The following is a 63,979-nucleotide window of genomic DNA, read 5'->3' as shown; positions in this document are numbered from 1 at the left end:
TACAGGAGGGTCATCAATTAATTCATTCTGGTTTTGTATAAGATCAGCAATCAGTTTCTTTTCTGTAGTATTCCAACTCCATTGCTCATTCTCCATGAAGTGCACATCCTTGCTTATGAGAATTTTCCTTGTGTGAGGTTGGAAAACTCTATAAGCCTTAGATATTGAGCTATATCCCACAAAGATGCCAGGCTCAGCTTTCTTATCAAGCTTATCTATTTTAATCTGTGGCACATGAGTAAAACACAAGCATCCAAACACTTTAAAATTTTGCAAAGAGGGCTTATAACCATACCAGGCCTCAAAAGAAGTCTTCCCATTCACTGCTTTTGTGGGAAGTCTGTTTAATAGAAACACTGTAGTGTTTGCAGCCTCTGCCCAATACTCTTTAGGCAATCCTTTTTCATAGAGCATGCACCGGACCATTTCCATAATTGTTCTGTTCTTCCTTTCACTTACTCCATTTTGTTGTGGAGTGTATGGAGCAATGAGTTGATGCTCAATGCCTGCTTCATCACAGAACAAGTTAAAATGTTCAGAAGCATATTCTTTGCCATTGTCAGACCTTAGAACTTGAATCTTGTAGCCACTTGGGTTCTCAATCCACTGCTTGAATTTCAAAAAAACTCCTGCAACTTCTGACTTAAACCTGAGAAAATAAATCCAACACATTCTGGTGAAGTCATCAATGAAAACTATGTAATATTTACTCCTATGAGTGAAGGAGTTCTTTGAGGTCCAGCAGATCAGTGTGGATGAGTTGCAGCTTCTCAGTTGCTCTCCAAGTTGACTGTGAGAAGGGTAATCTTGCTTGCTTGCCAAATTGACAAGCCTTGCAATTTGGCACATCAGCTTCCAAGTGTGGCAATCCCTGAACCAGCTGATTCCTTTGCATAGACAAGACTGCTGCATGATGAAAATGACCTAGTCTTTTGTGCCAGGTCTCTGTGTTGCTCATTGCAATAGGATAAGCTGCTTGCTCCTCCTTCATTGGATCTAGTGAGAAGCTTTTGCCTCTCATTTTGATTCTGAAGACTTCCTTATCATTGGCATCCTTGATTAGACATTGCTTATCTTCAAAGATGACTTTAAATCCCTTCTCAAGTAACTGTCCCACACTTAGCAAGTTTTGGTCAATATCAGGTACAAACAAAACATCAGTAATTAATTTTGTACCTATGTAACTTTCAATGGCTACAGTTCCCTTTCCTTTGACAGTAATGTGCTCACCATTGCCAATTCTGACTTTTGATACCTCTGATCTGTCTAGCTCTTTGAAAAGCTCTTGATCATAGGTCATGTGATTGGTACAACCACTATCCACTAGCCAACATTCACATGAGCTATTGCTTGCAAAACAAGTTGCTACAAACAACTGCTCTTCCTCCTCCCGCTGGTCTACAACTTGAGCCTCATTCCTCTGCTGAAAATTGCTTTTGTAGATTCTCTCATGATGCCCCAACTTGTTGCACTTATCACACTTAACATCAGGTCTTCTCCAACACTTAAAAGGTGGATGACCCTTTTTGCCACAGTGTCTGCAAGGAGGAAATTCTTTGTTTTTTCCTCCACTACTATTCTTTGGTGTTAGCAAATACAGTGTGCTAGAATTCTTCTTTTTGTTTTTCTTGATTTGCAATTTAGCTTGCAATGCACCCTCCACAGAACCTTCAGCCCTCATTATTCTTCTTTGTTCTTGGGCCTGCAAAGCATTTAGAAGTTCTTCCAAGCTGATTCTTGACAGATCTTTAGCATTCTCCAAGGAAGAAATGGTAGCTTCAAATCGTTCAGGGATAGTTACTAGTATTTTCTGAACTATTCTTGAATCAGAAAATTCAGAACCAAGTAATCTTACCTTGTTGACAATGCTAAGAAGCTTATCAGCATATTCTTTAATTGTCTCTGACTCTTTCATTTTCTGCATCTCAAATTCTCTGACTAGGTTCAGCACTTGCATTCCCTTAATCCTCTCATCTCCTTCATATTAATTTTTGAGGAAATTCCAGATTTCAAATGCTGATTTCATTGTCATAATTCAAGTGAAAATTGTTGATGAGACAGCAGCAAACAAAGAAGCTCTTGCCTTTGACTTTCTTGCTTTCCTTTTCTTATGATTTCTGAGCTGTGCTAATGTTGGATTGTCTGGTAATGGAAGAACTTCGTAGTCTTCCTCAACAACTTCCCAAAGATCATTTGCCTCTAGGTATGCCTCCATTTTGACTGCCCAGACATGATAATTATCACCATTAAACACTGGTGGTGCCACCAGGACTAATGATTCTAAAGCTGTTGTAGGTTTTATCAAGTCAAACATTTTTAGCAAGTTTGGAATTCCTAGAGCTTTGATCAGTGACTGGGGCACACATTTTTATAATAGAACTGTTGAGGAGATATGGTGTTTTTCATAGAGTATTTACTCTAAGTAAATAGGGATAAAATCCTATGTTCATTTAATTATTCTTGATGTTTCAAGTTCCTGGCTAGGACAGATAGATTTAATCAGAAAAGAGTTTCTGATGAGAAAATCTTTTTAATCAAGAAATGGAATTAAAAGAGAACATAATATTCACAGCAAATGGGATTTGACATAAATCATGACTCCAGCTCGAATTGAGATTTCTAACAGAGAGATTCTAGTGCATGGTAACAAATGATTATAAGTTCATTTAAGGTAAATCTTATTACTGATTGGGTAGCCATGGCATGCTATGCTAGGTGTTAACCATGGTCTATGAGGTGCATAAAATGATTTAGAGAAATCATTTATGGTAAGAAAGAGTTCTGATGATATTAAGAGTTGATATCATATCTCATTGCCAATTAGTGATGAGCCTAGTGAGTCACACACATACACAAGTAATCACCAAGTTAAATGTGATTTAATTAATTAATTAAAAAGTTTAATTGATTAATTAAATAGGTTTAGTTTGCAATTAGATTGCAAAGTCCCTAGCATGACTTGAAACCAAATCTAAGTTATTGGATGTATATTATAAGTTAAATTTATATTTAAAGTGTTTAAATATGAATTTAATTATGAGAAATTGATTAGTAGAGATTAATTAATTAATTTATATTTGATATAAATTGATTAGAAGAAGAGAAATAATTATTTTGGATTGAGAACTCAAAATTAAGACACAAGGGTATTTTGGTCATTTCACAGGGTGACATGTGGCACCATGAGATGTTGACACATGGCACTACACATAAACTTGCCATTTGTCTTTTAATCATATAAGATGATCAAAGTCAAGATTAAATCTAAGTTTGACACTTGGCACAATGTGATTGGGTCAATTAAACCTAGAGCCAATCAGAAGGTGACATGCGGCAAGGGTTTTAAGTAGTGACCTAGCTGCATAAGGGAAAGGATGAAAAAAAAAAATAACAATCTGCTATTTCTTCCAAAGGTGCAGCCACCCTTGCCTTGTTCTTTCTCTCTTCTTTTCATTTCTCATCAATTCAAAGAGAATTGTCAACATTCTCTTGAATTAAAAATACTAGAAATCATTTATAGTGTCCTGTATGCATCTATAACATCTCTAAAGGCAAAACCTGATTTTCTAATTAATTGTAAAGGCTTGAGAAGCTGTTCAAGGAGCTGCCATTGGTGATCTTAGTGTGGAAAAGCTAGAGGGACAACATCTGGTGTCCTAGGCACATCCCAAAGGTGCCAAACACAACTACAGTATATCAAAAGGTTAGTGCACTTGTTCTTGATTTAATCTAGGGTTCTAATGAATTAATTTGTTAATTCTAAAATCTTAAATGACAAATGTAGATCCAAAAATATATTACAATTATTTTAATATGCTGTTTATCATTGAAATCAAATAGATAAATAATGAATCTTGCATGATGCATGAGACCCTAGAAGAAAAATTTTGAATTCAATGATCTAAACTTATGTTTTTCATGCTTCCGCTCCTTCAATTGGTATCAGAACCACTATATTTGCCATTTAGATTGTTTAATATTTGGTGTGATTTGATCAAAAGTTAGTTGATTCATTGCTGGTTGCAAAGAATAGGTGGCGGCATGCTTGGTTGAGCACCACCATGGTGCGTATGGTATTGGTCTTCAATTGTGCAATTGTTGTATGCTTGATGTCCATAATTATGCCTATGTCTAATTAAATTGTTTAATTAGAATTATAATCACACAATTAAATTTGTTTGAATGTGATTCAAATCTGAATTTTTAAATTTGTTTGAATGTGATTCAAATATGAATTTTTAAATTTGTTTGAATGTGATTCAAATATGAATTTTTAAATTTATTTGAATGTGATTCAAATCTGGATTTTTAAGTTGAATATGAGATATTCAATTTAATTTTAGTGTATATGTTTTATTTAATTGTTAAATGGTGATATGCATGATGGATGATCTTGGACAATAAAAGATCAATGTGATTGGATTTATTTCTTTTATGTTTCTTTGGGTTGTAAATTAATTAATTTATTTTAATTTATTTTGGTGGCATGTATTATAAAGGTTGTAATATTTTTGGGTTGTAATTTTATTTATTTGGTTTTTGTAAATTCGCCTTGGTATGCCAATGATTACTATGTAATTGGATTGCAAGAAGATCAAGGAGGTCAAGAGCATTGGTGGGATCAGTGGGAGGAATTCAAGATCAAGTGTTGATTATATACTCCTTCAGCAACTCTTGTAATATGAATGAATGAAATGCACCTAGGAATGCCCTGATTCAATTCTTGGTGGCTCATAATTGAATCCCTTAGAAAGTCTATGATCATACCATATTTATTATTATCCATGAATGCATAAGATGTATGTGAATGTATGCAAATATATGATATATGCATGCTAATTGGATAGTGTGCAAAGTGAGACCATAATAGTAATTAGGACGACCACAAAATCTTCCAAACAAATGATTAAGTTGGAAATGGTATAATTAAAGTAATTATAACATGGGCCCTCCATTGAGGCAATTATTTAAGAAATTTTAAATACTTGCATGTGATGCAATTAATTTAAGAGATTTTCTTAAGAATAATTGTTAAGCATGAGATGTTGTAAATATGTAAATGGTTTGGTGGCCAATATTGGTTGTACCTGAAGACATTAAAATTATTTGCATGTTTACTGGCTCAATGGGATCAACTTAACTAATGCAAGATAAGTCAATAATAGATGTACCTGAGATTTTGAGCATTAGGGGCTAGGTAAAGGATTGAACCTCACATGAGATGTGATGGGCAATGAGTTGCTCACTTATAGTTTATTGTAATTCCAATAATGGATGTACCTGAAGATGATCAATAAGACTATAAGAATTCAATTACCCACTAGAAATTCATCCAACTAGGATTTCCGTTTCCTACTATGAAAGTGTAGAATTCGCTAAGTTAGTGGGATGACCAATTTGATTAAAAGACCATAATCTTTTTGGTAATTACATGATACATTTACTAATTAATCTGGTTATTTTCTACAGTTAATTTTCTGATAATAATGAGCACACCACAACCACCACCATCCAATATCCTTGCAAGCATACTTGATCGCAATAGGTTGACAGGACCTAATCTCTCTGATTGGCTAAGAAATTTAAAGCTTGTCCTGAACCTTGAACATATAGGATATGTTCTAGACTCAAATGTTTCGGGTCCCTTACCTCCAGAGGCCACTCAAGAGGAACATGAAACTTTGGACAAGTGGAAGGAGCATGATATGAGAGCCAAGTGTTACATGCTTGCTTCTATGAGTAATGAGTTACAGAAGCAGCACGAGAACATGCAGAGTGCGAGTGAGATCCTTCTTCACCTACAAGAGTTGTATGGTGAGCACAGCAGGAATGCTAGGTATGAGATATCTAGACAGCTATTCTGCATGAGGATGTCTGAGGGACAGAATGTTGGAGATCATGTCCACAAGATGATTCGGTTGATTGAGTAGCTGGAACATCTAGACTTTAACTTAGATTTCTAACTGCAGATGGATTTGATCCTTCAGTCCCTTCCTGAGTCATTTGGGAATTTTGTGATAAATTTCCATATGATTAAATAGGAATGCACCTAGGCTGGTTTACTCAACATGCTGGTTATTGCCCAAAAGAATATGCCGGGCAATAAAGGAAAAGAGGTAGCTTTGATTACATCTTCTTTTGCTGGAAAGTCCAACAAGAAGAAGAGCAATAAGAAAAAGAAACCTCAAATTCCTGGTCCTTCCAAGAAAATAGCTAAACAGAAAGAGAAGACTAAAGCTGATGGAGGCAAAGGAAAGTGTTTCCACTACCAGTAGGATGGGCACTGGAAAAGGAACTGCCTAGAGTATCTTGCTTCTTTGAAGAATAAGAAGGATGCACCTTCGAAAGGTATGTCCATATCTTGTTATTTAGATTCTGATGATACTCATAGTTCATCTATAGCTTGGGTTTTAGATACTAGTGCCAGTTCTCATATTTCTTATGATATGCAGGAACTTGCAAAAAGTAGCAGCTTGCGTTCTCGAGATGTTAAACTTCGGATTGGCGATGGCTCAACTATTGAAGCTTTAGCCATATGATCTAAATCTTTTTATATGTCTGGACATGTTTTGTGTTTGGATAATATTTTATATGTACCTGATGCTTTTAAGAACATTATTTCTATATCTGGTTTGACTAGAAATGGCTATGAATTTCAGTTTACAGATGATGTTTGCAATATTTATTTTGGAAATAAATATGTTGGCTCAGGTTATATGTATGATGGTCTTTATTATTTGGATAATAATGACAAACACAAATTGAATGCAAGTGATCTAAATGAATGCAATGCCATGGTGAAAATCAACTCAATTACAAAATATATTTGACACTTAAGATTAGGTCATGTTGCAGAAGATAGGATTACAAAACTGGAGAAAATGGGGATTTTATCCTCATTGAGTTCTGAGCCTACTCCAACTTGTGAATCCTACCTTCAGGGCAAAATGACTAGATCACCCTTTGTTGGACAAGGGCTAAGAGCTGAAAATATTTTGGAGCTAATATATAGTGATGTATGTGGTCCATTTAAAGAAATGGCTAGAGGCGGTTTTCATTATTTTATTACCTTTATTGATGATAAATCAAGGTTTGGGTATTTGTATTTGATGAAATAGTATTTGATGAAATACAAACATGAATCCTTTGAAAAGTTCAAAGAATTTAAATCTGAAGTAGAAAATCAAACAAGAAAAATCATTAAAGCTCTTTGATCAGATCGTGGAGGTGAATACTTGAGTACTGAATTTGATAAATACTTGAAAGAGCATGACATTGTTTCCCAACTGACTCCTCCAGGAACATCACAGTTGAATGGTGTATCTGAAAGGAGAAATCGTACCCTATTAGATATGGTACGTAGTATGATGAGCTATACTGATATGCCAATCTCCTTTTGGGGATTTGCATTAGAATAAACTTTGCATATTCTGAATAGGATTCCATCAAAATCAGTATCTTCCACACCTTATGAGATATGGCATGGAAGAAAACCAAGTCTTAAGCATGTTAAGATTTGGGGTTGTCCAGCTTATATCAAAAAGCTGAACACTGATAAATTGAAAACCAGATCAGAAAACAGTCAATTTGTTAGATATCCAAAAGAGAGTTTTGGATATTATTTTTATTTGCCTACATAACAAAAGATTATGGTAAGTAGAGATGCCACATTTCTTGAATAACAGTTTGTTCAAGAAGGAGGCAAAGGAAGGCAAATAGAGTTAGAATTGGAGAATTCTGACTAACCAACAGATCATATGAATATAGATCCACCTAATCAACCTACACTTGTTGATGAAATATCTACTGTAATTCCTCGCAGATCAACCAGGATATCTCACCCACCAGTGAGATATGGTTTTTTTCATGAAGAATAATAAGAGTTATCTACTCATGAAGAAGTAGATCATGGAGATGATCCACTTACCTATGAAGAAGCTATATCAGATATAGACTCTTCAAAATGGATTAATGCTATGAAATTCTAGATTGATTCCATGTATAAAAATCAAGTTTGGGATCTTGTTGACGCACCTGAAGGTATTGTACCTATAGGGAACAAATGGGTTTTCAAGAAGAAAATTAGTTCTGATGGAAAGGTAGAGACCTATAAAGCAAGGCTAGTAGCGAAAGGGTTTTATCAAAGGCAAAGAATCGACTATGAGGAGACTTTCTCGCCTGTTGTCATGCTTAAATCAATGAGGATTCTATTAGCAATAGCTGCATACTATGATTATGAGATTTGGCAGATGGATGTCAAAACAGCTTTTCTCAATGGATACATTGAATAAAACATTTTCATGGAACAACCTAGGGGTTTTGAATCCCAAGATGGTTCCAAGGTATGCAAGCTAAAGCGATTCATTTATGGGTTAAAACAAGCTTCGAGGAGTTGGAACATCCATTTTGATGAAGCCATTAAGTCATTTGGTTTTATCAAAAATGAGGATGAGCTATGTGTATATAAGAAGGTTAGTGATAGGGCTGTCACTTTCCTTGTCTTATATATGGATGACATTTTATTGATGGGTAATGACATAGGTATGTTGACAACTGTAAAGGTATAATTGTCAAATACATTCTCCATGAAAGACTTAGGGGAGGCAACCTATATTCTTGGGATTCGCATCTATAGAGATAGAGTGAAAAGAATAATTGGTTTATCCCAAAGTCTATACTTGGAAAAGGTGTTAAAGAGGTTTAACATGTTTGATTCCAAGAGAGAATTATTACTAGTGAGACATGGTATCCACCTTTCTAAAGAGATGTCTCCAAAGACACCTGAAGAAAGAGATAAGATGGCCAAGATTCCATATGCTTCGGCTATTGGAAGTTTGATGTATGCAATGTTATGTACTAGGCCGGATATCGCATATGCTGTTAGTTTGACTAGCAGGTATCAATCCATTCTAGGTTTGGAACACTAGATAGCTGTTAAGAATATCCTTAAGTACTTGAGAAAAACTAAGGATTTATTCTTGATATATGGAGGTGGTGACTTGCAATTGGATGGTTATACTGATTCTGATTTCCAATCAGACATCGATGATAGAAAGTCTACCTCTGGGTATGTGTTCATTTGTAATGGAGGTGCAGTCAGTTGGAAGAGTTTCAAACAGAGTACGACTGCTGATTCCACTACCGAGGATGACTATATTGCTGCATCAGATGCTGCAAAGGAAGCTGTTTGGATAAAGAAGTTCGTGACAGAACTTACAGTAGTTCCTTCCATTGAGTCAGCAGTTCTACTCTACTGTGACAACAATGGAGTAGTCATACAGGTTAAGTAACCCCGGTCTCACCAGAAGTCCAAATACATAGAAAGGTGCTATCACATTATCAGAGAAATAGTTGGACGAGGTGATGTAGCCATATAGAAAATAGCATTAGTTGAAAATCTAGCTAATCCATTCACTAAGCCTATGTCAGAAACTCAGCTAGACCAATATCTTGAGAAAATGGGTCTAAGATATTGTAATGAATGGCTCTAGTGCTAGTGAGAGATTATTAATAGTATGCCCTAGACTATATCATTTAGTATGTATCTTGTACATTTTTTATTAATAAAAGGCATTTTCATTTTTCCGTTTACATAATATATTTATGTGTAATAGAAAAGGTCTATTGATATTTTATTAGAAATTCTATTATTAAGTTGTTAAGAATATGAGTGACAGTATTTTTAGCACAAAGTATCATAAATTGGTTCACAATCGAGGATACTTAACACAGGACATGACTTTTCCAGAAAGATTGTATTCATGTTTATTCCCAACGTATTTATATGAGATATAAATAAGATGGAATGGTGAGTCACATGCCATATAACAAACATGATAGGCACTTATGCATGATAAGTAGGCCGAACTAGTGACATTTATGACAAGCACATGGAGTTTACTCTTATCAATGCATTGTCATAAATCATATAAGTGCATATAATCTTTAGACCTGAGATAGCACAATTATCTTGTATATAGGTAGTTTGAGTTTGATACTGCTTTCATACTTGTACTGTGTATAGGTATATGGGCATGTGTTAGCTTCTACTAGTTATATATGGAGATAGGTGTTAATCAAGATGGAATCTGTTACCCTAAGTAAATAGGGATAAAATTCTATGTTCATTTAATTATTCTTGATGTTTCAAGTTTCTGGCTAGGACAGATAGATTTAATAAAAAAAGGGTTTCTAATGAGAAAATCTTTTTAATCAAGAACTGGAATTAAAAGAAAACATAATATTCATAGCAAATGGGGTTTAACATAAACCATAACTCCAGTTCGAATTGAGATTTTGTAACAGAGAGATTCTAGTGCATGGTAACATATGATTATAGGTTCATTTAAGGTAAACTTTATTACTGATTGGGTAGCCATGGCATGCTATGCTAGGTGTTAACCATGGTCTATGAGGTGCATAAAATGATTTAGAGAAATCATTTATGGTAAGAAAGAGTTCTGATGATATTAAGAGTTGATATCATATCTCATTGCCAATTAGTGATGAGTCGAGTGAGTCACACACATACACAAGTAATCACCAAGTTAAATGTAATTAATTAATTAATTAAAAAGTTTAATTGATTAATTAAATAGGTTTAATTTGCAATTAGATTGCAAAGTCTCTAGCATGGCTTGAAACTAAATCTAGGTTATTGGATGTTTAGTATAAGTTAAATTTATATTTAAAGTGTTTAAATATGAATTTAATTATGAAAAATTAATTAATAGAGATTAATTAATTAATTTATATTTGATAAAAATTGATTAGAAGAAAAGAAATAATTAATTTGAGTTGAGAACTTAAAATTAAGACATAAGGGTATTTTGGTTATTTCACAGGGTGACACGTGGCACCATGAGATGGTGACACGTGGCACTACACATAAGCTTGCCATTTGTCTTTTAATCATGTAAGATGATCAAAGTCAAGATTAAATTTAAGTTTCACACTTGGCACAATGTGATTGGGTCAATTAAACTAAGAGCCAATCAGAAGGTGACATGTGGCAAGGGTTTTAAGTGGTGACCTAGCTATATAAGAGAAAGGATGAAATAGAAAAATAACAATCTGCTATTTCTTCCAAAGGTGCTGCCACCCTTGCCTTGTTCTTCCTCTTTTCTTTTCATCTCTCATCAATTTAAAAAGAATTGTCAACATTCTCTTGAATTAAAAATACTAGAAACCGTTTTTAGTGTCCTGTATGCATCTATAACATCTCTAAAGGCAAAACCTGATTTTCTAATTAATTGGAAAGGCTTGAGAAGCTGTTCAAGGGGCTGCCATTGGTGATCTTGGTGTGGACAAGCTAGAGGAACAACATCTGGTGTCCTAGGCGCATCCCAAAGGTGCCAAACACAGCTATAGTGCATCAAAAGATTAGTATACTTGTTCTTGATTTAATTTAGGGTTCTAATGAATTAATTTGTTAATTCTAAAATCTTAAATGGCAAATATCGATCCAAAAATATATTAAAATTGTTTTAATATGCTGTTTATCATTGAAATCAAATAGATAAATAATGAATCTTGCATGATGCATGAGACCCTAGAAGAAAAATTTTGAATTCAATAATCTAAACTTATGTTCTTCATGCTTTCGCTCCTTCAGAGCATTCAGTGGAGAAGCTCAAATTGAGTAACCCAATTTATGTGGATTAAGGAGCTTTACCATGTCGAGGTAACGACGATAAAAAAAAGTGCTTCTTGGGAGGCAACCCATGGGTGGCTTGTTAGCCACAATCAGATTTGTTTTTTTTCCCTTATCTTATTTTATTTTATTTTCTAGCATTTTTTTTCTCTTTTCTTTTGCATTTGGGCTTTACATTAGGGACAATGTAAGTTTTAAGCGTGGAGGAGGAGAAATTTGTTGCTGTAATTTTTTTTAATAAAAAAAAATTGTTCTCATAAGCTTGATTCATGATTCTATATTAATTCTCGGAGAGAAGTGCATTGTCCTTGAAATGATTTTTCTATTTTAGGTTAAATTTTTGAGATTTTAGGCAAGGTAATAGTAACTTTAATAATGGATTTTTCCTCTTCTCCATACCATAGAGTAATTTTTTTTCCTGTATAAATCATTTAGGCTTGATTTAATAGTAAAATGATTAGTTATGTGTGTTTTAAACTAATGTCATGCATATTTTAAAACTTTGTTTAATCTATCAGGGCACTTTATAATATATTAATGCATAAATTAGGGGAAATAAAGGCTGAACTTGAAAATTGCTACGCTATTTAGTTAAGTAAAGTAACCAGGGGTCTTCATAAACCCCATGTCGATTCTCAGGCCAAAAGCTAGCTAGGATATAAGTAAAGTACTTTTCTGAAGGTGACGGTTAAAAAAAAAAAGTAACTGTAATGAGAGAGAAGTATCAATTTCAAATTAAAAAAAAAAGCCCATTTCTATCTCCCCTAAGATTTGTAAAGAGCTATAATTATTGTGCCTTAATAAATTAGCCTTGTGTTTTGGTATGTATTGATTTAAAATTTTATGAAACTTTAATTGTGTGAGCTTAATTGATTTCAAGCCTTTTATTTTGTGTTGAAGAATTGTTGATATATTGGTATGGTGTTGATGGAATTTGTTGTGATGGTTATTACCTTACTTGCCTCTTCTTTCAAACCTTTAATCTTTTGTTAGAGAATGTTGTGATAGAATGGAGTTAAGTGAACTTCTAAGTGGAGTTGATTGAGAGTTTAAGTCATGCTTGAGAACAAGCATAGAATAAGTGTGGGGGAATTTGATAAGTGCATAATTTATTAATTTTACTCCAATCACATTTAGTGTTTCTAGGGTATCTTTATGCCTAATTCAGTTGATTAAAGTATAATTATCTATTAGGCATATGTTTAGAGAGTTGTTGGAATAATTGTGTTAAATGGAGAAATTTTTAGCATTGGCATTAATTTGACTATTGTTGCATTTTTTAGGGTTTTGGTAAGTTCCAAAGCATAGAAGTGTGGAAGGAAGCTTGGAAAGGTCAAAGGATTGAGAAGTGTTGCTGATACAAAGTACACGGGTCGTGTAAGCACAACTATGGACCCGTGTAACATTCTGCTAGAAAATTTCCAAAGAGCTGAGGAAGAAACAAAGTACACGAGCCGTGTAACTTGACCCATGTAAATCCTGGAGACTCGTGTAACCTTCTATGCCAATGCAAGACATACCCATTTAGCTCTAGTAAGTTACACGGCCCTGGGTCGTGTAGTGACACACGGGCCGTGTATCCGTCGATAATCATTTTCTTGATTTTGCTCCAGTTGCAGTTTTTGACAGAGAGAAAGACTTTTAACACCTCAGGGACTCTAAAAACCTAACACTAGGCCATTTATTATAAATAGAAGAGGCAGCAGCCAACACAGGGGGGGTCAGATCTTCGTTCTCCATTCACATTCTAGATTTCTTCAATTTTCTTCTTTAATTTTCTATAAGCCATGAACATGAGTGGCTAAGTTCTTAATTCAGTTTAAGGGATTCAAGTTCTTTTGCGTGATTTGTGAGACCAGGTTCTTAATTTAATTTATGTCTTTTGAATATCTATTGTTTTCTAATTTTATTGTCTTTGATCTACTGAATGATTTGCTAAAAAGGTTATTAGTTAATTGTTTGATGTGATAAATTGCTAGTTTATCTTCATAATCCGTAATTGTTGTGTAAGATTGAACATGAGTAGCAATTAGGTTTTATTGATTATAATTCCAATTTTCGATAATAACCTAAGAAAACAATAGGGTGAATTAAATTATTTATGCTTCATAAATTGTTGTTCAGCTTAACTACTTCCTATTCTTAAAGTAGTTATTAATTTGATGAGGATTGCTTAATACAAATTCAGTTAATAATTAGAGTCAACAAGAGTGCTGGGCTCGAATTGATGAATATAAGGAAGTTAGGGATTTTGTCTCGCTGTTTGGTAAATCTACGTTAAGTATTCAATAAGTGATAATTGTATTTCTTTTGTCTATGATCGAATCAATGCATTGGAATGCGAATTACCTTGGACTGAAGTTTGTTTAATTTGAGAGTTTCATATTTAATTTTAGTTTTTAATTTCTGATTTCTGATTTCTTCATTGGACTACGAATTACCCCCCCCCCAATCTTTATTTCTTTTTCCATTACACAAGTGCACGAAATTTAATAATTTAGTCTCTAAGGTTCGACCTGAATTTACCACTTACTACAGAAAATATTTTATAATTGGTAATTTCAGTTAATTTAATTTCTGGTGGATTCGACAGCCATCAGTATTTTGAGCAGAGAATCCAAATGTTAAAAATAAAAGAGCATCCAAATCAATTTTGATTCAAATTAAAACATTAAGAAAATTAATTTTTAATCTATAATTTTAATTTGATTTTTAGTTTAAATTCAATTTAAATTTAAATATTAACTTTACGTGCAAGTTCAATTTATTTTTTTAATTTAATTTTAATTAAAATTTAGCTTAATTTTAATTTTAATTTTTATTTGCAAATTTGAAGTTTATATTCTTATACTTTTCGAAAAATAAATTTCCATAAATTTGAGTATTTTAATTTAATTTATTTAGGTCTAAATTAATTATACATTTCAAACGGTGAAAAACAATTTCATTATAAACAAAAATATTGGCATAAAGAAAAAGAACAAGGACAAATTTTGGATTTTTTCAATCAAAGCCATTGACTTTAGGTCTAAAATTCATACCATTGGATTGAGGCCATTTAAAAAGTAAAACGGGCAACAAAGTTGGCACAATATTTTAGGTCCAAAATTTAGATCATTGGCTTGAGAGCTATTAAAATTAAGAAAGGACAAATTTGTCATGGCACAATCTAAACTATAAATTTTAGTTGTTCATTTTAGACCATTAGATTTTGAATTTTAAAGGCTATTAATATGCCTTAGAAGCCCTTGGTAAAAGGGAGGGGACCCCTTAATTTTTTTTTTCTTTCATAATGCATCTAACTTCTCTCTTATGCCCTTCTATTCTCACGGAGTTGAGATATAAGATATACCTAGAACTAGTATGTAAGTGTTTGTCGAGACAAATTCACTAAATTAACTCGCATGAAGATGCCATACTCAAATTTACTTTTATCTATAGAAAAGTTCAATATATTCTTTCTCTTATGAAAAGAAGCAACTATTCTTATAAAGTTGAGATATAAACTATACTTAGAACTAACATGTTAGTGCTTATCCTGATAAGTTCACTAAACTAACTCTTACGAGAATTCCATGCACAAAATTAATTTTGTCTATGGAAAAGTTCATGTGTCACTCTTTTATATTGGAACTACTATATTTTGATACTACTTACACATTGTTCAATTTAGAGATGATAAATGGAGTAGATGTTGGATACGGTATGAACTACATGGAGCTATTTAGTTCTCAAGAAATGATTCATCGCCCCAAGTAATTAGGGATAATGATCCATTTCTTCTTCCTCTTCTTCTTGTAATTTGAACCCAGTTGAGCCCGTTGTTCGGACAGCATAATGTAGCAAATGACCGGGAGAATTAAGTTCTTTTCCCGTTTCAGTTGCTTCAGGCTTTCCTATTACCATTGCCCTGCTTTGTCAATTTAGTCTCTCTTCAATCTTATTTGTCAAGAATTTTATATTGCTCATAGATTAATTTGTGATTTTAACAACTATTTGATTGCTGAGTAGTTCTATGAGCTGAATCTTAATGTGTATGCATTCTTATATTAACAATAATGTTTTAAAACTTTGAAGAACTTGTTACTGAAAATGAAAGTAGTGAACTGCATCCTGGAAACCTGAAACCTGCCCTGTCAGGAGCATACTGCAAGTGAAATTATTCATTCTACAACACATTTTGGTGTGCTTGCTTAAAACTTCTGGAATTTAGTCAGTGGGATTTTAAGAAAAATACATATCTAAAAAACATTCTAAATACTTAAACACAGATAAGAAAGTAGATACTTGATAACCAATGAGACATACATATATAGAACAAACGAAAGATTACAAATTCAATACATACAATCGAATTAATTATGATTTCTTTGGTTTGTCAAAGATTGAACGTTTGTGTGTGTTCTTCACCATCTGAATCAGGAGAGGAAATTGGTAGAATACAAAGAAAACAATAGGGATTATGGAAAGAATAGTGACGGGAATAGCGATCCAAGAAAGTCTTTTCTCCAGAATAATAAAAAGGGTGGAACCAAAGGCTATCATCATGGTTACCACAGAGAAGAAAAGAGTGAAAAGGCCCAGAATCAATTTCTTAGGCAAGGACTCGAGGAAATCTATTTCTGCAAAACGTGCTGTGAGAATTCCTAGGAATATTAGTACAGAAGTACTAGAAGAGAAGAGTGATAATGCATTTGAAACTATAAATACCAAGAATGCATCATAGCCTAAGAAAATAGGAAACCCTGTTTTATCGTTCCCTCCTGGAACTGTAAATGCTGTTGTGAACATGACAGTGGCAATGAGAGCAGCGACAACCATACATGATGCTGTGTTGTTCTTCATCCATCTCTCACCTTCTTTTACCAATTCTCTGTGTTCCTTAGTGAATAAAGCAACGGGTGTGAGGCCATTTTCATTGAGTCTTTCTCCAAATTTTGGTGGTACCATGCTCTCTATTTCCTGAAATAATCAAGTATAGTTTTCTCTCATCCAAAGTTCAAGCATTTTTTTTTCATAGGAACTGCTAGCATCAATTATACATAGACCTATTCACAGGCTCAGAGACCTTTTCAAGCCAAGCCTAACTTGTTCCAGTCCAGCCATTGAAAATGTCTATTTGTAAATTGTTACCATTGACACATCTAGATGCTATTGATTGATGTGGACTCCACCACTAAAACTAAGTACAACCCACGTCAATCATTAGCATAAATGAGCATCACTCTCAACCGATATTAGCATTTTTCTTCTTTTTTTATTCTAAATATAAAAATATTTACCTTATACCATTGTAGCTCCCTTTGCATTTGCAGAGCTGCTCCAGGGACTCGATCAAGTTGAAAGGAAGGAGATAACTTGGCAGCCAAATGTAAATAATTGTTTCTAAACACATCACTCTGAATCACAAATGTACGTCTCTTTGCACCCAATCCATAGATTAGGTTGAAGATTTTTTCTTGACGAAGTGTGACTGCATGTGCAAATAGTGTTCTTCCTCTTTTATCAGCTCTCCATATAATTACTGGATTGCATGTGATCAACTCGTTGATAAACTCAAATGAACCACACTTGATTGCATCATAGATCACTTGATCCAAGCCAATATTCTTGAGTTGTTCATTGCTTAATGTTGGGATCTCCTTGACAATGACTTTGAGGAGTTGCAAGGCTTTAGCGTGTTTGAGCTTTAAATCTTTGATGCTTTTAGGGACTAAAATGATTGAATACTATAAATCAATACAACGTAAGCTTTTTTTGATAAGCTTAAAATTTTATTAAAATAGAACTATAGCTAGAAAACTAGCTCTAGAAACCATCTACAAAAGCCATGATCAACGCAACAACTAATCCTAGTAACATGCAGCACAAAATGAGTAGAGAGATCAATACAATAAGTTGAGAAATAAAATGCTACTTTTACCTGCTCTCAGTTTATAGTATACATATAATTTAAAACAGACACACTATTTAAAATTAAAATCACAATGTGGGTTCTATTCAAAAATATAATAAGGCCTGCCTATAAATATGATATGTTGATTACTGAGTGATTGAGTATATACACTTTGATGTAGATAGGAATTTCCAGAAAAAAGTTGTATACAGTGTTGCTTACCAAGAAATTGCAAGAATCTCCAAACAACACGATGTAATAAATTGACCACTGTAGCAATTAAAAGATTGGATTTGCAAAGTTAATTACTGCTACAACAAATCAACAATATCACCACATTAAAATGATTTGAGTATTTAGCACAATATACCTTGTTTTGTTTTGATTTTCCCATAATTTGAGCCTGGACTATTAGACCTTTGGCCATTCTCCTCATCATTAGGCTCCCGAGAGGACATTTCACCAAGACAAGCATTCGGCACACCTTATAATTAATTAAATATATAAATTTCAAGTTAAAATATATAGTTTATATTTCCTCATTATTTCATCAAATTTCTTATCCCAAACATATATATTCTAACACAGTCTTGGAAATATACTTGACCTACGTCCTAACTCTTCAATACCCTACCCCTAAGACACAATTTGAATAGATTTAATTTTGGCTAAGTAATAATTATTGCATGACAACGTGGTTCATTATAGAATAAGATGCAGATATATGAAAAGATTCATCTATTTTGCATAAAGGTCTCACATATTTATATTGTTTCATTTATAATAGACTAGTTTCTTTAAAAAAATCTGGGAGATACATATACTTACATGAGTAGATCCATTGCTTCCAAAATTCAAGCTTACTTCCACTTAAAAATGCCGAAGGTTCATTGGCTAACAATTTGATAGCATAGTTGTTATGAAAATCTTGGGTGTAACCAAGTTGTGGATACTTTTTAAGCAGATCCAATGCTTCATCTATAATTATAATAAAAAAAAAATAAGAATTGAATTGATGAAATAAAAAATAAATTTTTAGAATATATATATATACACGATGAAAAATTTAAATAAATTTTAAATGTTAAGCTTGATCAAAATTGAACTGAATTGAAATTAGAACAAAATTCATAATTGAAATTTATTCTATAGTCTTATCACAATTCACCTAAACTTTGAATATCAGACCAGTGACCATGTCTACATGTTAGTGTGTACACATACCGTACATCTCATTTGTTATAAGGCAATTAAGTTGTGTGGCGCCATTCTTGTCATTAGTTCGAGGTTGAAGAAAATGGATGGGAGTATGCTCAGAAAGATAGCGTATCATTTCCTGTTGACCATATAAAGAAGCTGTGACAAGTGGAATTTGGCCATTGTAATCATTTTTTATGGTAACCAAATCTTGATTCTTTTTCAGCATGACCTTAGCCATATCTATCATTCCATTCAGGGCAGCAAGAGCAAAGGCTGTGTTACCAAAGTTGGTTTTCATTTCCAAATTTTCTTTTGACATAAACTTCACCAGTTCTTCTACAATCTTTTCTCTTTCAGCCAAAACAGCTACATGCAGTGCTGTTTGTCCAATCACTGTTATCTTAGCTCTCAAATCATTGGGATTCCTCTTCAGCAATCCCATCACAGTGTTCAAGTCACCTTGTTCCACTGCCATGTGCAGGCTGCTGTACTCAAGGATGCTTGATGTTGCTGCATCAATTAATATTTAAACATGCAAAAGAGAAATAATTATCACCAAATATATTACATATTAATTCAACCTTAAAAGAAAAAAAAAAGAAAAATTTAAACTAATTATTCTTTTTCTGTTTAAAATTAAGTAAAAGAGTGAAAAAGTCTAAAATTTGGATCTCTTCATTCATTAATTATGTGATTTATCATCTATAGAAGATTTTTTTTTTTTAAAAAGCGATACCTTCTATCATATGATCTATCGGTTATTATTCATTCATAAACTTCATTATATATGTAAAAAAAAATAGAGAAAAGAAAAATGAACCGAACAATGATTAACGGCCATAGCAAAAAGCCAATAGCTGAAAATAAGCTTGCCTACCGTCTAGTTCAAACTTGGAACTGAATTGATCTAATCCAAAACCAAAATTAGATCAAAACTGGCATGAATAAAAGTGGCCTTGAATTGGACTATAACTGTCTAGTCCAATTTCAGGTCAGAATCATATTCTCTTTGAAAAAATGAAAAAAGAAAATTATTATTAGATTTATCAATATCAAATAGGATCAAATTGAAAATAGAAATTTTTTGTTGTTCAATTTATATATATTTTATGTGCGCATAAAATTACCTTCCTCCTTATAACTGGTTACTTCTGATTGCATGTCAGCCAAGTTGTCCCACATACATTTAGCAGAGTCAATATTGGGGAACCTCCTCATCAAATATGAAATGGTATCTTCCTCACAAGAAATTTGAATGGCATGCAAAGCCAAAGCATTCTTCTTCATCCAATCCTTGTAGTTGCGATCTATTTCTTCGGGCTTAGGTTCATCTCCAGAGACTACTCCCCATAAGCCTTGCCCAATAAGGTAGTTTTTCAAGCACTCCTTCCAGGTTTCTAAATTGTCTTCTGTTCTTTTCTCATTGACGATATCATCACCTCCACTTGTTTTGGTAATCGCCATGCCTACCTTGACATTAAAACAAGAGGTTACATAAAATAAGAATTGAAACAATAATAAAGAAAATTTACCCTTAACTAAAAATGCACTCAATAGCATACCAAATTAATTTGGAGCTCACTTGGAGTTGTTAATTGCCTTTTGGATATTATGCGCTAACCATGCATTGAGCACAATTAGTTCATTATTATATACATATTTAGTTCTAATTAACAATCCATTGATACTTTTCCCCCACAAGCAATGAAAGCATTTTTCTTTTCATACGAATTGTGAAGAATTTGTTAAGGAAAATTTTACAATTTGGTCCTTGAATTTTGCCCTATATTGCACTTTACTCCTTAGATTTTGGAAAATTAGTTATTTAGTTTTTAAATTTCACACTAAGTTATATTTTAGTCCCTAAATTTTGAAAAATGAATTATTTAGCTCCTTTAATTTTAATATATAGAATAATTTAGTTCTTGTAATTTTAATATTTATAATAATTTCATCCATTGATAAAATGACTAATTATCCTATATATTAAAATTACAGGGACTAAATAATCTATTTTTCAAAATTCAAAGATTAAAGTGTAATATAGTATAAAATTGATAGACTAAATAATTAATTTTTTAAAATCAAGGGACTAAAGTATAATATAAAATAAAATTCAGGGACCAAATTTCAAATTTCCAAATTATTAAATCCACTTTTACTTTTTCATAATTCTTTCTATGTTTTGTTACTTAAACTAATAGGTTCTTTTCTTCATAATCATTCAATCATCTTTTAATTAGGTATCTAATGCATTATGTGTCCGAGATAAGTATTATTCCCCCCTTTTTCTTTACTATTTTGAGAAGTTATGCAATGGCTAAAAGTAAAGGATCATCCAAATTAATTTTGATCCAAATTAATTAAAACATCAGGAAAATGAATTTTAATCTTTAATTTTTATTTTAATTCTAACTTTAATTTTAATTTTAATTTTACTATTTCATCCCTTCAAAATTATCATGATTTTGAGGTGTGGTCTATTTCCATCATTGATCTTAGGTGCGTATCCATTTCTATTTAACAAAAAAAAATCATCACTCCATTGTCACAGTCTTGATTATACCAACTTTCCAATCCATCTGCTCACTTTCTCCCTTGAATGCTATATTCTTCGTCTCCCTCCATTCCCCACCCTCACTTAAGCCCTTTCATCGACGCCACACAAAGCCGCCATTTCCCTTCACCGTCGACCAGAATCGCCCAAGACCAGCACCTCCACAGTACCTACCTACTCACCCATTTCCTCAAGCTCGTCCCCGAGATCATACTCACCTATCCAAACCCACCTAAACAAACCTAGCTCTCGACGCTCACAGACAGCACCCTAACCTCCAAATGAACACTCCAACGTCGCCTATATTTGTCACATAAGCACATCACTCACCGAGCCCAACTCCATTTCAATGAAGGTAAACTAATTGTTTTTTTTTTTCTATTTAAAATTAAATACAGATAATGAAAAAGTCTGGACTTCGAGTCTTTTATATTTGTTAATTATGAGAAAGAGAGTTATTAAAAATAAGTAAAAAATATTTACCTTCTATTCTATAATTCATGAGTTATTATTTGTCTCTATCATAAAAAAAAAATGGAGAAAAGGAAAATTAACTGAACAATAATTAATAACAGTCAAATATTAGTGATTAACGGTCAGTAATTGTTTTGCTTATGGCTGAAGACAAGCTTGCCTACGGTCTAGTTTAGGCTTAGGAACCGAACTGATCTAATCCAAATCCAAAATTAGGTTGAAACTGGCATGAATGAAGCAGCCTTGAATTAGATAAAACCGACTAGTTTGATTCAGACCAAAATCATATTCTCTTTAGGAAAAGAAAACCAAAAATAAAAATAATAATCCATCTTCTTACAAGTTAATTCAACGCTTTGAATTTTAACAGAAGCGATCAAAATTTTAAAATGTCAAAAAATTTTATCTAAAATTAAAATTGAATTTGGAGAAGTGTGCCATATCTCATGTGACATTCTGGCTGACATTTTTTTACTCTCATCTATAAACGCAATATATATATATATTCAAAATGATTGGATAATATTATTTTCATAAAAAAAATATTAATAATTTAAATAATTACCCTTTTTTGGAAATCTAAAGAAATGAATATGAAAGTAATAAATAGCTGGTTTAGTTAAAAATGAGGTGATAATATTAGTTCAAAAAAATTATATAAATATTTATTATATTTTACAAAGAAAAAGGGTAAAATTAGAAAAAAAAAATAGTTAATTCTCTTTGGTATTATAAATGTGACAGATAATTTTGAACAAAATAAAAAAAAAAATTATGGCTATCATTTGTGAACCAAAGAGTATCATAAATAAGTAAGTCTCACTTGACATATAGATAATAATAATAATAATAATAAAAGGTAACCCTAGTTAACTATAGTTAACTATATAACTAAAGAGTAATAACGTAAATTGAGAAAGTTAAACACTAACTTTAAGACAAACCAAACAAATTAACTAAAACATATTCTGAAACATCTCCCATATCTAAAGGATTGCAACAAAATTTAACTAGAAATAAGGTAAATATTTAATAAAAAACAATGATTTCCAAAACTCTAGTGTTTTCAAAAGGATTAAAATGTGTACACAAAGAGGGAAAAGAAGTAACAGAGAAAAGACGCACTTATATGTTCGAAAATGAGTTTACCAATTCTAATATCACAGCAGCAGTAAGAATTCAAATTGTCCAGGCATAATAAAAATTCAAAAACAAGGCAAAACATCTCCAAATAAGATTTGGCACATTCCCAAATGGTTCAGCAGTGGAAAGGACTTCAGCATTAGCAGAAGGTGCAGAAGCTAAAGCCTAGGCTTGATGTGCATAATCTCCTCGCCAACTGGTTCTCTGGAATGTCTCCTCTTCTATAGTGAAATGCCTTAGTCCTAGTTTAATTTAAGGATTGCAAATGAGAGTAAGCAATACAATTTTTTAAATTAACAACAATTAATTATTTTTTAATTTTAGTTTAGCTGTTGATTGTGGATAGTATGCTTATGTTGCTCAAGAGTCCCACAAGATAATATTAAAATAATCCACCTAATATGCTAGGTTAGCTTTTCCAAGATTTAATTCAAAAATTAGATAAAATTTTTGTTATTTTAAAATTTTAATTGATTCTCTCAAGATTTAAAATATTTAATTAAATTACGAAAACACAAAAAAGATTTGATTTTTTTAGGTCAGTAGGCCTGTATGCATGTGTGCGCGTTCGTGCACACACATAAAATTACCTTCTTCCTTATAACTGGTTACTTTCGATTGCAATTTCAGCCAATTTTTCCCGCACAAATTTAGGAGAGGCAACATTAGGCAACCTCTTTTTGAAATGGTATCTTCCTCATAAGAAATTTGAATGGCATGCAAAGCCAAAGCATTCTTCTATTTGTTCTGGTTTAGGTTCATCGCCAGAGACTACTCCCCGTAAGCCTCGCCCTATTAGGTAGTTTTTCAAGCACTCTTTTCAGCTATCAAAATTCTTTTATTCTTTTCCCATTGACGATACCATCAGCTGCACTCTTATTGGCAATTGCCATGCCTACCTTGACATTAAAACTAGAGGTTACATATAGTAACATTTGAAACAATAATAAAGAAAGCATTTAAAGAAAATCTACCCAAGAATCAAATCTCAAATTAAAAATCCACTCAATAGCATACCCAATTTGGAGCTCGCTTGGAGATAAGGTTTCAAGTGCTAAACAGCTAAATGCCTTTGGATATAATGCATTAACCACTAAGCACTATTGGTTCATTTATATATACATATTTAGTTCCATTGATACCTTTCTCCATAAGTAATTAAAACAATTTTCTTTTCGTAACTGTCCATTTTATTACTTTTTTAAAGGTTATTTAAAGTAATAGGTTATTTTCTTCATCATTCATTCATCTTGTAATTAAATGTCTAATCCAAGATAAGTATTTTTGTTTCCCTTTACTCTTTAGTATTTTAAGCTGAGGATCCAGAGGTTAAAAAGTAAAAGAGGATCCAAATTAAAACATTAAAAAATTAATTTGAAGCCCAAAACACTTAAAAAACAAAAAGGAAAACTGAAAATAAAATTTTCTTTTATTGCAGGCACTGTTCATGCGGGTCCCCACCTCACCTTCAGCACATGGGTCATGGTCACAAACCATGGATCAGTTGGCTGAAGGTTGCATCATGGATCTAGGGTGTTGGTGACTTCACAGGAAGCCGCTACAAGCTAAGAGGGTTGCTGGCATTGGGCGAATTGAAGCCCGTAGCTTTGAACCTCAAAAACTTTGATTTTTTTTTCTCTCTCTCAATCGTCGTCTGAAATGGAGGCTAATGGGAGGGGTTATCGGCCGCTGGAGAAAATGAGGAAGTGCTGCATTTCATAACCTACCAGTGGGAGCCATCATCGTTATATAAAATGCCTAAACTATAGAGCTGTAGTTCTTGAATTTGAACCCCAGTTGAGCCTATTGTCTAGGGCAGAATAATGTAGAAAATGACCTGGAAGTTCTTTTCCTGTTTCAGTTGCTTCAGGTTTTCCTATTATCATTGCCCTGCTTTGTCAAGTTAGTCTTTCTTCAATCCTATACAACCATTTGATTGTTGTGTAGTTCTATGAACTTTGTCTTAATGTTTATACATTCTTATACTAAATATGAAGTTTTAAAACTTTGAAGAATTTGCTACTGAAAATTAAAGTAGTGAACTGCATCCTGGAAACCTGAAACCTGCTCTATCAGGATCTTACTGCAAGTGAACTTATTCATTCTACAGCACATTTTGGTCTTCTTGTTTAAAAAGTTGTAGAATTTAATATATGGGATTTTGAGAAAAATACATATCTAAAAGACATTATAAAAACTTAAGACATAGATAAGAAAGTAGACACTTGATAACCGATGAGACATACATATATAGAACAATCTAAAGAGTGGAAATCCAATACATACAATCAAATTAATTATGTTTTTTTTGGCTTGTCAAAGAAGGAAAGTTTGTGTGTGTTAATGACCATCCGAATCAGAAGAGGAAATTGGTAGAATACAAAGAAAAAAATAGGGATTATGGAAAGAACAGTGACAGGAATAGCAATCCAAGAAAGTCTTTTCTGCAGGAGAATAAAAATGGTGGAACCAAAGGCTATCATCATGGTTACCACAGAGAAGAAAAGAGTGAACAGACCAAGAATCAATTTCTTTGGCAAGGACTTGAGGAAATCTTTTTCTGCAAAACGAGCAGTGAGAATTCCAAGGAATATTAGCACAGAAGTACTGGAAGAGAAGAGTGATAATGCATTTGAAACGATAAATACCAAGAATGCATCATAGCCTAAGAAATTAGGAAACCCTGTTTGGTCATTGCCTCCTGGAACTGTAAATGCTGTTGTGAACATGACAGTGGCAATAAGAGCAGCCACAACCATACAAGATGCTGTGTTGTTCTTCATCCATCTCTCACCTTCTTTTACCAATTCTTTGTGTTCCTTGCTGAATAAAGCATCGGGTGTTAGGCCATTTTCATCGAGTCTTTCTCCATATTTTGGTGGTACCATGCTCTCTATTTTCTAAAATAATTAAGTAAAGTTTAGTTTTCTATCATTCCAAAGTTTCGATTTTTTTTTCCCTTAAGAACTGCTAGCATCAATCGGAGATAGAACTGTTCACAGGCTCATACAACCACCTTTTCAGGCCAAGCCTAACTTGGGTCCAATAAAGCCATTGAACAAGTCTGTTTGTGAAAGCTACGACTGATACATCTAGATGCTATTGATTGATGTGGAGTCCACCATTTAAAATCAAGTAGAGCCCATATCAATCAATGGCGCAAGTGCATCTCTAGCAACTGATACCAGCATTTTTCTTCGTTTTTGTTCTGAGTACAAAAATGATTACCTTAAACCATTGTAGTTCCCATTGCATTTGCAGAGCTGCACCTGGGACTCGATCAAGTTGAAAGGAAGGAGACAACTTTGCAGCCAAATGTAAATAATTGTTTTTAAACACATCGAGCATAATCAAAATACGTCTCCTTGAACCAAATCTATAGATTAGGTTGAAGATTTTTTCTTGACGAAGTGTGATTGCATGTGCAAATAGTGTTCTTCCCTTTTTATCAACTCTCCATATAATTACTGCATTGCATGTCAGTAACTCTTCAATAAACTCAAATGAACCACACTTGATTGCATCATAGATTACTTGATCCAACCCAATATTCCTGAGTTGTTCCTCACTTAATGTTGGAATCTCCTTGAGAATGAATTTCAGGAGTTGCAAGGCTTTAGCATGTCTCATCTTTAAATCTTTGATGCTTTTAGGGACTGAAATAAATCAATACAATAAAAGCTGAGAAATTTTTGTGTTTTTGATGAACTATAAGTTAAGAGTTTGAAACATAAATCCTTAACTATACCGAATGTATTCATCAATCCAAACTAAAATTGACACAATATTTAAAATCATTATGAATCCTATCTAAAAATATAATAATGCCTGCTTACAAACATAGTGTGTTGATTTCTTATTGATTGGGTGTATACACCCTGGGGTTAATACGAATTTTTCAAAAAGAAGTATATATGTATATATATAAAGTGATGTTGCTTACCAAGAAATTGCAAGAATCTCCCAACAAGACAATGTAATAAATTGACAACTGTAACCATTAAAAGATTGGATTTGTTCACTTCATTAACCAAATCAACAAAACAAGAAAAAAAAAAAGAGATTTGAGTATTTAGCATAATATACCTTTATTTCTTTTGATTTTCCCATGATTTGATTCTGAATTATACGACCTTTGACAATTCTCCTCATCATTAGGCTCTTGAGAAGACATTTCACCAGGATGAACATTGGGCACACCTGGTAATCAATTAAATATATTGAAATTAAAATAGTTTAGATTTCCTCATTATTTCATCAAGTTTCTTTCACAAACATATGCATTTCTAATAGCTAAACTTAAAGACACAGTCTTGGAAATATACTTGACCTAACTCGTCAAAACCCTATCCCTAAGAAACATTTTGAATAGATTTAATTTTGGCCAAGTAATAATTATTGCATGGCAGCACATCAATTATAGACGCATATATGACGAGACACATTAGCACATGCATGTACTTACATGAATAGAGCCATTGCTTCCAAAATCCAAGCTTACTTCCACTTAAAAATGCTGAAGGTTCATTAGCCAACAATTTGATAGCATAGTTCTGATGAATATCCTCAGCGTAACCAAGTTGCGGATACTTTTTGAGTAGATCCAATGCTTTATCTATAGTAATAATTAAACAACAAAAAGTTGAATTGATAAAATAGAAAATAACTTTTTAAAAATTATATATATATATACACACACACTAGGCCACAGACTTGTTCCAATTTGAATCAGTTTGAAACCATTGGTTCAAGGTGTACTAAAAAGATGAACTTGAACCGACTATTAAACCCTCTAAGGTTTCAGTTCTGGTTCAAATCCAATCGTTGAAATTACTTTTCAGAATTTTTTTAACCTTTCAAATGTAAAACAAAAAAAAAATTGGCTTTCCTCAAAATTGAACGGAACAGTTTCAATTCAAATTTGGTTCAATTCATTCATGATTTGTGTCAAATACGAGTGTGACTGATTTCGGTTTAGTTTAAACCGGTCCAAATCCGATTTGAACAGGCTGATGGCTAGGTCTTTATATATGTCTGTATACATACCGTACATATCATTAGTGCTTAGAAAATTAAGGTGTGTGGCGCCGTTCTTGTCATTGGTTCGAGGTCCAAGAAAATCGATGGGAGTTTGCTGAGAAAGATAGTTTATCATTTCTTGATGACCATATAAAGAAGCCATAACAAGTGGAATTTGGCCATTGTTATCATTTTTTATGGTAACCAAATCCTCATTCTTTTGCAGCATGACCTTTGCAATATCTACCAATCCATTCAACGGAGCAAGAGAAAAGGCTGTGTTGCCGAAATTGGTTTTGATTTCCAAATCTTCTTTTCACACCAACTTCACGAGTTCTTCCACAATCTTTTGATTTCCACCCAAAACAGCTAGATGAAGTGCAGTTTGTCCAATTACTGTTATCTTTGCACTCACATCATTGGGATTTCTTTTCAGCAACCCTTTCACAGTGTTCAAGTCACCTTTTTCAACTGCCATGCACAGGCTGCTGTGCTGGAGGATGCTTGATGTTGCTGCAACAATTAATATTTTTTAGACAAAGATATCCAATTATTTGATGATGTGGGGATAGAGATAAATATCACTGTACATATTAATTCATCCTTAAAAAAAAAGGAAAATGCTAATCAAAGATAAACTAATTGATTTTTTTTTCTATTTAAATGAAGTCGGGGTGGAAAAATTTTGAATTTAAGTTTCTTTGGTCTCTCTATTTATTAAATGTGAGATTTATCAGATTTATAAAAAGAGTTGTTAAAAAAAATAAACTACCTTCCATTATAAAACTCCATTTAATAAAAAGAAAAAAATATAGAGAAAAAGAAAGTGAGCAAGATAATAATAATAATGCTCAATAATTGAAAGCCAAAAGCTGATAGCTAAAAATAAGTTTGGCCACGGTCTATCTGGACTGTTCTAATTAAGAATCAAAATCAAATAGAAACTAGCATGAATGAAATCGTCCTTAAATCAGATTAGAACCATTTGGTCTGATTTCAAGTCAAAGTCAAATTTTCTTTTATAAAAAAAGAAAAATTAGAAACAGAATTAATCTTTAGATTTTATTAAAATCAGACCCAATTGAAAATCAAATGTAAACCAGAGAGATCAAATGGTTCAATCCTGATCCCATTGAATCAGTGAATTAAAATTGACCCAGACTGAACTGGCAGCCAGGATTTCATATATATATATATACACACACACAGAGACACATAAAATTACCATCTTCGGAACTGTTTACTCTCAGGTCCATTTCAGCCAAGTGTTCCCACACCAATTTGGCAGAGTCAACTTTGGTGGGGAACTTATTTATCAAATTAGAAATGGTATCTTCCTCACAAGAAATTTGAATGGCATGTAAAGCCAAAGCATTCTTCTTCATCCAATCCTTGTAGTTATTGCGATCTATTTCTTCTGGTTTAGGTTCATCTTCACATACTACTCCCCATAAACCTTTCCCTATTAGGTAGTTTTTCAAGCACTCCTTCCAGCTATCAAAGTTAGCTTCTGTTCTTCTCTCATTGACTATGCCATCAGCTGCACTTGTATTGGTAATTGCCATGCCTACCTTGAAATTAAAACAAGAGGTTGAACAAAGTTACATAAAATAAGATTTTAATCAATATAACTGATAATAGAATTAAAAATCTCTAATAAATTTAGAATTATCAAAACTTGTGCTTTACTCAAACTGTAAAATATATTTCAGTTTACATAGAAAAAGATTTGAATAATAATAAATAATATATTTGAAGAAAATATACTAAGAATAAAATCTAAAACTAAAAATGCACATAGCGTACCAATTTAGAAGCTAACTCGGAGTTGTTAAGCTTAGGGGTGTGCAAACGGTCGGTTCGGTTCCGAACCGAACCGAACCGATAAAACCGAAAATTAAAAATAAAAAATTTTAAAAATTGAATCGAACCGATTGATAAGAGAAAATCGAATCGAATCGAACCGATAAATATCGGTTCGGTTCGGTTTTAAACCGATCAAACAGAAATTTATAAAATTTCATATTTTTAACATTAAATCTAAATAATAAAAACATAAAAACAAAAAAATTAGAAATCAAAACTAAAAAATCTTAAGGTTCGGTTCGATTTTCTTTGATTTCAGTTCTGTTCGATTCGGTTCGATTCAATTTGATTCGATTTTTTTGATTTCCTATATATATTAATAATTTTGGTTCGGTTCTGTTTTTTTTTTATTTTTTATGAAAATAATCGAACAGAACCGATTAACCGAAATTATCAAAATTATAAACCGAACTGAACCGATTAAATTTTAAAATCGAAACGATTGAACCGAATTAATCGGTTCGGTTCGGTTTTTCGGTTTAAACCGAAAACTGCTCTCCCCTAGTTAAGCTTGGGGTGGTAAACAGTTAATTGCCTTTGGATATTATGCACTAACCACTATGCACAATTAGTTCATTTATATTTAGTTCAAATTAACAATATAAATGAATAGGATTGCGAAGAATTTATCGGTTCTTCGCCTATGTTTTTTCAATTTATTCTTTCTATATTTCATCACTTTTTTAAAGGTTATTTAAAGTAATAGGTTCCTTGGTCTTTGGAGTAGCCGGTTGGCCAAGTCTTTGTCGGAGGTGTTCTTGCTGAATTTTTCTAATTTTCTCGTCAAATTATCGTGCTTATTAAAAAAACGTATGTCCTCCACTCCCTTGCTCCATCACCATCTACATAACTATTCCTTGGAACAAACTGCAACATATTCAGTCTTTTCTAAGTAAATGTTAAGAGCTATCGATTATGAATCACAAAATATTATTTTTTTATTAATTAAAAAATTCTAATAAATATCAAATTAGAGAGGGAAAATATATATTTTTTTAATTTGATAAATATGACGTCACTATAAATAATTTAAAAATTAGCTATTGAAAATCACAAGTGATATTACTCCCTAAAAATATATATATAAACATATATGCACTTGACTCAGTAATTTAGATTTTCAGATAACCCATAAGCCTAATTATATCTAATGGTTTAGCCATGTTTAGTCAGTTCAATCATTGTAATACTTATTTAATAAAAAAAAGAATATTAATTAAAAATAAGCAATATTAGTAGGATTGCCAAATATAACAATGCTTATAATTATACATTATAAATAAAAATATAATCTTATAATTATATTAGCTAATAATATTCGTATAATTATATATTTGACTTATAATAATTAACCATTGTCTATATTCTATATAAAGAGATCAAATCATTTATGGAGGTATATTCTTTTTTCCTAATCAATCAAATACAATGTTCTCTCATACTAGCTCTATGTGATGCTTCTCACCCGTCTGCTATATAGCCGAGCAAGAAGTGCCACATTCGGTGCTGGAGCACCCTATCTTGTCATGTCTATTGTAAATTTTAATGTCATTTAAATCAGGTAATTTATGTATAGATTTTTTTTTATATTTTATTTTTGTGAAGACCAGGACAGATCCTTCTCTGTTTTATTAGCATCTGGCGAGTTCCACTATTACCTCTTAACATATTCATAGTCATCTCACATATTTTCATATCATATTCTCTTTTATCATATCATTCACAACTATTTATGAGATCTCAAAATGAAGTATCATCTATTGCATTCATATAGAAATTCATAGATAATAAATTACAAGTTTTAATTTCAATCTCAAAGTTTAATTATAAGTCCAAAATGAAATACATCATGACTAGACATAATGAATTAAAATACTAGTCTATACAGGGGCCCTACCAAAATACAAAAGACTGGTGAGGTGACTCTGGACAGTGGCAGATATGGTCGAAACTCTGTCCGAACACTACTGTGGCGACTGCTGCTATGATGGCTACTGATCTCCAGTACCTACGCGATGGAAAACCAACGTGCTAAGCATAACGCTTAGTGGTGCATAATTTATAATAACAATAATTTAATAATTGAAATAATAATTACAATTCGTAATTTCTGGGTCTTTTACATTTTTTTTATTACACTTTGGAAACAATTAACATTATCGGGATCTTTTATGATTACTTATTGTATTTTAAGTCTCAATTAATTTTTATCAGTGCCCAAGAAACCTATAATAAATTATAAAAGCTGGATGCACGGGTGTATACTGGTTAGACAGCCATATGTCTATCCAGTATACGTCTATCAGGCACGAGGCCAACTGTCGGGCACGAGACCCGCTGTCAGGCTTGTAAAGCCTGAAATAAAGTAGGCACAATGGCTAGTAAGTAGGCATATAGCCTATAGAACAATCATACCAGACATATATGTCAGTTCATGATTTTCTCGGTAGGCAGTATTGCTATCTGTAGTCCCTAATTGGTATACCAATTTATCCAAACTAAATAAATAAGTCTAGGTATACTATGGGCAATTAAATATTTTTTTATTATTTTAGCACTATTCACTGTTACTATTTTCTGGTACTGTTCATTGGTACCATTAATTTCATATTAATAGGACATTAGTCCCAATTTACATATTCATATTATTTTTAATAGTTAATTATCCTCATGAGTATTTTAATTATCATATATAATATTTTTTCCCATGAACCTTTCTTTAGATTCATTTTGATGTGTTATTTTTATCTAGGAATTTGACTAGGTTAGGATGTCTATTTGGTCACACTTCCTTCATAACAAATGCTCCTCTATGTTTAAACTTGAATTTCTGTTTTTGAATCACTGAATTTGGGGTTATAGAACTCAAGTTATGGTCAAAATAGCATAATTGGTCCCTTTGTCTCTAAGCTGTCCAGAATTTACAATTTCTGGTCAATAAAATTTGACCAGTCATTTGATCATTTTATGGTCATTTTTAAACTTAGGTTCCTCCACAAGATATGTTCCTCTATGTCTTAGGGACTCCCAGGTACAATTTCATAATTTTTCAAGCTTGGTATAGTGAGTTATAGTCAATGTATTAACCTGGACTCTTAGTCCTATAAGGGCAATAACCAACTTCAGGGCAGTATGTTTGACCCTCTTTTTAGGGTCTTTACACTTAGAATTTGGCAAAGGTGTCTAAATCAATGTTGTAGCCCTAAGTATCATGTTTCCAGATCATATTGGCACATCTAAAATGGAATTTCTTAGTGGGAGTTATATCCAAATGAACACATGGGTATCAAATGGCATTCTGAGTTCAACTTAACATTTTCCAGATTTCAATTCCTAACTTTGGCTAATATTTTCCCTAGGATGCAATAGTTTCTAGAGCTTGGTCAAAACATAAAAATTGTTGTGCTATGTCTTATAAAACTTTTAGCACTAGTTTCACTCCATTTGCAGCTTTGGAGACCAAGTTATAATATTTTTTCCAAAACTGGTCAAGCATACCAAAGGAACAGTATTTTGGACAATTTCTGGGTTGGCAGTTTTAGTGACTCAATTTGTACTAACAATTTGATTTGGTTAAAAGCAAAACTGGGTCAAGTGGTCTTTATATTGGCACATCTAATATCATGTTTCCAGATCATATTGGCACATCTAAAATGGAATTTCTTAGTGGGAGTTATATCCAAATGAACACACGGGTATCAAATGGCATTCTGAGTTCAACTTAACATTTTCCAGATTTCAATTCCTAACTTTGGCTAATATTTTCCCTAGGATGCAATAGTTTCTAGAGCTTGGTCAAAACATAAAAATTGTTGTGCTATGTCTTATAAAACTTTTGGCACTAGTTTCACTCCATTTGCAGCTTTGGAGACCAACTTATAATATTTTTTCCAAAACTGGTCAAGCATACCAAAGGAACAATATTTTGGACAATTTCTGGGTTGGCAGTTTTAGTGACTCAATTTGTACTAACAATTTGATTTGGTTAAAAGCAAAACTGGGTCAAGTGGTCTTCATGAAAAGTGTAGCCCTGTGTCTAAGCTTTCCATTGATGAAAGTTTAGGTCATTTGGATCAGTATAGAGAGAGTTATGACCAAATGAACACGTACTGTTCATTTGGTCATTTTCTAGGTTGGCAGTTTTAGTGACTGAATTTGTGCTAATAATTTGATTTGATTAAAGGCAAAACTGGGTTAAGTGGTCTTCATGAAAAGTGTAGCTCTATTCTAAGCTTTCTATTGATGAAATTTTAGGTCATTTGGACCAGTATAGAGAGAGTTATGACCAAATGAACATGTACTATTTATTTGGTCATTTTCTGGGTTGACAGTTTTAGTGACTGAATTTGTGCTAACAATTTGATTTGGTTAAAGGAAAAACTGGGTCAAGTGGTCTTCATGAAAAGTGTAGCCCTATGTCTAAGCTTTCCATTGATGAAATTTTAGGTCATTTGGACTAGTATAGAGAGACTTATGACTAAATGAACATATACTATTCATTTGGTCATTTTCTGGGTTTGGTGCAAGGTAATCTGGATTTGGGCAGTATTTAGGTCAAGTTTTGGACAGAATTTGGGCATAGTTTCTTCATGGAAAATGAGCTATGTTGAGTCTAATTTCACCTCCAATTGGCCTCATACCAATTGGAGTCGCACATTTTCAGTTATGGGTCAATAAATCCACTGGACTCATTGAGTCCAAACCTGCAGAAAATTGAATACTCCCAATATCTCAATTCCTCCAACTTCCTTACCTCAATTTGCATGCAATACACTTCTATAAGTAACAATCTGAACTCAATAGGTCAATTTCAACATTTTACACAAAGTCCTCATTAATTTACACAAACACTACACAATCAAACTCCCAACCATTTCAACTCATTACACATTCTCATGAAACCATTTTTCATCACTTAAAAGCAACAAATCTCAAGTTCCATGGCTGCCAAAAATTCAAGGGTTCTTTTGATACGGTGTCCGCAAGTGCACGGGTCACAGTAGTATAGTTTTAAAAATTGATATCGATCCCACAGGGAATTGTGCTTAAATTGGAAATAAAAGTATAAGCAAATTAGAATGACAAAAATTAAAAGATATTAAAAATAAAATCTAAAAATTAAAATTAAGACAAAAATTAAAGATGTAAAATGAAATTTGGAATTAAAATTGGTATTTGAGGAATTAAAACTAGATCAATCAATTAACTAAAATTAATTAAACTAGATTACCCAAAAATTAATTTGAAATATCTATTTATGAAATTGAGAGAAATTAAATCTAAATTCAATAAAAATAAAAATAAAGTGATTATAGAAATTGGATTTAAATTGGATTTAAATTTAAATTGCTATTTATGAGGTTTGGAGGATTTATATCTAATTTCAATGAAAAATAAATTGATTCTAGAGATTGGATTTTCAATATTGTTTGCATGTGATTTTTCCCTACTTTATCCAAACACATGAGAATTGCAATTTTGAGGGAAATCAATTCTTAAATTTTTGAAACCTTTTCAAGCATCTCAAAATTGGTTTTCATTAAATCAAACCCTGCTTTCACGGTATTTCAAATCTAACAAAACCCAATTAATGCTCTAATTGATTTTTGGAAAGTTCCCCTTAATCTTCTTAGCTTATTTCTAACACCAAGAAAATAAAGTTTATTGCAAGATTATCCATCCCCAATATTCACTTTTCAGTCCATCTATTAAGGATTAAAACTTAACTTAATGAGGGCTCATTCATCAAGCAAGGAAATAAGCACACAAGCAATAAATCAAAATATAACAATCTTCATTTAAATGGCTAAATCAGTTCAAAACCACAAAACAAATCAATATTTACAAACCCATCTCTAGAATCTCAATCAACTACTCACAAATCATTGTTTAAAGACAAACCCAATATGAAGAAATGAAGAAATATTGGAAATGTAAGCTAAAGGGTAGAAAAACTCAAGAAATTTGCAGCAGGATCTCTCGCAGAAAAGTGCAGAAACTTGATCCTTGTCAGCTGGAAGAAGATGCAGAAGATGCTCCTCCCTTTCCCTCTTTCTATCTTTCTAAAAATGCCTCCCTTGCTCTCTTTCTATCTTTCTAAAAATGCCTCCCTTGCTCTCTATGCTCTCTATATCCCAAGAAAGTGATAAAATGGGTCTTTATATAGGCTAAGGGATTGTTCTAGAATGGGTAAAAGGGGAAGGATCTAGAAAAAGTGAGGTAAAAAGGTCGAGTAACTGAATGCCACGCCAAAAATTTTCCAAGAAAACGACATAAGCCGAGTCAGTTGTGTCGCTCTCGGCCATTTTTTTTTCTCAACTTCAAAATTTTTTTTTTTTTTTTTTTTTTTTTTTTTTTTGAAATTATTTTTTAATAAACCTCCAAATGGGTACGCTGATCAAAAAACAAAAAATTTATCCAGAATTAACAAACAAAACAAATAAATTCCAAAAATTAAACTAAGAAATGTGAAAATTGTAAAATTGACTAAATATATACTAATATCTAAAATAATAGCTATGAATAAGGGTAAATTATGTGCAAAAATTACTCCTAAATGATGATATAAAATGCATGCATCAAATTCCCCCATACTCAAACTCTTGCTTGTCCTCAAGCAAAATTTCATTAAAACTCATTTGGAAGGGAATAGAATCAGTCTTTGAAAACACAAAATTCACTAATCCAAACCACCAACTTACCTCTAGCCACCAACATTCCAAATTCCCACCAAAGAAAAGCACAAAGAATGAAGCAAGCACTCTCAACTATTACAGAATAGCTAAGAATTAACCAATCAACCCAAGCAACAAATACCAACCAACTACAAGAGTCAATTGTGCCAAAACAAACCTAAATGAAATAGATAGCCAATGTGTCTCAAATAGATGGTGAGTAATGTATGGAAGATTATATTGCCAAACCCATATGCAAGCATAAAAGATCTAACTCTACTAATGTAACAAGCATTTTTCAAAGAATCATTAGGTCTTTTTAAGGGTTGTAATGGGGTCTAATAGGGTAAAATTGTGGTTAACAAAGAAAGGGAATAAGGTAAACAAAATATGAGAATAATATTAATCATGAAACTCAAAGTGCATCCAATATTTTTTTTTTTTTTTTTTTTTTTTTATATATCAAGAGGAAAGAAATTCACAATGAATCTCAAGTGCTATCACAATGATTATACAAAGGGACTATTTTTTTATGCTTATTTTATTTTATTTTATTTTGATTTTGTATGTGTCCCTATTTCATGTCACACCCAAAATTACCTTTGGGATATTTTGGTGACCTTTTCAACTTTTGACAATTACTCTAGCACTTTTCAAGATGTTTCAATCCTCCGAGATTTTTTTTTTTTTTATTTTATTATTATTATTATTATTATTATTATTTTTTATATCATTATCATTTTTTTATGCACTTAATTGCTAAAATACTATTCTCATAGATAGGTGGTAGTGTTTAGGTTTAATGGCTAGGTAAATGATTTGGGTTCCAAAGAAATTAGGAGATTAAGGTTCAAGGGGGTTTGCAAGGGTTAAAATGAAATTGAGGTAGGTTAAGGCTAAATGTGAGGTTTAAAATATGAAGGAATGCCTAAATCATATTCTTATCAAATGCAAGTTAAAAATTTCGCTTTGAAAGATCTAAGATGCTTGTTCTAGGAATGGTGAGACGACAATGACCATTTTCTTCCTTAAAGGCTTATCCAGACACTCAAAACTCAAAATAACTAACTAGCACTGCATACCTAAATTGATATATTAATTTTCAGCTATTAAGTAAGAGAAAGAATAATGCTTAAGACTTTGTACCCAGCTGGAACTTTCATTCCACTAACCATCTAAAGGCAAGCTGGATTGCTTGAATAAGTGGCTTATGGAATTCAAAGACTGGTTTAAAAATTCAAAAATTTTAAATGAGTGAATGATATGCATGAGTGTAAATGTATAGTCAACCTAATTGCAACTAAGTATGTAACTAAGTATATGAGGCTATAAGCAAGTGTATCTCCGTTGTAATGAATGTGTCACTATAGTCAAATGAAATAGGAAAAAAAATTTTTGCAAATAATTTACCCTCTCCCCCATAATCATAATGAACATTGTCCTCAATATTACAAGAGTGCAAGGAATGGGATAATGTGCATAAAATTGTTAGATCATATGTGCATAAAGAATTATTACCTGTTGCATAAGCGATAGCACAACTTGTGTTGACAAAGGACACAAGTCGAGATGAGAATTGTTACCTCATTGAAGTGCAGCCAATTTAATTAGATAAAATTTGGATACCGCACTCATTGCAAAAGAAACAAAGCAATGGAATCCATTAATTAAATCGATTAATCTCAAAAATTTTGAATAGGGAAGTTAAGCTCAAAAATATAGCCATCAAGTGTAAATCCGAAGTAGCACATAAAAGCAAGTGAGCAATGTACTAAAAATATAAAAGAAGAATGTATTTTATGAGGAACTAAAAAAAACTGAATAAGTAAATGGTTCAAGTAAAATAAAAACAACACAAGCAAAATAAGTTCAAAATATGAAGTAATTAAGCAATGAAATTAAAGACATGAAATGTTTTTTTTTTTTTTTTTTTTTTTTTTTTTTTTTTTTTATGATGATTTGGTTGAAATGCATTTTATCCCATAAGCACAAGGAAATTATAACAATTTTAAACTCAATAAGGAGTATATAAAAAAACTTAAAACAAATGAAAGAAAAATTGGGAGTTATGCACAAAAATGCTAAGTTTAGGTCTTTAGCTTGACCATACTTACTCAAAATTTCATGGAGAATGAGAAAGATAGCAAGTTGCTATTTTCTCAATTGGCTCACCAGCTAAATAATGCCTCAACCTTTGTCCATTTACCTTGAAATTACCAGATTTTTCACCAAAAATTTCCACAAAGACCATGAGGTAAAACTTTCACAATTTTGAATGGACCTGACCACCTTGATTTTAATTTTCCTGGAAAAAATTTTAACCTTGAATTGAATAAGAGAACCAAATCTCCTTCTTTTAAGTCCTTTTTCTTGATATGCTTATCATGCCATTTTTTAGTTCTTTCTTTATAGATCCTAGCATTTTCATAAGCATCAAGTCTCAATTCTTCTAATTCATCAAGTTGCAAAAGTCTTTTATGTCCAAAGAGCTTGCAAATCAAAATTGATTGCTCTAATGGCCCAATAAGCTTTGTGTTCTAATTCTACTGCAAATGGCATGATTTCCCAAAACTAACCTATAAGGTGTAGTTCCTATGAGTGTTTTAAATGCTGTTCTATATGCCCAAAGAGTGTCATCTAATTTAAGGGACCAATCTTTTCTGGACTTATTGACAGTTTTCTCCAAGATTTGCTTGATTTCTCTATTTGTGATTTCTACTTGGCCATTTGTTTGAGGGTGATATGGTGTGGCAATCCTATGCTTTACCCCATATTTTCTCATCAACTTTTCAAATTGGTGGTTGCAAAAATGGCTACCACCATCACCGATTATGGCACGTGGGGCACCAAACTGGTCAAAACAAATTTTTTCGTAAATTTTACCACAACTTTTGCATCATTGGTAGGTGTAGCTATAGCTTCTACCCATTTAGATACATAGTCCACCCCTACTAAGATATATTTATTCCCATATGAAGATGGAAATGGCCCCATGAAATCAATTCCCACACATCAAATAATTCAACTTCTAATATGGACTGCTAGGGCATCTCATCTCTCTTGGAAATGTTGCCTACCCTTTGGCACCTATCACACTTGCTTACAAAGTCTCTCACATGTTTAAACATTTTAGGCCAATAGAAACCTGATGTCAAGACTTTTTCAACAGTTTTTGAGACACTAAAATGACCACCATATTCAGAGGAATGACAATGGTAAATAACATCATGCATTTCTTCCTCCGTATACATCTTCTAATTATTCCATCATTAAATCTCCTAATCAAAAGAGGTTCTTCCCAAGAATAAAATTTAACATCATGCAATAATCTTTTCTTTTGCTGCTAAGATAAATCAGGTGGCAAGACACCACAAGACAAGAAATTCACAAAATCAGCAAACAATGGACGTGCAGATTTCAACACATACAATCGCCATTCATGAAAAATTCATCAATTGGCACAATTTCATCATCTTTATTTTCGCTTTTATCCTAGAAAGGTGATCACCACCACATTCTCAACACCCTTTTTATCTCTTATTTCCAAATCAAATTCTTGAAGTAATAAAATCCATCTAATCAACCTAGATTTAGCTTCTTTCTTGCTCATTAAGTACTTTATTGCTGCATGATCAGTGAAAACAATTACCTTTGAGTTGACCAAATAAGAACGAAATTTATTGAGTGCAAATACTACCGCAAGGAACTCCTTTTCAGTTGTGGCGTAATTGACTTGAGCTTCATCAAGGGTTCGGCTTGCATAGTAAATGGCATAAGGTTTTCTATCTTTTCACGCCAAGGATACTCCAACAAAGAAACTCACTTGCATCACACATAATTTCGAATGGCAAAGTCCAACTGGGGTTGCATGATAGGAGTCGTTGTTAATGCCGCCTTTAACTCCGCAAAAGCAACCATACAATCTTGATTAAAATCAAATTTAACATCATGATTCAAAAGATTTGTTAAGGGTTTAGCAAGTTTAGAAAAATCCTGAATAAATCGCCGGTAAAACCCAGCATGTCCAAGGAAACTCCGCACTCCTTTGACAGTGGTTGGAGGGGGCATTTTTTCAATAATTTCTATTTTGGCTCTATCCACTTCAATTCCCCTTTTTGAGATTAAATGCCCTAAAACGATTCCCTCTTGGACCATAAAGTGGCATTTCTCCCAATTCAACACCAAATCATTATCAGCACATCTCTGCAAGATTTTAGACAAATTAGTCAAGCATGAATCAAAATTAGTTCCATATACTGAAAAGTCATCCATGAAGACCTCCATAATTTCTTCAATAAAATCAGAAAAAATAGCCATCATGCACCTTTGAAATGTGCCAGGCGCATTACACAATCCGAATGGCATCCTTCGATATGCAAAGGTGCCATAGGGACATGTAAAGGTAGTTTTTTCTTGGTCATCAGGATGTATTGGAATTTGAAAGAAACCAGAATATCCATCTAAGTAACAAAAGAATGAATGCTTGGCTAATCTCTCTAACATTTGATCCATAAAAGGAAGAGGAAAATGGTCTTTTCTTGTGGCATTGTTCAACTTCCTATAGTCTATGCACATTCTCCAACCTGTAACAGTTCTAGTGGGTATCAATTCATTATTTTCATTTTTAACAATCACACCCCACCTTTCTTTGGTACAACATGCACAGACTAACCCACTCACCGTCGTAAATAGGTAAATAATTCCAAAGACTAGTAATTTTAGGATTTCCTTTTCACAACATCCTTCATTGTAGGATTCAATCTTCTTTGATGTTCAATGGAAGGTTTACTATTTGGCTCAAGGAAAATCCTATGCATACAAACCGTTGGACTAATTCCTTTATATCATCAATTGCAAAACCCAAAACTCTACTAAATTCTCTCAATACTCACAACAATTTGTCATTCTCAATCTTAGTCAAACATGCATACATTATAACAGGATATGTTTCATAGGGTCCAAGAAAAGCATACCTGAGGTTGGAAGGAAGAGGTTTAAGATCTACCTTTGGGGCATCCTCTACCTTTAATGATGGTGGTTTGATCTCCAAATTTTGCACTCCTTCAAGTTGAAAAATTGTGGCTTCAGGATGTGGTGGAGAGCTTTCCAAGTATTGCGCAAAAATAGCCATGTTATCATCATCAATGCTCCCACCATGGACTAAGCAATTTTCAAGTGGGTCTTGTGGATAGCTTTTTCTAAAATGCTCTTGAACAATCTCATCAATAATGTCTACCCGCAAACAAGACTCAACTTCTTCATGTTTTCTTTTCATGGCTGGATTGATGTTGAATATCATTTGATCATCTCCCACTCTAAGTGTCAATTGCTCACCCTTTACATCAATTAATGCACCAGCTGTTGCCAAAAAGGGTCTTCCCAATAAGATAGGAACTTTTGTGTCTTCTTCCATATCCAAAATGACAAAGTCCACCGGAATGTAAAATTTTCCAACCTTGATAGGCACATTTTCAAGAATGCCTTCCGGATACTTAATTGAACGGTCAGCCAATGAGAGATACATGTTTGTGGGCTTCAACTCTCCCATATTCAATTTTTCATATATTGAAAGAGGCATTAGGCTGACACTAGCTCCAAGGTCACATAAGGCATTTGCCACACAGTTATCACCAATATGACAAGGAATGGAAAACACACCCGGATCTTTGAGTTTGGGAGGTAACTTCTTCTGGATTATAGCACTGCATTGCTCTCCCAAATTGATGGTGTCATAATCTTCTAGCCTTCTCTTGTTGGAAAGAATCTCCTTCAAAAACTTGGCATAACTCGGCATTTGGGATAGTGCCTCAGTGAATGGCACATTGATATACAATTTTTTTAGCACTTCAAGGAACTTGCCAAATTGCTTGTCTAGTTTGTGCTTGATGAATCTTTGAGGGTAGGGAAGGGTGGGTTTGTAAGGTTCAGGCGGGATGTATGGTTTCTCTCCCTCATCTTGCTCACTTTTGCTTTCTTCTTCTTTTTCATTTTTCTTGCTCTCAACTGAATTTTCTTCTTTTGTGCTTTCTTTTTCTTCTCTCTTGTTTTCACTCTCTTGACCTACTTTCTTACCACTTCTCAAGGTCACCAACTTACATTGTTCATGAGGGTTTTGTGGTTGGCTAGGTAGTTTCCCATAGGAATTGCTTCCTGATGAGCTTGCTTGTTGCGCCAATTGAGTCTCCAACATGCGGTTGTGGACTTGTAATTGATCCATGGTTTGTCTCATGTGTTGCATTTCTTCCTCCAATTTGCTATTCATCTTGCTTTGTTCAGCAAAAAATTTCTCCATCATGTTCTCCAAGGATGGCTTCGGTTCATGGGATGGAAGGGATTGTTGTGCTCTTGCTTGATATCCAGGTGGTGGCTGCCTTGTGGGCTGAAATTGAGGCTGAAATTGAGGCTTGTTCTCACGCATAAACCGCTGGTTATGAGCATAATTTGAGCTTTGGCCTTGTTGAGCAAAAAGTTGCTTGTGGTCTCCATGTTGAGTTGTTCATATTAGAATAAGAATTTCCCATAGGTTTTTGTTGATAACCTCCTGCATAAGCAGCTTGCTCTTGCAAATAATCATCACCATAAGAAGAATAATTAACTCCACAACTTTGAGTTCCATTTGTGAAGGCAACTTGTTGCATAGTTGTAGGAGTTGAGGTTGTTGCCTTTGTGCAAAAATCACTAAGAAGCTGAGTCAACTGATCAAATTTTGCATTCATGTAGTTAACTGAGTCAAGTTCATAGATCCCAGCTTTCTTTGGCTCAAGTGCTCTAGGATTTCCCCATAAATGGGTATTATGAGCAATCTTCTCTAATAGATCATAGCATTCTTCACTTGTCATTCTCATGAAATCTCCTCCGCTTGTGAATCAATTGTGTTTCTTATGGTCGGAGTAACTCGTGTAGAAATTCAACAATCATCCATTTGGGTATTTCATGATGAGGACATTGCCTTTCAAGCTCCTTAAATCTCATCCAAGATTCATACAAAGTTTCATCATCTCTTGGTTTAAAAGCTACCATCAAATTCTCAATGAGTAGTTTTCCTGTGGGAAAAATTGAGATAGAAAAGCTTGAGATACCGCTCCCAAGTAGCTATAATAGCTTGTGGGAGTGAGTCATACCACTCCAATGTCAATCCCAAGAGAAAATGGAAATAATGTGAGCGAATAACTTCATCTAAACTCCAGGTTGTCTTTGTGTACCACATATCATCAAAAATTTCTTCAAATGAGAATGAGGATTTTCAAGTGGGCTACCTCCAAATTGTGAATTTCAACCATTTGAATAAGACCGCTTTTTAATTCAAATTGATTAGCTCCAATAATAGGTCTGTTATCTCTCACATCAAGACATCTAGGAAAAGCATAGTCTAACATGGATCTTCTTTGAGGATCATTTTGATTAACCACAAAGATTTTGCCCGCTTTGCTCATTTGCTCCATTGTTTCCACCAATAGCTCTATTTTGATTCTCCATATTTTCTATTGTCTCCTCTTGCTCAAATATTTGTTGTTCTTCTTTTTCTGCTTCTTTTCTTCTCTTGTACTCCTTTTTGTTGGCTCGACAGAATTTTTCAATTTCTGGGTTGAACAACAATTCAGTATCACTTGTGCTTTTCGATCGTCTCATAAACAAGAAAAGTACCTGAAAAACACAAGGAACAATAGTGAAAATAAAAGAAAATAAAAATTCTAATTAGCTTAAAACAATTAAAATCCAACTTAAAAACAAACAATTCTAAGAACGGCGCCAAAAACTTGATACGGTGTCCGCAAGTGCACGGGTCAGTAGTATAGTTTTAAAAATTGATATCGATCCCACAGGGAATTGTGCTTAAATTGGAAATAAAAGTATAAGCAAATTAGAATGACAAAAATTAAAAGATATTAAAAATAAAATCTAAAAATTAAAATTAAGACAAAAATTAAAGATGTAAAATGAAATTTGGAATTAAAATTGGTATTTGAGGAATTAAAACTAGATCAATCAATTAACTAAAATTAATTAAACTAGATTACCCAAAAATTAATTTGAAATATCTATTTATGAAATTGAGAGAAATTAAATCTAAATTCAATAAAAATAAAAATAAAGTGATTATAGAAATTGGATTTAAATTGGATTTAAATTTAAATTGCTATTTATGAGGTTTGGAGGATTTATATCTAATTTCAATGAAAAATAAATTGATTCTAGAGATTGATTTTCAATATTGTTTGCATGTGGTTTTTCCCTAATTTAGCCAAACACATGAGAATTGCAATTTTGAGGGAAATCAATTCTTAAATTTTTGAAACCTTTTTCAAGCATCTCAAAATTGGTTTTCATTAAATCAAACCTGTTTCACGGTATTTCAAATCTAACAAAACCCAATTAATGCTCTAATTGATTTTTGAAAGTTCCCCTTAATCTTCTTAGCTTATTTCTAACACCAAGAAAATAAAGTTTATTGCAAGATTATCCATCCCCAATATTCACTTTTCAGTCAATCTATTAAGGATTAAAACTTAACTTAATGAGGGCTCATTCATCAAGCAAGGAAATAAGCACACAAGCAATAAATCAAAATATAACAATCTTCATTTAAATGGCTAAATCAGTTCAAAACCACAAAACAAATCAATATTTACAAACCCATCTCTAGAATCTCAATCAACTACTCACAAATCATTGTTTAAAGACAAACCCAAATGAAGAAATGAAGAAATAATGGAAATGTAAGCTAAAAGGGGTAGAAAAACCCAGCAAATTTGCAGCAGGATCTCTCGCAGAAAAGTGCGTAAACTTGATCCTTGCTGCTGGAAGAAGATGCAGAAGATGCTCCTCCCTTTCCCTCTTTCTATCTTTCTAAAAATGCCTCCCTTGCTCTCTTTCTATCTTTCTAAAAATGCCTCCCTTGCTCTCTATGCTCTCTATATCCCAAGAAAGTGATAAAATGGGTCTTTATATAGGCTAAGGGATTGTTCTAGAATGGGTAAAAGGGGGAAGGATCTAGAAAAAGTGAGGTAAAAAGGCTGGAGTAACGGAAATGCCACGTCAAAAAATTTTCCAGTAAAAACGACATAAGCCTAGTCAGTTGTGTCGCGGGTTGTGTCGCTCTCGGCCATTTTTTTTCTCAACTTCAAAATTTTTTTTTTTTTTTGCAATTCGATTTTAATCTCCTCCAAATGGCTACTCTGATCAAAATACATCAAATTTCTCCAGATTTAACCTACAAAACAAATAAATTCCAAAAATTAAACTAAGAAATGTGAAAATTGTAAAATTGACTAAATATATACTAATATCTAAAATAATAGCTATGAATAAGGGTAAATTATGTGCAAAAATTACTCCTAAATGATGATATAAAATGCATGCATCATCTTTGCTCAAGATTTTCTTTTTATTTTCATGGTATTTATAATTGGCTAAACATGCTTTTCATGTTTAATAAAGAGAAGAAGAGGGATTAGTGCACTAACCATACTTGAGCTTCTCTAACTTCAAATTTCTTGCTTTCAATGGGTGTCTATAGCTTCTTTAGGGTGTGGGGAGTATTTTTTGTGAAGTGGGCTATGGGTTTTAGTGTGTCGAAGCTTGGGAAATCTAGCTTGGAAGCTTGACAACAATGGAGGAAATGAGGGAAAGAGAGAGAGGAGAAATGGAGGAAGAAGATGGAAGTGGGTGGGAGTTTGTCCTCTAGTGCCTATTTATAATTTTTTTTTGAATTTTCCTAAGCTTTTTTTTTCTTTTCTTTTCCTTTCTTTTCTTTTCTTTTCTTTTCTCTTCTCATTTTCCTAATCTATTTCATAAATTTTAATTAATGCTAATTATTTTATTCTCTATTTTTTTTATTTTGACATTTAGGTCAAAATTCACCTTTGGGGGTGAAATGACCAAAATGCCCTTACTAGTGCATATTGGGTTATTTTTATTATTTTTGTATCAATTTATAAATTCTCTGAACTTTAATTTATTTTTTTCTCTACATTTTTCCTATATTTTCTTAACATTTATTTCTTTAATTTATTCCTCCTCACTATAGTTTAGGTGTAGTTCTAGATATTTTAACTGTCCGAACAGACATTAGTCGTCAGAACAGTAAAATGTACGGACTACCTTTGGTGAGGGCGTTACACTCTAACTTGAGTGTCAGAGGGTCCTCACCAAATTCATATCTGGTGGACCTCTGACCCACCGGATTTATATCCGATGGACCTCTAACTCATTTATTTTCTATTTTGCAGGTCTATACTCACAAAAAATTTTCATGAACTGCAACAATAAGATTTTTATGTACTATTTCTTCAGGTTTAGGTTCATCTCCAGAGATTACACCCCATAAGCATTGTACTATAAGGTAGTTTTTCAAGCGCTCCTTCGCTATCAAAATTACTACTCCTTCTAGCTATCAAAATTATCTTTTGTTCGTTTCTCGTTGACAATACCATCAGATGCACTTGTGTTGTTATTTTCCATGCCCACCTTGAGATTAAAACAAGAGGTTGAACAAAGTTACATCAGATAAGAATTGAATCAATATCAAAGAAAGTATACATCTAAAGAAAATATACCCAATAATACAATCTAAAACAAAAATTCACTCACTTGGAGTCGTTAGGCTTCAAGTGCTAAACAGCTAATTGCCTTTGGATAGTATGCCCTAACCACCAAGCACAATTAGTTCATTTTATATACATATTTAGCTCTAATTAACGGTCCATTGATTGGATTGTGAAGAATTTTTCGATTGCTCACTTTTAATTTTTCATTATTCTTTCTATATTTTATTACTTTTTTAAAGGTTATTTAAAGTAATAGGTTCTTTTTTTCATATATGTGTAGATTATCTTTTAATTAAGTATCTAATGAGTCACACCTAATTTAACTTGATCCAATAACTAAATATATATCACTCAACGAGCAAGTATCAAGTTTGAGTCTCCGCTTCTCCAATCCTCTTATAAGAAAAGAAGTATCTAATGAGCTTTGCCAATATAATAAGTTCTTTATTTTCTGTCTTATTCTATTTTGAGAAGAAGATCCAAAGGTTAAAAGAAGAAGGAAGATCCAAATTAATTTTGATGAAAATTAAAACATTAAAAAAATTAATTGAGTCTTTTAATTCAATTTATTTAATTGAGGCTTGTAAAAGGGCAAAAGAACAATTTAATTGACATAGCATTCAACCATTAATTTTAAGTCTAAAATTTGGACTATTGAATTTAGGGCTTTAATAAGTAACAACAGCTAAAACTTAATTCCAAACTAGTTAGAATGGTTGGGCTTCAAAAGGTGAAAAAGACAATTATATTGACACAATATGAAGCGTTGATATTAAGTCCAAAATTTAGACCACTAAATTGAAAGCTTTTAGAAAGAAAAAGGATAAATTTATTCTAAGACATTTTGAATCGTTTAAAAGCTTTTAAAAAGAAAAAAGGATAAATTTTTTTATTCTTCACAATCTGAATCATTGAATTTAATTCTTTATTTTAGACTATTGAATTTAGAGCTTTTAGGCTATAAATACACCTTAAAAATCCTTGATAAATATTACTTAAAAATATTAATAATTTTTAATCCACTAACAATTAAGGCAATTTCAGTCATTTTATTTTTTTTATTATATTTTAATTTCACTAAATTAACATTAATTAACACTTAATCAGCTTAATTGAGGATTACAAAAGTGTTACATGATTGGTTATCTCAATAATAGGCAACATGATGGTATGCATTAATTGCATAATCCTCAATAGTCAACTATCAAAATCAAATATAGTGAAAGATCTAACCACCTAATCAAAATCCAGTGGTGGACATTCATGGGAAATTAAAGAGAATTTGTTTAAGGAATTTTTCATTAATTTCTGATAAAGAGGAGAGTGATTCTTTTTTCCATAACACATTGGATGAAAGATGCAAAATAAATGAGAAATTACAGATATGGAAGAACTAGTTACTGAAATTCAGAGTAGTGAACTACATCCGTTGGAAATCTGAAAACTGCCCTGTCAGGAGCATACTGCAAGTAAACCAGTTCATTCTACAACACATATTGGTCTTCTTGTTTAAAATTTGTGGAATTTATTATATGAGATTTTGAGAAAAATACATATCCAAAGGACATTCTATAAACTTAAGACACAGATAAGAAAGTAGACACTTGATAACCAATGAGACGTACATATATAGAACAATCGAAAGAGTGCAAATCCAATACTTACAATCAACTTATAATTAAGATTCATTTGGCTTGTCAAAGAACGAACTTTTGTGTGTGTGAATGACCATTCGAATCAGGACAGGAAATTGGTAGACTACGAAGAAAAAAATAGGGATTATGGAAAGAACAGTGATAGGAATAGCAATCCAAGAAAGTCGTTTCTGGAGAAGAATAAAAATGGTGGAACCAAAGGCTATCATCATGGTAACCACAGAGAAGAAAAGAGTGAAAAGACCAAGAATCAATTTGTTAGGCAAGGACTTGAGGAAATCATCTTCTGCAAAACGTGCTGTGAGAATTCCAAGGAATATTAGCACAGAAGTACTGGAAGAGAAGAGTGATAATGCATTTGAAACTATAAATACCAAGAATGCATCATAGCCTAAGAAAATGGGAAACCCTGTTTGGTCATTGCCTCCTGGAACTGTAAATGCTGTTGTAAACATGACAGTGGCAATGAGAGCAGCCACAACCATACATGATGCTGTGTTGTTCTTCATCCATCTCTCACCTTCTTTTACCAATTCTTTATGTTCCTTGGTGAATAAAGCACTGGGTGTGAGGAAATTTTCATTTAGTCTTTCTCCAAATTTTGGTGGTAACATGCTCTCTATTCCCTAAAATAATCAAGTAAAGTTTAGTTTTTTATCATTCCAAAGTTTTTTTTTTTTTTTTTTTCTTAAGAACTGCCAGCATCAACATAGATAGACTTGTTCACGGCTCAGATAACCACCCTTTCAGGCCAAGCATAACTTGGATCCAATAAAGCCTTTTGAACAGGTCTATTTGTGAATGCTACGACTGATACATCTAGATGCTAAGGATTGATGTGGAGTTCATTTAAAACCAAGTAGAACTCATATCAATCAATGGCACAAGTGCATCTCTGGCGACTGATACTAGCATTTTTCTTCTTTTTTTTTTTTCTAAGTATAAAAATGATTACCTTAAACCATTGTAATTCCCATTGCATTTGCAGAGCTGCACCTGGGACTTGATCAAGTTGAAAGGAAGGAGACAACTTGGCAGCCAAATGTAAATAATTGTTGTTAAACACATCGAGCATAATCAAAATACGTCTCCTTGAACCAAATCTATAGATTAGGTTGAAGATTTTTTCTTGACGAAGTGTGATTGCATGTGCGAATAGTGTTCTTCCTTTTTTATCACCTCTCCATATAATTACTGGATTGCATGTGATCAACTCGTTAATAAACTCAAATGAACCACGCTTGATTGCATCATAGATTACTTGATTCAACCCAATATTCTTGAGTTGTTCCTCGCTTAGCGTTGCAATCTCCTTGAAAATGACTTTGAGGAGTTGCAAGACTTGAGCATGTCTCAACTTTAAAACTTTGATGCTTTTAGGTACTGAAATGATTGAATACTATAAATCAATACAAAATAAGTTTGAGAGATTGAGATGTAAATCCTTGCCTATGCCAGCATTCATTCATCCAATTTAAAATTGACACTACATATTTAAAATCATTATGAGTCCTATCCAAAAAAGTATTATGTATATAGAGAGAGAGATTTGCTTACCAAGAAATTGCGAGAATCTCCAAACAAGATGATTTAATGAACTGACCACTGTAACAATTAAAATATTGAATTTGTTCACTTAATTAACAAAATCAACAAAAAAAAAATGATTTGAGTATTTAGCATAATATACCTTGATTTCTTTTGATTTTCCCATGATTTGGTTCTAGTTTATGAGAACCTTGACCATTCTCCTCATCATTAGGCTCTTGAGAAGACAACATTTCACCAGGATGAACATTCGGCACACCTTGCAATCAATTAAATATATTCAAATTAAAATAGTTTAAATTTCCTCATTATTTCATCAAGTTTCTTTAATAAATATATGCATTCTAATGCCTAGACTTTGAGAGTACTTAGCTTAACTTATGAAAATCAGTTTATAAGGATGCTTATAAGTATTTAAAATTTTAAAAATTTACGTGTTTGGGTAAAGTATTTATAAGTAATTAACAAACAATTAATATATTTAGTAAAAAGTAGCCTATAAATATATTTATTATTTAAATAATTAAAAAAGATATTAAATGAGATTTGAGGTGAAATTCTAAAACTTGAATAAGATTAATATGGTAAAATATTTTGTCAAATTAATTTATAAGTATCAAAATGAAAATTTAATCTCCCTAATATATATATATATATATATATATATATATATATATATATATATATATATATATATATATATATATATATATATATATATTTTTTACTTATAAGCTCAGCTTAAAAGTCCAAAAAGATATTATGAATATTGATGCATGCATTTTATATCATCATTTAGGAGTAATTTTTGCACATAATTTACCCTTATTCATAGCTATTATTTTAGATATTAGTATATATTTAGTCAATTTTACAATTTTCACATTTCTTAGTTTAATTTTTGGAATTTATTTGTTTTGTAGGTTAAATCTGGAGAAATTTGATGTATTTTGATCAGAGTAGCCATTTGGAGGAGATTAAAATCGAATTGCAAAAAAATTTTGAAGTTGAGAAAAAAATGGCCGAGAGCGACACAACCCGCGACACAACTGACTCGGCTTATGTCGCTTTTTATCGAAAATTTTTGACGTGGCATTTCCGTTACTCCAGCTTTTTACCTCACTTTTTCTAGATCCTTCCCCCTTTTACCCATTCTAGAACAATCCCTTAGCCTATATAAAGACCCATTTTATCACTTTCTTGGGATATAGAGAGCATAGAGAGCAAGGGAGGCATTTTTAGAAAGATAGAAAGAGAGCAAGGGAGGCATTTTTAGAAAGATAGAAAGAGGGAAAGGGAGGAGCATCTTCAGATCTTCTTCCAAAGCAAAGCAGAAGGATCAAGTTTCTGCACTTTTCCGCAGAGATCCTGATGCAAATTTGCTGGGTTTTTCTACCCAATTTAGCTTACATTTCCATTATTTCTTCATTTCTTCATTTGGGTTTGTCTTTAAACAATGATTTGTGAGTAGTTGATTGAGATTCTAGAGATGGGTTTGTAAATATTGATTTGTTTTGTGGTTTTGAACTGATTTAGCCATTTAAATGAAGATTGTTATATTTTGATTTATTGCTTGTGTGCTTATTTCCTTGCTTGATGAATGGGCCCTCATTAAGTTAAGTTTTAATCCTTAATAGATGGACTGAAAAGTGAATATTGGGGGTGGATAATCTTGCAATAAACTTTATTTTCTTGGTGTTAGAAATAAGCTAAGAAGATTAAGGGGAACTTTCCAAAAATCAATTAGAGCATTAATTGGGTTTTGTTAGATTTGAAATACCGTGAAAACAGGGTTTGATTTAATAAAAACCAATTTTGAGATGCTTGAAAAAGGTTTCAAAAATTTAAGAATTGATTTCTCAAAATTGCAATTCTCATGTGTTTGGCTAAATTATGGAAAATCCACATGCAAACAATATTGACAATCCAATCTCTAGAATCAATTTATTTTTCATTGAAATTAGATATAAATCCTCCAAACCTCATAAATAGCAATTTAAATTTAAATCCAATTTAAATCCAATTTCTATAATCACTTTATTTTTATTTTTATTGAATTTAGATTTAATTTCTCTCAATTTCATAAATAGATATTTCAAATTAATTTTTGGGTAATCTAGTTTAATTAATTTTAGTTAATTGATTGATCTAGTTTTAATTCTCAAATACCAATTTTAATTCCAAATTTCATTTTACATCTTTAATTTTTGTCTTAATTTTAATTTTTAGATTTTATTTTTAATATCTATTAATTTAAGTCAAACTAATTTGATTATACTTTAATTTCCAATTTAACAACAATTAACTGTGGGATCGTTATCAATTTTTAAAAAAATACTACAGTGACCCGTTCACTTGAGGACACAGTATCAAGTTTTTGGCGCCATTGGGAATTGTTTGTTTTTAAGTTGGATTTTAATTGTTTTAAGCTAATTAGAATTTTTATTTTCTTTTATTTTCACTATTGTTCCTTGTGTTTTTCAGGTACTTTTCTTGTTTATGAGACGATCGAAAAGCACAAGTGATACTGAATTGTTGTTAAACCCATAAATTGAAAAATTCTGTCGAGCCAACAAAAAGGAGTACAAGAGAAGAAAAGAAGCAGAAAAAGAAGAACAACAAATATTTGAGCAAGAGGAGACAATAGAAAATATGGAGAATCAAAATAGAGCTATTGGTGGAAACAATGGAGCAAATGAGCAAAACGGGCAAAATGCTGTGGTTAATCAAAATGATCCTCAAAGAAGATCCATGTTAGACTATGCTTTTCCTAGATGTACTGATGTGAGAGATAACAGACCTATTATTGGAGCTAATCAATTTGAATTAAAAACTGGTCTTATTCAAATGGTTCATAATTCACAATTTGGAGGTAGCCCACTTGAAAATCCTCATTCTCATTTGAAGAAATTTTTGATGATATGTGGTACACAAAGACAACCTGGAGTTTCTGATGAAGTTATTCGGCTCACATTATTTCCATTTTCTCTTCGGGATTCAGAATTGGGAGTGGTATGACTCACTCCCACAAGCTATTATAGCTACTTGGGAGCAGCTATCTCAAGCTTTTCTATCTCAATTTTTCCCACCTGGGAAAACTACTCATTTGAGGAATTTGATGGTAGCTTTTAAACCAAGAGATGATGAAACTTTGTATGAATCTGGATGAGATTTAAGGAGCTTGAAAGGCAATGTCCTCATCATGAAATACCCAAATGGATGATTGTTCGTAATTTCTACACTGAGTTACTCCACCATAAGAAACACAATTGATTCACAAGGGAGGAGATTTCATGAGAATGACAAGTGAAGAATGCTATGATCTATTAGAGAAGATTGCTCATAATACCCATTTATGGGGAAATCCTAGAGCACTTGAGCCAAAGAAAGCTGGGATCTATGAACTTGACTCAGTTAACTACATGAATGCAAAATTTGATCAGTTGACTCAGCTTCTTAGTGATTTTTGCACAAAGGCAACAACCTCAACTCCTACAACTATGCAACAAGTTGCCTTCACAAATGGAACTCAAAGTTGTGGAGTTAATTATTCTTCTTATGGTGATGATTATTTGCAAGAGCAAGCTGCTTATGCAGGAGGTTATCAACAAAAACCTATGGGAAATTCTTATTCTAATATGAACAACTCAACATGGAGACCACAAGCAACTTTTGCTCAACAAGGCCAAAGCTCAAATTATGCTCATAACCAGCAGTTTATGCAGCAGAACAAGCCTCAATTTCAGCCTCAATTTCAGCCCACAAGGCAGCCACCACCTGGATATCAAGCAAGAGCATAACAATCCTTTCCATCCCATGAACCGAAGCCATCCTTGGAGAACATGATGGAGAAATTTTTTGCTGAACAAAGCAAGATGAATAGCAAATTGGAGGAAGAAATGCAACACATGAGACAAACCATGGATCAATTACAAGTCCACAACCGCATGTTGAGACTCAATTGGCGCAACAAGCAAGCTCATCAGGAAGCAATTCCTATGGGAAACTACCTAGCCAACCACAAAACCCTCATGAACAATGTAAGTTGGTGACCTTGAGAAGTGGTAAGAAAGTAGGTCAAGAGAGTGAAAACAAGAGAGAAGAAAAAGAAAGCACAAAAGAAGAAAATTCAGTTGAGAGCAAGAAAAATGAAAAAGAAGAAGAAAGCAAAAGTGAGCAAGATGAGGGAGAGAAACCATACATCCCACCTGAACCTTACAAACCCACCCTTCCCTACCCTCAAAGATTCATCAAGCACAAACTAGACAAGCAATTTGGCAAGTTCCTTGAAGTGCTAAAAAAATTGTATATCAATGTGCCATTCACTGAGGCACTATACCAAATGCCGAGTTATTCCAAGTTTATGAATGAGATTCTTTCCAACAAGAGAAGTCTAGAAGATTATGACACCATCAATTTGGGAGAGCAATGCAAGGCTATAATCCGTAGAAGTTACCTCCCAAACTCAAAGATCCGGTGTGTTTCCATTCCTTGTCATATTGGTGATAATCAGGTGGCATATGCCTTATGTGACCTTGGAGCTAGTGTCAGCCTAATGCCTCTTTCAATATATGAAAAATTGAATATGGGAGAGTTGAAGCCCACAAACATGTATCTCTCATTGGCTGACCGTTCAATTAAGTATCCGGAAGGCATTCTTGAAAATGTGCCTATCAAGGTTGGAAAATTTTACATTCCGGTGGACTTTGTCATTTTGGATATGGAAGAAGACACAAAAGTTCCTATCTTATTGGGAAGACCCTTTTTGGCAACAGCTGGTGCATTAATTGATGTAAAGGGTGAGCAATTGACACTTAGAGTGGGAGATGATCAAATGATATTCAACATCAATCCAGCCATGAAAAGAAAACATGAAGAAGTTGAGTCTTGTTTATGGGTAGACATTATTGATGAGATTGTTCAAGAGCATTTCAAAAAGCTATCCACAAGACCCACTTGAAAATTGCTTAGTCCATGGTGGGAGCATTGATGATGATAACATGGCTATTTTTGCGCAATACTTGGAAAGCTCTCCACCACATCCTGAAGCCACAATTTTTCAACTTGAAGGAGTGCAAAATTTGGAGATCAAACCACCATCATTAAAGGTAGAGGATGCCCCAAAGGTAGATCTTAAACCTCTTCCTTCCAACCTCAGGTATGCTTTTCTTGGACCCAATGAAACATATCCTGTTATAATTAATGCATGTTTGACTAATATTGAGAATGACAAATTGTTGAGAGTATTGAGAGAATATAGAAGAGTTTTGGGTTATGCAATTGATGATATAAAAGGAATTAGTCCAACAGTTTGTATGCATAGGATTTTCCTTGAGCCAAATAGTAAACCTTCCATTGAACATCAAAGAAGATTGAATCCTACAATGAAGGATGTTGTGAAAAAGGAAATCCTAAAATTACTAGCTGCTGGAATTATTTACCCTATTTCTGACAGTGAGTGGGTTAGTCCTGTGCATGTTGTACCAAAGAAAGGTGGGGTGACAGTTGTTAAAAATGAAAATAATGAATTGATACCCACTAGAATCATATAAGGTTGGAGAATGTGCATAGACTATAGGAAGTTGAACAATGCCACAAGAAAAGACCATTTTCCTCTTCCTTTTATGGATCAAATGTTAGAGAGATTAGCCAAGCATTCATTCTTTTGTTACTTAGATGGATATTCGGTTTCTTTCAAATTCCAATACATCCTGATGACCAAGAAAAAACTACCTTTACATGTCCCTATGGCACCTTTGCATATCGAAGGATGCCATTCGGATTGTGTAATGCGCCTGGCACATTTCAAAGGTGCATGATGGCTATTTTTTCTGATTTTATTGAAGAAATTATGGAGGTCTTCATGGATGACTTTTCAGTATATGGAACTAATTTTGATTCATGCTTGACTAATTTGTCTAAAATCTTGCAGAGATGTGCTGATAATGATTTGGTGTTGAATTGGGAGAAATGCCACTTTATGGTCCAAGAGGGAATCGTTTTAGGGCATTTAATCTCAAATAGGGGAATTGAAGTGGATAGAGCCAAAATAGAAATTATTGAAAAATGCCCTCCAACCATCACAAAGGAGTGGAGTTTCCTTGGACATGCTGGGTTTTACCGGCGATTTATTCAGGATTTTTCTAAACTTGCTAAACCCTTAACAAATCTTTTGAATCATGATGTTAAATTTGATTTTAATCAAGATTGTATGGTTGCTTTTTGCAGGTTAAAGACGGCATTAACAACAGCTCCTATCATGCAACCCCCATTGGACTTTGCCATTCAAATTATGTGTGATGCAAGTGAGTTTACGTTGAGCCGCCCTGGCCAAATAAAAGATAGAAAACCTTATGCCTTTTACTATGCAAGCCTAACCCTTGATGAAGCTCAAGTCAATTACGCCACAACTGAAAAGGAGTTCCTTGCGGTAGTATTTGCACTCAATAAATTTCGTTCTTATTTGGTCAACTCAAAGGTAATTGTTTTCACTGATCATGCAGCAATAAAGTACTTAATGAGCAAGAAAGAAGCTAAATCTAGGTTGATTAGATGGATTTTATTACTTCAAGAATTTGATTTGGAAATAAGAGATAAAAAGGGTGTTGAGAATGTGGTGGTCGATCACCTTTCTAGGATAAAAACGAAAATAAAGATGATGAAATTGTGCCAATTGATGAATTTTTCATGAATGAGCAGTTGTATGTGTTGAATTCAGACTTCCATGGTTTGTCGATATTGTGAATTTCTTGTCTTGTGGTGTCTTGCCACCTGATTTATCTTGGCAAGAAAAGAAAAGATTCTTGCATGATGTTAAATTTTATTCTTGGGAAGAACCGCTTTTGTTTAGGAGATGCAATGATGGAATAATTAGAAGATGTATACCAGGAAGAAATGCATGATGTTATTTACCATTGTCATTCCTCCGAATATGGTGGTCATTTTAGTGTCTCAAAACTGTTGAAAAGTCTTCACATCAGGTTTCTATAGGCCTAAAATGTGTAAACATCTGCGACACTTTGTAAGCAAGTGTGATAGGTGCCAAAGGGTAGGCAACATTTCCAAGAGAGATGAGATGCCCCAACACCCATATTAGAAGTTGAATTATTTGATGTGTGGGAATTGATTTCATGGGGCCATTTCCATCTTCATATGGGAATAAATATATCTTGGTAGGGGTGGACTATGTATCTAAATGGGTAGAAGCTATAGCTACACCTACCAATGATGCAAAAGTTGTGGTAAAATTTCAAAAATTTGTTTTGACTGTGTTTGGTGCCCCACGTGCCATAATCAGTGATGGTGGTAGCCATTTTTGCAACCACCAATTTGAAAAGTTGATGAGAAAATATGGGGTAAAGCATAGGATTGCCACACCATATCACCTCAAACAAATGGCCAAGTAGAAATCACAAATAGAGAAATCAAGCAAATCTTGGAGAAAATCACAATAAGTCCGTAAAAGATTGGTCCCTTAAATTAGATGACACTCTTTGGGCATATAGAACAGCATTTAAAACCCCATAGGAACTACACCTTATAGGTTAGTTTTGGGAAATCATGCCATTTGCCCGTAGAATTAGAACACAAAGCTTATTGGGCCATTAGAGCAATCAATTTTGATTTGCAAGTCTGGACATAAAAGACTTTTGCAACTTGATGAATTAGAAGAATTGAGACTTGATGCTTATGAAAATGCTAGGATCTATAAAGAAAGAACTAAAAAATGGCATGATAAGCATATCAAGAAAAAGGACTTAAAAGAAGGAGATTTGGTTCTCTTATTCAATTCAAGGTTAAAATTTTTCCAGAAAATTAAAATCAAGGTGGTCAGGTCCATTCAAAATTGTGAAAGTTTTACCTCATGGTGCTGTGGAAATTTTTGGTGAAAAATCTGGTAATTTCAAGGTAAATGGACAAAGGTTGAGGCATTATTTAGCTGGTGAGCCAATTGAGAAAATAGCAACTTGCTATCTTTCTCATTCTCCATGAAATTTTGAGTAAGTATGGTCAAGCTAAAGACCTAAACTTAGCATTTTTGTGCATAACTCCCAATTTTTCTTTCATTTGTTTTAAGTTTTTTTTTTATATACTCCTTATTCAGAGTTTAACATTGTTCTAATTTCCTTGTGCAGATGGGATACAATGCATTGCAAGCAAATGAGCATAAAAAAAAAAAAAAAAAACATTTCATGTCTTTAATTTCATTGCTTAATTACTTCATATTTTGAACTTATTTTGCTTGTGTTGTTTTTATTTTACTTGAACCATTTACTTATTCAGTTTTTTTTAGTTCCTCATAAAATACATTTTTCTTTTATATTTTTAGTACATTGCTCACTTGCTTTTATGTGCTACTTCGGATTTACACTTGATGGCTATATTTTTGAGCTTAACTTCCCTATTCCAAATTTTTGAGATTAATCGATTTAATTAATGGATTCCATTGCAATCGCTTTCTTTGCAATGAGTGCAAAGAATTGTCCAAATTTTATCTAATTAAATTGGCTGCACTTCAATGAGGTAACAATTCTCATCTCACTTGTGTCATCACAACACAAGTTGTGCTATCGCTATGCAACAGGGTAATAATTCTTTATGCACATATGATCTACCCATTTTCGCACATTATCCCATTCCATGCACTCTTCTAACATTGAGGACAATGTTCATTCTGAGTATGGGGGAGAGGGTAAATTTTTTGCAAAAATTATTTTTCCTTTTTCATTTGCATATAGTGACACATTCATTACTACGTATATACACTTGCATATAGCCTCATATACTTAGTTACGCATACTTAGTTGCAATTAGGTTGACTATACATTTACACTCATGCATATCATTCACTCATTTAAAATTTTTGAATTTTTAAACAGTCTTTGAATTCCATAAGCCACTTATTCAAGCAATCCAGCTTGCCTTTAGATGGTTAGTGGAATGAAAGTTCCAGCTGGGTACAAAGTCTTAAGCATTATTCTTTCTCTTACTTAATAGCTGAAAATTAATATATCAATTTAGGTATGCAGTGCTAGTTAGTTATTTTGAGTTTTGAGTGTCCGGATAAGCCTTTAAGGAAGAAAATGGTCATTGTCGCCTCACCATTCCTAGAACAAGCATCTTAGATCTTTCAAAGCTAAATTTTTAACTTGGATTTGATAAGAATATGATTTAGGCATTCCTTCATATTTTAAACCTCACATTTAGCCTTAACCTACCTCAATTTCATTTTAACCCTTGCAAAACCCCTTGAACATTTATCTCATAATTTCTTTGGAACCCAAATCATTTACCTAGCAATTAAACCTAAACACTACCACCTATCTATGAGAATAGTATTTTAGCAATTAAGTGCATAAAAAATGATAATGATATAAAAATAAAAATAAAATAAAATAAAATAAAAAAAATCTCAGAGGATTGAAACATCTTGAAAAGTGCTAGAGTAATTGTGAAAATTTGAAAAGATCACCAAAATATCCCAAAGGTAATTTTGGGTGTGACATGAAATAGGGACACATACAAAATCAAAATAAAATAAAATAAAAAGTAGTCCCTTTGTATAATCATTGTGATAGCACTTGAGATTCATTGTGAATTTCTTTCCTCTTGATATAAAAAAAAAAAAAAAAAATTTGGATGCACTTTGAGTTTCATGATTAATATTATTCTCAGATTTTTTTTAACTTATTCCGTTTATTTGTTAACCACAATTTTACCCAAATATACCCCAATACAACCCTTAAAAAGACCTAATGATTCTTTGAAAAATGCTTGTTACATTAGTAGAGTTAGATCTTTTATGCTTGCATATGGGTTTGGCAATATAATCTTCCATACATTACTCACCATCTATTTGAGACACATTGGCTATCTATTTCATTTAGGTTTGTTTTGGCACAATTGACTCTTGTAGTTGGTTGGTATTTGTTGCTTGGGTTGATTGGTTAATTCTTAGCTATTCTGTAATAGTTGAGAGTGCTTGCTTCATTCTTTGTGCGTTTGGTGGGAATTTGGAATGTTGGTGGCTAGAGGTAAGTTGGTGGTTTGGATTAGTGAATTTTGTGTTTTCAAAGACTGATTCTATTCCCTTCCAAATGAGTTTTAATGAAATTTTGCTTGAGGACAAGCAAGAGTTTGAGTATGGGGGAATTTGATGCATGCATTTTATATCATCATTTAGGAGTAATTTTTGCACATAATTTACCCTTATTCATAGCTATTATTTTAGATATTAGTATATATTTAGTCAATTTTACAATTTTCACATTTCTTAGTTTAATTTTTGGAATTTATTTGTTTTGTAGGTTAAATCTGGAGAAATTTGATGTATTTTGATCAGAGTAGCCATTTGGAGGAGATTAAAATCGAATTGCAAAAAAATTTTGAAGTTGAGAAAAAAAAAAAAAAAAAAAATGGCCGAGAGCGACACAACCCGCGACACAACTGACTCGGCTTATGTCGTTTTTACTGGAAAATTTTTTGACGTGGCATTTCCGTTACTCCAGCCTTTTTACCTCACTTTTTCTAGATCCTTCCCCCTTTTACCCATTCTAGAACAATCCCTTAGCCTATATAAAGACCCATTTTATCACTTTCTTGGGATATAGAGAGCATAGAGAGCAAGGGAGGCATTTTTAGAAAGATAGAAAGAGAGCAAGGGAGGCATTTTTAGAAAGATAGAAAGAGGGAAAGGGAGGAGCATCTTCTGCATCTTCTTCCAGCAGCAGCAAGGATCAAGTTTCTGCACTTTTCTGCAGAGATCCTGCTGCAAATTTGCTGGGTTTTTCTACCCCTTTTAGCTTACATTTCCATTATTTCTTCATTTCTTCATTTGGGTTTGTCTTTAAACAATGATTTGTGAGTAGTTGATTGAGATTCTAGAGATGGGTTTGTAAATATTGATTTGTTTTGTGGTTTTGAACTGATTTAGCCATTTAAATGAAGATTGTTATATTTTGATTTATTGCTTGTGTGCTTATTTCCTTGCTTGATGAATGGGCCCTCATTAAGTTAAGTTTTAATCCTTAATAGATGGACTGAAAAGTGAATATTGGGGATGGATAATCTTGCAATAAACTTTATTTTCTTGGTGTTAGAAATAAGCTAAGAAGATTAAGGGGAACTTTCCAAAAATCAATTAGAGCATTAATTGGGTGTTTGTTAGATTTGAAATACCGTGAAAACAGGGTTGGATGTAATGAAAACCAAGTTTGAGATGCTTGAAAAAGGTTTCAAAAATTTAAGAATTGATTTCTCAAAATTGCAATTCTCATGTGTTTGGCTAAATTAGGAAAAACCACATGAAAACAATATTGAAAATCCAATCTCTAGAATCAATTTATTTTTCATTGAAATTAGATATAAATCCTCCAAACCTCATAAATAGCAATTTAAATTTAAATCCAATTTAAATCCAATTTCTATAATCACTTTATTTTTATTTTTATTGAATTTAGATTTAATTTCTCTCAATTTCATAAATAGATATTTCAAATTAATTTTTTGGGTAATCTAGTTTAATTAATTTTAGTTAATTGATTGATCTAGTTTTAATTCCTCAAATACCAATTTTAATTCCAAATTTCATTTTACATCTTTAATTTTTGTCTTAATTTTAATTTTTAGATTTTATTTTTAATATATTTTAATTTTTGTCATTCTAATTTGCTTATACTTTTATTTCCAATTTAAGCACAATTCCCTGTGGGATCGATATCAATTTTTAAAACTATACTACTGTGACCCGTGCACTTGCGGACACCGTATCAAATATATATGTAAATTTACTTTTAGAGCTTATAAGCCGGTTAAGACAAGCGCCCCCTTAATCACACAATTTTGGGAATATACTTGACCTAAGTCCTAACTTGTCAAAACCCTACCCCTAAGAAACAATTAGAATAGATTTAATTTTGGCTAAGCGATAATTATTGCATGGCAACACAATCCATTATAGGCCAAGATACAAGTATATGAGGAGACACTTTTATTTTAGGCATATTGTATAGAAAAGGCCAAACCTTTTCGCTGATCGACAATTATATCTAAACATTTTAGCTAATTTTGAACCACACATCTCAACATTTAAGATTGATAGCAATTGTAACCAAATCTCAAATTAATTTAGAAATTTTGGTTTTTGTTAACAATACGAAGAAAAAAAAAGTTTATAATCAATGTATTTTATCGTAGATAATAAAATAAACCCAAATAATACTCTAATATATGTATTTTTTTTTATACAAATTTTGAGTTTTGGCTGCAATTTCAATAATAAAAGTCAGGATATGTAGTTAAAAATTCAAACATTTGGATATAATTATCAATTAGCAAAAAAAATCATATTTTTTTATGTAATTGGCCTTTATCTTACATACAGGTCTCACATGTTTATGCATTTTAGTTTACAATTGACTGGCTATATAAAGAAATCTGGACATGCTTATACTTACATGAATAGATCCATTGCTTCCAAAATCCAAGCTTACTTCCACTTAAAAATGCTGAAGGTTGATTAGCCAACAATTTGATTGCGGAGTTCTGATGCAAATCCTCAGCATAACCAAGTTGCGGATACCATTCAAGTAGATTCAATGCTTCATCTATAATTACAATTAAAAAAGAATAATTGAATTAATGAAATAGAAAATAAATTATATATAGATATCCCCCAATTCACCATTTCTCCTAAACTTTGAATCAAAACCAACGATTTCAAACTGATGTCAATCTATATCGAACCGCTGACCATATCTGCATGCTAGTGTGTATACATACCGTACATCTCATGAGTGATTAGACTATTAAGGTGTGTGGCTCCGTTCTTGTCATTGGTTCGAGGTGCAAGAAAATCGATGGGAGTGTACCGAGAAAGATAGCGTATCATTTCTTGATGACCATATAAAGAAGCCATAACAAGTGGAATTTGGCCATGGCAGTCATTTTTTATGGTAACCAAATCCTTGTTCTTTTGCAGCATGAGCTTCGCAATATCCACCATACCATTCAAGGCAGCAAGAGAAAAAGCTGTGTTACCGAAATTGGTTTTGATTTCCATATCTTCTTTGGACATCAACTTCACAAGTTCTTCCACAATCTTTTGACTTCCTCCCAAAACAGCTAGATGAAGTGCAGTTTGTCCAATCACCGTTATCTTTGCACTCACATAATTGGGATTTCTTTTCAGCAATTCTTTCACAGTGTTCAAGTCACCTTTCTCAACTGCCATGCACAGGCTGCTGTACTGGAGGCTGCTTGATGTTGCTGCAAAAATTAATGTTTTTTGGACAAAGATATCCAATTATTTAAAGATGCGGGAAAGAGATAAATGTCACAATGTATATTACATATTAATTCATTCTTTGAAAAAAAGCTCATAAAAAATAAACCAATTGATTTTTTTCTATTTAAAATTAACTACTACAAGCGAAAAAGTCTTGAATTCAAGTTGAGACGTGTCATCTTTATAAAGAGAGTTGTTAAAGAAAAAGAGCTATCTCTTACTATATAATTCATTAGTTATTACTCAATCACTGAAATTCTATTGAATTAAAAAAAATTGAGAAAATGAAAATGAGCAGGACAATAATTAATAATTAACGATTAATGATTAGTAATTGAAGAGTTTAAAAGCTGATAGTTGAAAATAAGTTTGGCCATATTCTAGTTTGACTTGAAATCGAACTATTCTAATCCAGAATTAAAAGCAGATGAAAACTGGCATGAATGAAACCGGCCTTAAATC

The 63,979-nt window shown here is 32.7% G+C and overlaps 2 protein-coding genes, 1 long non-coding RNA gene and 1 pseudogene across 3 annotated transcripts; all 4 read right to left on the bottom strand.

The window, feature by feature from the left end:
- Positions 1 to 16,012: 16,012 nt before the first annotated feature.
- LOC131177067 (ankyrin repeat-containing protein ITN1-like) lies at positions 16,013 to 20,213 on the bottom strand. Its single transcript, XM_058142062.1, has 5 exons — positions 19,877 to 20,213; positions 18,762 to 19,259; positions 18,378 to 18,527; positions 16,936 to 17,366; positions 16,013 to 16,615 (listed from the first exon to the last, which is right to left on the bottom strand). The coding sequence occupies exons 1-5, from the start codon at positions 20,211 to 20,213 to the stop codon at positions 16,013 to 16,015; spliced, it is 2,019 nt and encodes a 672-aa protein (XP_057998045.1).
- A 5,007-nt stretch (positions 20,214 to 25,220) lies between these two features.
- On the bottom strand, positions 25,221 to 29,507 carry LOC110637959 (uncharacterized; annotated as a pseudogene).
- A 15,935-nt stretch (positions 29,508 to 45,442) lies between these two features.
- On the bottom strand, positions 45,443 to 45,846 carry LOC131177076 (uncharacterized). Its single transcript, XR_009146788.1, has 2 exons — positions 45,816 to 45,846; positions 45,443 to 45,693 (listed from the first exon to the last, which is right to left on the bottom strand). It is a non-coding gene; the product is annotated as an uncharacterized LOC131177076 (long non-coding RNA).
- A 2,685-nt stretch (positions 45,847 to 48,531) lies between these two features.
- LOC110637983 (ankyrin repeat-containing protein ITN1) lies at positions 48,532 to 50,465 on the bottom strand. The gene is made up of 4 exons (XM_058142061.1): positions 50,375 to 50,465; positions 49,640 to 50,067; positions 49,427 to 49,510; positions 48,532 to 49,310 (listed from the first exon to the last, which is right to left on the bottom strand). Exons 1-4 carry the CDS (start codon positions 50,463 to 50,465, stop codon positions 48,708 to 48,710), a joined length of 1,206 nt encoding a protein of 401 aa, XP_057998044.1. The 3' UTR covers positions 48,532 to 48,707.
- Between the last annotated feature and the right edge of the window lie 13,514 nt (positions 50,466 to 63,979).

This window comes from Hevea brasiliensis, unplaced genomic scaffold (genome assembly GCF_030052815.1).
Source record: "Hevea brasiliensis isolate MT/VB/25A 57/8 unplaced genomic scaffold, ASM3005281v1 Scaf32, whole genome shotgun sequence".
Classification (NCBI taxonomy): Eukaryota; Viridiplantae; Streptophyta; class Magnoliopsida; order Malpighiales; family Euphorbiaceae; genus Hevea; species Hevea brasiliensis.
This window is presented reverse-complemented; position numbering and strand designations above follow the sequence as displayed.

Coding starts and splice junctions, on each gene's coding strand:
- LOC131177067 (XM_058142062.1), bottom strand. CDS start 20,213: ATGGCGATTACCAAAACAAGTGGAGGTGATGATATCGTCAATGAGAAA. Junction 17,367..18,377: donor GAAGCAATGGATCTACTCAT/GTAAGTATATGT, acceptor CAATCATTTTAG/TCCCTAAAAGCATCAAAGAT. Junction 16,616..16,935: donor GGGAGCTACAATGGTATAAG/GTAAATATTTTT, acceptor TGATTATTTCAG/GAAATAGAGAGCATGGTACC.
- LOC110637983 (XM_058142061.1), bottom strand. CDS start 50,465: ATGTTGTCTTCTCAAGAGCCTAATGATGAGGAGAATGGTCAAGGTTCT. Junction 50,068..50,374: donor GAAAATCAAAAGAAATCAAG/GTATATTATGCT, acceptor CAATCATTTCAG/TACCTAAAAGCATCAAAGTT. Junction 49,311..49,426: donor GTTATGCTTGGCCTGAAAGG/GTGGTTATCTGA, acceptor TGATTATTTTAG/GGAATAGAGAGCATGTTACC.